This window comes from Heterodontus francisci, unplaced genomic scaffold (genome assembly GCF_036365525.1).
Source record: "Heterodontus francisci isolate sHetFra1 unplaced genomic scaffold, sHetFra1.hap1 HAP1_SCAFFOLD_140, whole genome shotgun sequence".
Lineage (NCBI taxonomy): Eukaryota > Metazoa > Chordata > Chondrichthyes > Heterodontiformes > Heterodontidae > Heterodontus > Heterodontus francisci.
Genome location: NW_027141745.1, coordinates 4,461,867 through 4,533,955, shown reverse-complemented (window position 1 = coordinate 4,533,955; position 72,089 = coordinate 4,461,867).

Below are 72,089 nucleotides of genomic sequence, written 5' to 3'. Positions count from 1 at the left end.
ACATTCCTCCCTATCTCTGTCACCTCCTCCAGCAGCACAACCTTCTCCATCTCTGCAACCACCTCCACCCCCTACAGCCCTCCCTATCTCTGCTGCCTCCTCCAGCCCCTATAACTTGTCCTATCTCTGTCACCTCCTCCAGGCCCGACAACCTTCCCCAAATCTGTCACCTACTCCAGGCTCTACAACCCTCCTTCTCTCTGTAACGTCCTCAGCCCGACAACCCTCATGATCTCTGTAACCTCCTCCACCCCTACAACCTTCCCTGTCTCATGCTTCAGGTCAATGATGACGGTTCTGATGAGGGGTCACCGTCATGCAATTTTAACTCTGCTTCTCTCTCCACAGATGCTGCCAGGCCGGCTGAGTATTTCCAGCATTTCCTGTTTTTGTTTCACTTTACAGCTATGCCACCTTGTCACTGACTTCTCTGGGAAGGTAAATAGGCCCATCACATACACTCTAGCCGGGCCTCTCAAAACTTTGTAAATTTCAATCAAACCTCACCTCAGACGTCTCTGTTCCAAGCATAACAGTCCCAGCCAGTCCAATATTTCCGCATAGCAGCATTTTTCCAGACCTGGCAACAGCCTCGTCAATTTGCTCTGGACCCTCTCTAGTGCAATTAAATCCTTTCTGTAATGTGGTGACCGGAAATGCACAAAGTACTCACGGTTTGGCCCAACCAATTACTTATATAGTTACAGCATAACCTCTCTCCTGTTCTGCACCTCGAGTAATAAAGGAAACGTATTCCCTATGTCTTCTTAACTCTCTTAGCGACCTGTCCTGTTATCTTCATGGATCTGTGAACATTCACTCCAAGGTCCCACACTTCTTCTACACCTGGAAGGATTCTACCATTAATTGTGTATTACTTTGCCGAGCTCGACCTCCCCAAATTCATCACCTCACACGTCTCTGCGTTGAATGCCATTTGCCACTTGTGTGCCCACCTGGCTCGTCCATTAACATCTTCCTGCAGTCCACAGGTATTCTTCTGTCCATCAACCAATGTGCCTTTTTTTTGTATCGCCTGAAATCGTTTTGATAATTTCCCCTACATTTACGTCCACAATCCTAAATATATGGCACAAAAAGCAATGGATCTATTAGCGAGCCCTGTGGAACGTCACTGGAAACAGCCTAACAGTCGATATATCAGCATGAAAAGAGGATTAGCTAAATAATAGGAAGCAGTGAGTCGGGATGAATGGATTATTTTCAGTGTGGAAAGCTGTAAATAGTGCAGTGCAACAGGGATCATTGCTGGAGCCTCAAAGTTTTACAATCAATAATAATGACTTGGATGAAGTGACATATAGTCCTGCAGCCAAATCTGTTGAGGAGGCGAAAATTGGTAGGAAAGCAAGTTGTGATGAGGGTGAACATAGTCTGCAAAGGGAAATAGATAAGTTAAGTGAGTGGGGAAAATGTGGCAGGTGGAGTATAACGTGGAGTAGATGTGAGGTTACCACTTCGGTGGGAATCACGGAAGAGAGGACTATTATTTATGTGGTGGGAGACGGCAGAATGCTGCGGTATGAGGAACCTGGGTGTCCATGTACAGGAATCAGAAAATGTCAGCATGCAAATACAGCAAGTAATTCGGATGGTAAATGGATTGTTGGTATTCTTTGCAAAGGGGATGAAGGATAAAAGTAGTGAAGCATTGCTCCAATTGTACAGGCCATTTGTGAGAAGGCAGCGAGAGCATTGTCTGCAGTTTTGGTCACCTTATTTAAGGAGCGATATACTTGCAATGGAAGCAGATCAGAGAACGTTCACTAGGTTGAACCCTGCGATGAGATGTTTCTCTTCTGCGGAAATGTTAGACAAGTTGTGTCCATACTCAATGGAGTTTGAAGATTGAGAGTTGATCTTACTGCGAAGTAAAGGATTCTGAGGAGACCTGACAGGGTAGAAGTTGAGAGGAAGCTTCTGCTCGTGGAGGAATCTGGAACTAGGGAGCACAGTTTCATATTAATGGGCCAACAATTTAAGTCAGACGTGAGGAGGAATTTCCTCTCAGACTGTTGTTAGTATTTGAAATTCTCTCCCCGAGCGAGCACTGGAGCTGAGTCATTGAATATATTCAAGGCTGAGATCGACAAATATCGACGAACATGAGAGACATCGGTTATGTTGTGGGGAAGAGTGCGGTGGGGCTTGCAAGGAGGGAAGTGGACAAAAGGTCGAGATAGGATCATGCATGATCTTATTGAATGGAGGAGCAGGTTGGAAGGGCCGAATGGCCTACTCCTTCTGCTGGAGGGAGCAATGCAGAGGGACGACTGTACTGTTGGAGGGAGCAATACTGAAGGAGTGCTGCACTGTTGAAGGGGCAGTACTGAGAGAGCGATTCACTGTTGAAGGGGCAGTATTGAGGAATCTCTGCATAGTCAGTCGCACCAAAGGGTGGGAAACCATACTGTTTGGGGGGCAGCAATGTGGGAGCGATGCCCTTTTTGTGGTGAATTACTAAGGGCGTGCAACACAGTTGTCGGAAGTACAGAGACATTACTGCACTGTGGGAAGGTCAGTATTGAAGAGGTACCGGACTATCGGTGGGATATTACTGGGGGAACTGGGCCCTGTCAGCAGAGACAGTACTGGAGGAATGCTGCACTGTCAGAGGGGCAGTACCTTTGGGGCCCTGCACTGTCAGCGGGGCAATGTTAATGGCTGCACTATCTGATGTTCAGTACTGCGGGAGCGCTGCACGGTCAAAGGGCCGGTACTGGTGAAGTGCTGCACTGTTGAAGGTGCATTTTTGGGGATGAGACGTTAAACCGAGCCCCCTCTGCCCTCTCTCTGGAGATACAAGATCCCAAAGTACTGCGTGCAAGGAGAGCAGGGGCTTATCTGCGGTGCCCTTTCCAATATTTTTCCCTCGATGATTATCTGTTTATTACACCTTGCTGTTTGTGATATATTACTGTGTGTCAATTAGCTGCCCTGTTTTCCACATTCCAACAATGACTTAACATCAGAAACATTTACATGGCTGTACGGCACTTCGGGATGTCCTGTGGTTCTAAATAACGCAATGCAAGTGCAAACCCTTCCTTCTTTTCTTTCCTTCATGCCACTAAAAATTACTGCAGCAAATATCACTTCAACTGACCACCGCAAATATCTCTTAAAATGGCCACAGCAAATATCAAAATATGATTTTAAATGACCAATAGGCATATCACATAAAATGGACCATGGTTCACCACTGAAAATTGCCACAGCAAATATCTTGTCATTTCATTGAACTATATATAATTAAAGCAGTCACAGAAAATATCACTTAAAATGGCCTCACCATATTTCACTTTAAATAATCACTATGTCTGTCACTTAAAATGGCCACAGTGCTTATCACTTAATATATGTACCTTGCATGCCACTTGAAATGGCTGCAACTCATATCACATAAAATGGTGGCCATACATATAACATAAATGTGTGCTTAGCATTTCAAAGAACCAAACGGCATATCCCATAAAATCACAGCTGCTGTCATAAATCACTTAAAATGGCACGGTGGATAGAACGAATTTTAAAATGGCTGCTGTGCATTTCACTTAACCATGGAATTCATTGCATCACCTGGAAAACAAGCATTGTCCTGGAATTATTGGGTAGGCAGTGGCGTAGTGATATTATCACTGGACTAGTAACCCAGAGACTCAGGTTATTTCTCTGGGTACATGGGTTCGAATCCTATCACAGCATTAGGTGGAATCTGAATTTAATTAATAAATCTGGTTCACTAATGACCTTTAGGGAAGGAAATCTGCTGTCCTTACATGGTCTGGTCTACATGTGACTCCAGATCCACAGCAATGCCCTCTGAAATGGCCTGGCAAGCCACTCAGTTGTTCCTAACTGCTACAAAGTCAATAAAAAGGAATGAAACCGGACAGACCACCTGGCATCGACCGAGGCACCGGAAATGACAACGGCAAACCCAGGCCTGTCGACCCTGCAAAGTCCTACTTACTAACATCTGGGGGCTTGTGCCAAAGTTGGGCCAGCTTTCCCACAGACTAATCAAGCAACAGCCTGACATAGTCACACTCACGGAATCATACCTTACAGAGAATGTCCCAGGCACTGCCATCACCATCCCCAGGTATGTCCTGTCCCACGGGCAGGACAGACCCTCCAGAAGTGGTGGGACAGTGGTATACAGCATGGAGGGAGTTGCCCTGGGAGTCCTCAACATCGACTCTGGACCCCATGAAGTCTCATGGCATCACCTCAAACATGGGCAAGGTAACGTCCTACTGATTACCACCTACACCCCTCCCTCAGCTGATGACTCAGTACTCCTCCATGTTGAACACCACTTGGAGGAAGCACTGAGGGTGGTTAGGGCAGAAAATGTACTGTGGGTGGGGGACTTCAATGTCCATCACCAAGAGTGACTCGGTAGCACCACTACTGACCGAGCTGGCCGAGTCCTAAAGAATATAGCTGCTAGACTGGGTCTGTGGCAGGTGGTGGGGGAACCAACACGAGGGAAAAACATACTTGACCTCGTCCTCACCAATCTGCCTGCTACAGATGCATCTGTCCATGTCAGTATTGGTAGGACTGACCACTGCACAGTCCTTGTGAAGACAAAGTCTCACCTTTATATTGAGAATGCCGTCCATCGTGTTGTGTGGCACTACCACCGTGCTAAATGGGATAGATTTCGAACAGATCTAGCAATGCAAAACTGGGCATCCTTGAGGCGCTGTGGGCCATCAGAAGCAGCAGAAATGTACTCAACCACAATCTGTAACCTCATGGCCCGGCATATCCCTCACTTTACCATTACCATCAAGCCAGGAGACCAACCCTGGTTCAATGAAGAGTGCAGGAGGGCATGCCAGGAGCAGCACAAGGCATACCTCAAAATGAGGTGTCAACCTGGTGCAGCTACAACACAGGACTACTTGCATGTCAAACTGTGTAAACACCATGCAATAGACAGAGCTAAGCAATCCCATAACCAACGTATCAGATCGCAGCTCTGCAGTCCTGCCACATCCAGCCGAGAATGGTGGTGGACAATTAAACAACAAACTGGAGGAGGTGGCTCCACAAATATCCCAATCCTCAACGATGGGGGAGCCCAGCACATCAGTGTGAAAGATAAGGCTGAAGCATTTGCAACAATCTTCAGCCAGAAATGTCGAGTTGATGATCCATCTCGGCCTCCTCCTGAAGCCCCCAGCATTTCAGCTGCCAGACTTCAGCCAATTCGATTCACTCTGCGTGATATCAAGAAACGACTGAAGGCCCTGGATACTGCAAAAGCTATGGGTCCTGACAATATTCCGGCAATAGTACTGAAGACTTGTGCTCCAGAACTTGCCACGCCCCTAACCAAGCTGTTACAGTACAGCTACAACACTGGCATCTACCCTGCAATGTGGAAAATTGCCAAGGTATGTCCTGGACACAAAAAGCAGGACAAATGCAACCTGGCCAATTACCGCCCCATCAGTCTACTCTTAATCATCAGTAAAGTGATGGAAGGTGGCATCAACAGTGCTATCAAGCGGCACTTGCTTAGTAATAACCTGCTCAGTGACGCTCAGTTTGGGTTCCGCCAGGGCCACTCAGCTCCTGACCTCATTGCAGCCTTGGTTCAAACATGGACAAAAGAGCTGAACTCAAGAGGTGAAGTGAGAGTGACTGCCCTTGACATCAAGGCAGCATTAGACCGAGTATGGCATCAAGGAGCCCTCGCAAAACTCAGGTCAATGAGAATCAGGGGGGAAACCCTCCACTGGCTGGAGTCATACCTAGCGCAAAGTAAGATTGTTGTGGGTGTTGGAGGTCAATCACCTGAGCTCCAGGACATCACTGCAGGAGTTCCTCAGGGTAGTGTCCTGGGCCCAACCATCTTCAGCTGCTTCATCATGACCTTCCTTCAATCATAAGGTCAGAAGTTGGCATGTTCGCTGATGTTTGCACAATGTTCAGCACTATTCGTGACTCCTCAGATACTGAAGCAGTCCGTGTAAAAATGCAGCAAGACCTGGACAATATCCAGGCTTGGGCTGATTAGTGGCAAATAACATTCGTGCCAAGCAAGTGCCAAGCAATGACCATCTCCAACAAGAGAGAATGTAACCATCTCCCCTTGACATTCAACGGCATTACCATTGCTGAATCCCCCACTATCAACATCCTAGGGGTTACCATTGACCAGGAACTGAACTGGAGTAGCCAAAAAATACCGCGGCTAAGGAGCAATTCAGAGGCTAGGAATCCTGAGGCGAGTAACTCACCTTCTAACTTCCCAAAGCCTGTCCACCATCTACAAGGCACAAGTCAGAAGTGTGATGGAATACTCTCCACTTCCCTGGATGCCTGGATGGGTGCAGCTCCAACGAAACTCAAGAAGCTCGACATCATCCAGCACAAAGCAGCCCGCTTGATTGGCACCCCATCTACAAACATTCACTCCCTCCACCACCGATGCACAGTGGCAGCAGTGTGTACCAGCTACAAGATGCACTGCAACAATGCACCAAGGCTCCTCAGACAGCACCTTCCATCCCTGCGACCTCTACCAACTAGAAGGACAGGGCAGTAAATGCATGGCAACATCACCACCTGCAAGTACCCTTCCAAGTCACACACCATCCTGAATTGGAACTATATTGTCATTCCTTCACTGTCGCTGGGTCAAAATCCTGGAACTCCCTTCCTAACAGCAGTAGCAGTATACCTACCCAAAATGGACTGCAGCGGTTCAAGAAGGCAGCTCACCACCACCTTCTCAAGGGCAATTAGGGATGGACAATAAATGCTGGCCTGACCAGCATCGCCCACATCCCATGAATGAATTAAAAAAAATTCTCAGAAATCTTCGCACTTCTCATTGAAGACTCATTGGATTACAGGAAATAGGAGCAAGAGTATGCAATTCGGCTGGCGAGCCTGCTCTGTCATTCTAATAGTGCCGTTTAAACAGATCATGGCTTATCATCTGCCTGTACGCCATTTATATCCACTATCTCCATACCCCAAAATGTCATTAATATCCAGAAATCTATTGATTTCTGTCTTGAACATGCTCAGTGATTGAGCTTCCTCAGCCCTATAGGGTAGAGAATTCAACAAATTCACCACCATCTGAGTGAACAAATTCCTCCTCATCTCAGTCTTAAATGGCCTACCCCTTATTCTGAGACTGTGTTGCTTGGATCCAGACTCACCAGCCAGAGAAACATCCTACCCACATCTACCCTGTTACACCATGTAAGAATGCAGTAACTTTCAATGAGATCAACTTTCATTCTTCAAAACTCTAGCGAATACAGGCCCAGTTTCTGCAATCTCTCCCAATAAAATAATCCCGCCATTCCAGGGTTAATCTGCTGAACCTCTATTGCACTCCCTCGATGGCAATTATACACATTTTAACAGGAGGACACCAAGACTGTGTAGAATTCTCCAGGTGAGTCTCACCAAGGCATTTTACAATTGCAGCAACATATCTTGAGAACCTGTATTCGAATGCCGTTGCAATAAAGGCCAGCATACCATGTGACTTCCTAAATGCTTACTGCGTTTGCATACTAGCTTTCAATGACTCATGAACAGGATACCCAGATCCCTTTGGACATCAACACTTCACCACCTCTCACCATTTAAGAAATACTCTGCCTTTCTGTTTTTCTACCAAAATGGATCGCTCTCTGGAACTGGTTCAAGAGTTCACCTACCTGGGCTCAACTAGAAGCAATAACCTGTCTCTCGATGCAGAAATCAACAATTGCATTGGAAAGGCGCCCGCTGCTATGTCCAGAATGGCCAAGAAAGTGTGGGAAAATGGTGCACTGACACGGAACACAAATACCGAGTGCATCAAGCCTGTGTCCTCAGTACCTTACTGTACGGCAGCGATGCCTGGACAATGTATGTCAGCCAAGAGCGACATCTCAATTCATTCCATCTTCGCTGCCTCCGGAGAATCCTTGGCATCAGGTGGAGGACCGCATCTCCAATACACAAGTCCTCGAGGCAGCAAACATCCCCAGCATATACACCCTACTGAGCAAGCGGTGCTTGAGATGGCTTTGCCATGCGAGCCACATGGAAGATGGCAGGATCCCCAAGGACACATTGTACAGCGAGCTCGGCACTGGTATCAGACCCATCAGCCGTCAAAGTCTCCGCTTGAAAGACGCCTACAAACGCAACATGAACTCCTGTGATATTGATCACAAGTCGTGGGAGTCAGTTGCCAGTGATCGCCAGAGCTGGCAGACAGCCATAAAGGCGGGGCTAAAGTGTTGCGAGTGGAAGAGATTTAGCTGTTGGCAAGGAGGGAGCCAACTGTGTAACAGCCCCGACAACCAATTTTATCTGCAGCGCCTGTGGAACAGTCTGTCACTGGAATTGGACTTTCTTGCCACTCCAGGCGCTGCTTCACAAACCACTGACCACCTCCAGGCGCTTATCCATTGTGTCTCGAGATAAGGAGACCAAAGAAAGAAAGAAGAAAGGATCACTCCACATTATTCACATTATATTCCATCTGCCGTGTTCTTGCACAGTCACTAAGCCTGTACAAATACCCTTAAAGCCTCCTTGCATCCCACTCACAACGTAATTTCCCTCCTAGTATTGTGTCATCAGCAAATTTGGAAATATTCCATTTGGCCCCCACATCCAACTCATTGTTATGGAATGTGAACACCTGTGACAGAAGTCCTGATCCTTGTGGTACCCGATCAGTAACAGCCTGCCATCCTGGCAATGACCCATTTATTCCTACTCTCTACTTTCTTTCTGTTAACCAGTTCTCAATACATAGCAGTATGTTACTCCCAATCCCATGTGCTCTCATTCTGTTTATTAATCTCCTGTGCGGGACCTTATCAAAAGCCGTCTTAAAATCCAAATACAGCACATCCACTGGTTTTCCTTTCTCTATGCTACAAGTAATATCCTCAAATAAAAACTCCAACAGGTTTGTCAAACATAAGTTTCTGTTTCATAAATCCACGTTGACTCCACCGATCATATCATTTGCTCTAATTGTCTTGTTATCTCGTTCTTCATAATAGATTCTAACAAATTCGCTACTTCTGACATCAAACTAACAGGTTTGCAGTTCTCTGTTTCGCTCTTGCTCTCTTCTTAAAAATTGTGGCGACATTTGCTAATTTCCAGTGTGCAGGAACCCTTCCAGAATCTATAGAATTTTGAACGATAACCACCAATGCATCTACTATCTTTGTAGCCCTTCCTTCAATACTCTGGGATGAAGCTCATCAAGTCCAGGGGATTTATTAATTTACAATACAATTATTTTTCAACTACTACCTCTTTATTTATACAAATTGATTTCAGTTCCTCATTTTTACAAGTCCCGTGGTTCCCCAGAATTTCTTGAGGATTTTCTGTATCTTCCTCCGTGAAGACAGATACAAAGAAATTGTTTAGTCTCTCCGCCATTTCCTCATTCTCCATCACAAACCGCTTGCAATGGACCCACATCCGTCCTTGCTAATCTATTCCTTTTCAAAAACATAAAGAAGCATCAATTTTCTAGCCATCGTACATTCCAGATTTATTTTCCCTTTCCCGATTAGTTCATTGTTTCTCCTTTATTGGTTTCTAAATTGCTCCCAATCCTCCGGCTTGCCACGTTTCCTGGCGACCGGACAAGGCTTACAAGTTTGACCGAATGCAATCTCTAGCTGATTTTGCAAGCCATGGTTGATTCACCTTTCCTGTTGGGCTTTTGTTTCTTCCAGGAATGTACATTTGTTGCCAGCCATGAAATAACTTATTTAACTACTTGCCATTGTTTGGCCACCGTCAAATCGTTTAATGTATTTTCCCAATACACCATAGGCAACTTGCCCTTCATATCTTCATAGTTTCCTTTGTTCAGATTTAAGAGCCCAGTTTCAGAATGAACTACATCTTTTTTTCAAATGTAAAATTCTATCATATTGTGGTCACAATTTCATAATGGCTCCTTTACAACAAGGTTATTAATAAACCCTTTCTCATTACAAAATGCTAAATCTGAAATAGCTCGATCCCTAGTTGGTTCTTCAACATACTGCTCCAGTCATCCATCTCATACACATACTAGCAATTCATCCTCCACAGAATTAGTGCTAATTAGGATGAGACAATCAATCTGTAAATTGAAGATGTCCATTGTTACTGTATTGCCCATGTTACATGCAGCTGTAATTTCCTGATGTTTACCGTGTTCAACATTACCTCTGTAGTTTGGTGGGCGACAAAACATCTCCCACCAATACTTGCTGCCCCTTGCTGTTTCTTAGTTCCACCTAAACCGATTCTACATCTTGCTCCTTTGATCGAAGATGCTGTCTCACTAATGTACTGTCTCGTCCTGCATTAACAGCACTATCACACCTCATTTTCCCCTCCGCCTATCCTTCCGAAATGACTGCATCAAGGATTAACATGTTCGTGTCGTAACGACGGGCCAGACATAAATTAAACAAAACTTTAATCCATTTTAAAAATCAAGGGCCGCAATCCAATAGGCGCATGTTGAAATGAAAGATCAAAATCCAGACACAAATGTAGGTAGATACATCGAATTCTGCCTCTCGGTAAAGGACACTGTCCATGGCGGATGGACAGCCTGTCCAAAAACATTCCTCATCCCAAAGCTCTCTCACTCTCTTCACATATTGCCATTATAGACAAATGTCCCCAGGAGCAGAGCAGTAAAATAAATTAAATTGGATCAATCAAAGCAAAAGATTCTCAGGAATAGGTTCAGCAAGATGCCAAAACTGTTTTCTCTCAGTTGCACTGACAATCTCTCGGTAACATCCCAATTCACACAAATGCTGGTTAGAAAGCAAAAGGTCAAACGTGATATCGATTGAGGCCACAATGCGAGCACACAACAAACACATAACAGACTGAGAGAAACATCCCTTCCACTGGAGAGAGATGGAGGGAGAGGGTTTGGGATTTGAACTGCGACTCCTTTCCACCCAGACACAACCCAGCTCAGCAGTTTGCTTCACCAGTGAATATGTTTTAATTTAAAACTAGTCAAATGATGACCATGAAACCATTGTTAATTGTTGTAAAAACCCATCTGGTTCACTAATGTCCTTTTGGGAAGGAACTCTGCTGTCCTTACCTGGTCTGGCCTGCATGTGGCTCCAGATCCACAGCAATGTGGTTTACTCTTACATGCCCTCGAAATGGCCTCGCAAGCCACTCAGTTCAAGGGCAATTAGGGATGGGCAATAAATGCTGGCCTGGCCTGCGACGCCCACATCCAATGAAAGAACAAAACAAATGTTACTCGTTGGGATGTTGTTCAATATGTTCCTCGGGGTGCTGTCCATTGACATGTTAATTCAACAAAATGAGGATAGAACCAGTTTGACTAGGGGACCTGTTTTGTTGATTTAAAACATTTAACTGTAAGCCCTTGTCGGGAACATTACTGCAGTTTGAAAATGTCTGATCCCCCTTACAGGACCCACACAAGGATTGGAAAATGTTCGGGAGGCAGTGACACATGCCAATTCCAACCTCAGCTCAAAACTCACGTTGAACAAATTCAGATCCATCTGTCTGACTTTCTCTCACTGTCTGTCTGTCTCTCTCCCATGCTCTGTCTGTCTCACTGTCACCTCCTCTCTCTCACTCGTTCTAAGTCTGTCTCTCTCCGTGTCTGATTTTGCTCTCTCATTCCACGTCAGTCTCTATCTCCCTCTTTATCTATCTCTTGGTTTTGTGCTCTATCTGGCTCACTCTCACTTCCATTCTTGTTTTCTCTCTCTCTCTCTCATTCCCTCTGTTTCTCTCGCACACGTTCCGTCTGCCTAACTGTCTTTTTCATTCCTTTCCCCACGTCTCTACCTCACTCAGTTTGGTGCTCTTACCTTTTCTACTTTCTCTCTCTCTTCAATCCTTTCCCTCACTCCCTGTCTGTATTTCTGTATCAATCTGTCTGCTTCCTTTATCTCACTCTCTGTCACCTCGTCTCTTTCGTTCATGTGGTCTGTCCCCCTGTCTCTTTTGTTCATATGGTCTGGCACCCCGTCTCTCTCTCTATCTCTCTCTCTCATTTTTTTTGACATTGGCACATTGGGGTGGCGCAGTGGTTAGCACGGCAGCCTCACAGCTCTAGCCATCCGGGTTCAATTCTGGGTACTGCCTGTGTGGAGTTTGCATATTCTCCCTGTGTTTGCGTGGGTTTCCTCCGGGTGCTCCGGTTTCCTCCCACATGCCAAAGACTTGCTGGTTGATAGGTTAATTGGCCATTATAAATTGCCACCAGCAGGTGACAGGGAAATATAGGGACAGGTGGGGATGTAGAAGAAATATGGGATTAGTGTAGGATTAGTATAAATGGTTGATGGTCGCCACAGACTTGGTGGGTCGAAGGGCCTGTTTTAGTGCTGTATCTCTAAAACTAAAACATTGGAGCTCTGCCTTTTATCTGGGCCAGAGAGAGGATCTACCATTGTACAATACACACTGTAGAATGTTGTAATTTCCCTTTTGGAACTGCGTGTTTTCTGGGCCAGAGAGAGCAGGTTGCATATTTAAATGGAGTTTTGATATATGTTCATTCCCACATTGCAGAATTGCCATGTTACTGGACAAGATAGAAAGAGAGAGAGAGAGAGAAGAAGCTGGAGTTGCACATTGGAAATGGGGGAGTTCTGAGTTGTTCATTCCCGAATTGTGGAACTGTCTGTTATCTGGGCCAGAGAGAGGAGCTGGAATTGATCATTGGAATTCGATGCTACGTTTATTGTAGTAAAGGTATTCTGCTGGCTGGAGGGCTAAATATTAACAAGAGAGCGTCAGTTCTTGGCTAATTGATCTGAAACGTTAAATCATAGAAATAGAATCAGAGAAAGTTTATCACACAGAAAGAGGCCACTTGGCCCATTGTGTCTGTGCCAGCCGAAAAATGATCCACCTATTCTAATCCCACCTTCCAGCATTTGGTTCTTTGCCCTGCAGATTACAGCACTCGATATGCATATCCAGACTCCTTTTGAATGAGTTGAGGATCTCCGCCTCAACAACTTTTCAGGCAGCGAGTTCCAGACCCACATCAGCCTCTAGGTGAAAACATTTTGCCTCATCTGCCCTCTGATTATTTCGACAATCACTTTACATCTATTCCCCCCAGACACTGAACTCTCTGCTAAGGACAAGAGAACCTTCACCTCCACTCCATCCAGGCCCCTCAACATTCTGTACATTTTAATCAGATCTGTTCCAAGGAGAACTAACCCAGCCTATCCAATCTTTCCTCATAGCTGCATTTTTCCTGTCCTTTCAACATCCTCGTCAATTCCCTTTGTACCCTCTCCAGTGCAGTTACATCCTTTCTGTAGTGACATGACCAGAACTGCACACAGTCCTCAAGTTGTGACCTAACTAATGAATTATATACAGTTCCAACATAACCTCCCTGCTCTTATATTCTATACCTCGGCTAATAAAGGAAAGGATTCCATGTGCCTTCCTAACCACATTTTCGACCTGTCCTTCTACGCTAACTTCGATACGATAACTGCACAATCGAAATGTGGAGCTTATTCAAGGAGCAACTACTGCGTGACCTTGATAAGTATGTACCTGTGAGGCAGGGAGGAAGTTGCCGAGCGAGGGAGCCGTGGTTTACTAAAGAAGTTGAAGCGCTTGTCAAGAGGAAGAAGAAGGCTTATGTTAGGATGAGACGTGAAGGCTCAGTTAGGGCGCTTGAGAGTTACAAGCTGGCCAGGAAGGATATAAAGGGAGAGCTAAGAAGAGCAAGGAGAGGACACGAGAAGTCATTGGCGGATAGGATCAAGGAAAACCCTAAGGCTTTCTATAGGTATATCAGGAATAAAAGAATGACTAGAGTTAGATTAGGGCCAATCAAGGATAGTAGTGGGAAGTTGTGTGTGGAATCAGAGGAGATAGGGGAAGCGTTAAATGAATATTTTTCATCAGTATTTACAGTAGAGAAAGAAAATGTTGTCGAGGACAATACTGAGGTTCAGATGACTATGCCAGATGGGATTGAGGTTCACAAGCAAGAGGTGTTAGCAATTTTGGAAAGTGTGAAAATAGATAAGTCCCCTGGACCAGATGGGATTTATCCCAGGATTCTCTGGGAAACCAGGGAGGAGATTGCAGAGCCTTTGTCCTTGATCTTTATGTCGTCATTGTCGACAGGTATATTGCCGGAAGACTGGAGGATAGCAAATGTTGTCCCCTTGTTCAAGAAGGGGAGTAGAGACAGCCCTGGTAATTATAGACCTGTGAGCCATACTTCCGTTGTGGGTAAAATGTTGGAAAAGGTTATAAGAGACAAGATTTCTAATCATCTTGAAAATAATAAGTTCATTAGAGATAGTCAGCACGATTTTGTGAAGGGTAGGTCGTGCCTCACAAACCTTATTGAGTTTTTCGAGAAGGTGACCAAACAGGTGGATGAGGGTAAAGCCGTGGATGTGGTGTATATGGATTTCAGAAAGGCGTTTGATAAGGTTCCCCACGGTCGGCTATTGCAGAAAATACGGAAGTATGGGGTTGAAGGTGATTTAGAGCTTTGGATCAGAAATTGGCTAGCTGAAAGAAGACAGAGGGTGGTGGTTGATGGCAAATGTTCATTCTGGAGTTTAGTTACTAGTGGTGTACCGCAAGGATCTGTTTTGGGGCCACTGCTGTTTGTCATTTTTATAAATAACCTGGAAGAGTGTGTAGAAGGGTGGGTTAGTAAATTTGCGGATGACACGAAGGTCGGTGGAGTTGTGGATAGTGCCGCAGGATGTTGTAAGGTACAGAGGGACAGAGATAGGCTGCAGAGCTGGGCTGAGAGATGACAAATGGAGTTTGATGCGGAAAAGTGTGAGGTGATTCACTTTGGAAGGAGTAACAGGAATGCAGTGTACTGGGCTAATGGGAAGATTCTTGGTAGTGTAGATGAACAGAGAGATCTTGGTGTCCAGGTGCATAAATCCCTGAAGGTTGCTACCCAGGTTAATAGGTCTGTTAAGAAGGCATATGGTGTGTTTGCTTTTATTAGTAGGGGGATCGAGTTTCGGAGCCACGAGGTCATGCTGCAGCTGTACAAAACTCTGGTGAGACCGCACCTGGAGTATTGCATGCAGTTCTGGTCACCGCATTATCGGAAGGATGTGGAAGCTTTGGAAAGGGTGCAGAGGATATTTACTAGGATGTTGCCTGGTATGGAGGGAAGGTCTTATGAAGAAAGGCTGAGGGACTTGAGGTTGTTTTCGTTGGAGAGAAGGAGGAGGGGAGGTGACTTAATAGAGGCATATAAGATAATCAGAGGGTTGGATAGGGTGGATAGTGAGCGTCTTTTTCCTCAGATGGTGATGGCAAACACGAGGGGACATAGCTTTAAGTTGAGGGGTGATAGGCATAGGACAGATGTTCGAGGTAGTTTCTTTACTCAGAGAGTAGTAGGGGCGTGGAACGCTCTGCCTGCAACAGTAGTAGACTCGCCAACTTTAATGGCATTTAAGTGGTCATTGGATAGACATATGGATGAAAATGGAATAGTGTAGGTGAGATGGTTTCACAGGTCGGTGCAACAGGGCCGAAGGACCTGTACTGCGCTGTAATGTTCTAAATTCTTCAGGGATCTGTGTACATTCACTCCAAGGTCCCTCTGTACTTCTCAGTAATTTTCCATTAATCGTGCATTCACTTGTCTTGTTTGACCTCCCCAAATGCATCACCTCACAATTCTCTGAGTTGAACTCCATTTGCCACTTTCTGCCCATCTTACCAGATCATCAATATCTTCCTGCAGCCTACAACTATACTCCTCGCTATCTACTCCAAGTCCAATCTTTGTGTTGTGTGCAAACCTCTTGATCATGCCCCCTACATTTCCATCGAAAACGTTAATATATACCACAAAAAGCAGGGGACTCAGTACTGAGGCCTGCAGAAGGCCACTGCTAACCTCCCTCCATTCGCTAAAACACCTGTCAACAATTACCCTTTGTGTCCTGCCACTGACACACTTCTGTATCCACATTGCTACATTTCCCTCGATCCCATGGGATTTTAATATTTTAACCAGTCTGTCCTGTGGGACCTTTGCAAAAGCCTTGCTAAAATTCTTGTAGACCACATCAATTGCACTACCCTCATCTATCTTTCTTGTTATTTCTTCAAAAAATTCAATCAGATTGGTCAAACAAGATCTTCCCTTAATGAATCAATGCTGACTATCCGTGATTAAGCTCTTCCTTTCTATGTGACAGTTTATCCTGTCTCAGAAAATATTCCAATTATTTGCCCACTACTGAGGTTTTCCCGACTGGCCTGTAATTAATCGGTCTATTCTTTGGTCCCTTTTTAGACAGAGGTACAATGTCAGCTGTTCTCCAATGCTCCAGTGCCACACCTGTGTCCAGTGAGCACCCAAACTCCCCATCTCTGTCACCTCCGCCAGCCCCTACAACCCTTACTATCTCTGAAACCTGCTCCAGTCCATACAATCCTCCCTATCCTGGTAACTTCCTCCAGCCACTAAAACCCTCCAAGCTCTGTTCCCTCCTCAGCACCCCAATTCTCCCAATCTCTGTAACCTCCTCCAGCCGGGAAAACACTCCTTTTCTCTGTAACTTCCAACAGACGAGACAACATTCCCAAGCTCAAACCTCCTCCAGCCCGTATAAACCTCGCTGTCTCTGTCATGTCCTCCAGTCCCCATAACTATCCCTATCCTGTCACATGCTCCAGCCCCTACAACCCTCCCTATCTCTGTGACCTCCACCAGCGCCCACAACTCCCACCCCCCCCCCCCCCACCCCGCTTATCTCTGTAACCACCTCCAGCCTCCTACAATCCACCCTATCTCCGGATCATCGTCCAGCCCCTCCAATCCTCTCTATCTCTGGCACCTCCTCCAGAGCGACAACCCTCCCTCACTCCATCAACTCCTCCAGCCCCTACAATCTTCCCTATAAATGCAACCTCCTCCAACCTCTAAAACCATCCCTATCTCTGTAACCTCCTCCAGCCTCTACATCCCTTCCTATCTCTCCAAATTCCACCAGCCCTACAGCAATCAATATCTCTGCAACCTCCTCCACCCCGGCAACCTTCCCTATCTCTGTAACGTCCTCCATCCCCTAGAAGCTTCCCTAAATCTGTCACCGCCTCCAGTGCCTTTAACTCTCCCTATCACTGTACTCCCCTCCAGTGCATTCAACCCTCCCGATCTCTCTAACATCCTGCAGCCCCTCGAAGCTCCCTATCTCTGTAAACTCCCCCAGTGCCCACAGCACACCCTATCTCTGTAACCTCCTCCTACCGTCCAACACACGCTATCTCTGTAACCTCCTCCTACCGTCCAACACACCCTATCTCTGTCACCTACTCCAGCCCCGACAACCCTCTCTAAATGTGCAACCACCTCCAGTCCAACAACCCTCCTTATCACTGAAAGCTCCTCCATCCCCTACAACGCTCCCTATATCTGTAACCTCCTCCATTCCCTACAAACCTACCTATCTCTGATACCTCCTCCAGTCCCTACAACCCTACCTATCTCTGTAACCTCCTCCAGCCCCAACAACCCTCCCTATCACTATTACTTCCTCAGCCCCTACAACCCTGCCTAACTCTGCAACCACCTCCAGTCCCTACAACCCTCCCTATCGCTATTACTTCCTCAGCTCCTACAACCCTCCCTATCTCTGTAACCTCCTCCAGCCCCTACAGTCCTCCGTCTAACTGCCAAACCTTCCAGCCCCTAAATCAATCCCTATCTCTAATTCCCTGCAGCCCATAAAACACCCCCCTCCACGATATCTGCCACCTCCTCCAGCCCCTACAGCCCTCCCTATCTCTGTAACCTCCTTGATCCCCTACAATCCTCCTTATCTCTGTTGCCTCTTCAGCCCCACGACAATCCAGAGCTCTGTGACCTCCTTCACCCTCGACAACACTCCCTATTTCTGTAACATCCTCCCTATCTCTGTAACCTCTTCCAGCCCCTACAACCCTCCTTAGCCCTATTACTTCCTCAGCCCCTGCAACCCGCCATATCGCTATTACTTCCTCAGCTCCTACAACCCTCCCTCTCCTTGTAACCTCCTCAGCCCCTAGAACCCTGCCTCGCTCTGTAACCTCCTCCAGTCCCTACAACCCTCCCAATCACTATTACTTCCTCAGCCCCTACAACCCTCCCTAGCTCTGTAACCTCCTCCAGTCCCTACAACCCTCCCTAGCTCTGTAACCTCCTCCAGTCCCTCCAACCCTCCTTATCTCGGTAACCTCCTCCAGCCCCTACATCCCTCCTTATATTTGTAACCTCCTCCAACCCCTACAAACCTCCCGATCTCTGTAACCTCCTTCATCCCCTACAATCCTCCATATCTCTGTTACCTCTTCAGCCCAATACACTCCCTACCTCTATGACATCCTTCACCCCCGATAACACTCTGTATTTCTGTAACCTTCTCCCTCTCTCTGTAACCCCTGCCAGTCTCTACAACCCTCCTTAGCCCTATTACTTTCTCAGCTCCTGCAACCCTCCCTCTCTTTGGAACCTCCACAGCCCCGACAACCCTGCCTAGCTCTGTAACCCCCTCCAGCCTCTAAAACCATACATATCTCTGTAAACTCCTCGACCAGCTACAACCCTCCAAATCTTTGTCTTCTCCAGCCCTTACAGCCTTCCCTATCTCTTCAACGTCCTCCAGTACATCAAACATCCCTATCTCTGTAACCTTCTCCACCAAGCCAACCCTCTCGATCTCTGTAGCCTCCTCCACCCCGACAATCTTCCCTGTCTCATATTTCAGGTCAGTGAAAAAGGTTCTGATGAGGGGACACTGTCATGCTAAGTTAACTCTGCTTCTCCCTCCACAGATGCTGCCAGACCTGCTGAGAATTTCCAGCATTTCCTGTTTTTATTTCACTTTACATCAATGCCTCCTTGTCACTGACCTCTCTGCGAAGGTAAATAGGCCCATCACGCACACTCTATCCGGGACACTCAAAACTTACGACATTTCAATTTAACCTCACCTCAGACTTCTCTGTTCCAAGCACAACAGCCCCGGCCTATCCAATATTTCCTCACAACAACATTTTTTTCCAGACCTGGCAACATCCTCGTAAATTTGCTCTGTACCCTCTCCAGTGCAATTAAATCCCTTCTGTCATGTGGTGACCGGAACTGCACAAAGTACTCACGGTGTGGCCCAACCAATGACTTTCTCTCGTTACAGCATAACCTCTTTCCTATTCTGCACCTCGGCTGACAAAGGAAAGGTATTCCCTATGTCTTCGTAACTCACTTAGCAACCTGCCCTGCTATCTTCATGGATCTGTGAACATTCACTCCAAGGTCCCACACTTCTACACCTGGAAGGATTATCCCATTAATGGAGCATTCCTTTGCCTAGCTCGACCTCCCCAAATTCATCACCTCACACGTCTCAGCGTTGAATGCCATTTGCCACTTGTCTTCCCACCTGACTGGTCCATTAACATCTTCCTGCAGTCCACAGCTAATCTGTTCTCTCTCAACCACACAGCCAATTTTTGGTATCACCTGCAATTTTTTTGATCATGCCCACTACAGGGAATAAGTCTCCTCTGACACGGTTATACCCCTGATCATTGCTATTTGTTGCACTCACCTGAACAAACACATTACATCAGCAGCTTTGACTCTGATGTAAATAATGTGGTGCATAAAATACAATGATTTCAATGTCAATCATACTATAATATCAGACCCACTCAGTGACTCTCCCTGTGGAGATACAATTATTAATGTCCAACTCAGTGACTCTCCCTGTGGAGATACTATAAAAACAGACCAACTCAGTGACTCTCCCGGTGGAGATACTATAATAACAGATCCACTCAGTGACTCTCCCTGTGGAGATACTATTATAAAAGTCCAACTCAGTGACTCTCCCTGTGGAGATACTAAAATAACAGGCCCACTCAGTGACTCTCCCTGTGGAGATACTATAATAACAGACCCACTCAGTGACTCTCCCTGTGGAGATACTATAATAACAGACCCACTCAGTGACTCTCCCTGTGGAGATACTATAATAACAGACCCACTCAGTGACTCTCCCTGTCCAGATACTATAATAATAGACCCACTCAGTGACTCTCCCTGTGGAGATACTAGAATAACAGACCACCTCACTGACTCTATCTGTCCAGATACGATAATATCAGACCCACTCAGTGACTGTCCCTGTGGAGATACTATTAGAACAGACCAACTCAGTGACTCTCCCTTTGGAGATACTACAATAACAGACCCACTCAGTGACTCTCCCTGTGGAGATACTATAAAAACAGATAAACTCAGTGACTCTCCGTATTCAGATACTATAATAACAGATCCACTCAGTGACTCTCCTTGTGGGGATACTATTATAACAGACCCACTCAGTGACTTTCCATGTCCAGATACTATAATAACAGACCCACTCAGAGACTCTACCTTTGGATATAGCATAATTACAGACCCACTCAGTGACTCTCCCTGTGGAGATACTATTAGATGAGACCAACTCTGTGACTCTCCATGTGGAGATACTATAATAACAGACCCACTCAGTGACTCTCCCTGTGGAGAAACAATAATAACAGACCCACGCAGGGACTCTCCCTGTGGAGATAATTTTCACAGACCAAGTCAGTGCCTCTCCCTCTGGAGATACTATAATAACAGACCCACTCACTGACTCCCCCTGTGGAGATACTATAATATCAGACCCACTCAGCGACCGTCCCTGTGGAGTTACTATTAGATCAGACCAACTCAGTGACTCTCTCTGTGGAGATACTAGAATAACAGACCCACTCAGTGACTCTCCCTGGGGAGAAACTATAATAACAGACCCACTCAGGGACTCTCCCTGTGGAGATATTTTTCACAGACCAATTCAGTGACTCTCCCTATGGAGATACTATAATAACAGACCCACACACTGACTCTCCCTGTGGAGATACTATAATATCAGACCCACTCAGCGACTGTCACTGTGGAGATACTATTAGAACAGACCAGCTCAGTGCCTGTCCCTTTGGAGATACTATAATAACAGACCCAGTCAGCGACTCTCCCTGTGGAGATACGATAATAACAGATAAACTCTGTGACTCTACCTATCCAGATACTATAATAACAGACCCACTCAGTGACTCTCCCTGTGGAGACACTATAATATCAGACCCACTCAGTGACTCTCCCTGTGGAGATACTATAATAACAGACCAACTCAGTGACTCTCCCTCTGGAGATACTGTAATAACAGACCAACTCAGTGACTCTCCATGTCCAGATACTATAATAACAGACCCACTCAGTGCCTACCCCTGTGGAGATACTATTATAAATGTCCAACTCAGTGACTCTCCCTGTGGGGATACTATAATAACAGACCCACTCAGTGACTCTCCCTGTGGAGATAGTATAATAACAGACCAACTCAGTGACTCTCACTTGGAGATAGTAGTATAAAAGACCCACTCAATGACTCTCCCTGTGGAGATACTATAATAACAGACACACTCAGTCACTCTCCCTGTGGAGACACTAGACTAACAGACCCACTCAGTGACTCTCCCTGTGGAGATGCAATAATAACAGACCCACTCAGTCACTCTCCCTGTGGAGACACTAGACTAACAGACCCACTCAGTGACTCTCCCTGTGGAGATACTATAATAACGGACCCACTCAGTGACTTTCCCTGTCCAGATACTAAAATAACAGACCCACTCAGTGACTCTACCTTTGGATATAGTATAATAACAGACCCACTCAGTGACTCTCTCTGTGGAGATACTACAATAACAGACCCATTCTGTGACTCTCCCTTTCCAGATACTATAATAACAGACCAACTCAGTGACTCTCCCTGTGGAGATACTATAATAACAGACCAACTCAGTGAGTCTCCCTGTGGAGATACTATAATGACAGATCCACTCAGTGACTCTCCCTGTGGAGATACTTTAATAACAGAACCACTCAGTGACTCCCCCTGTGGTGATACTATAATAACAGACCCACTCAGGGACTCACCCTGTGGAGATACTAGAATAACAGACAACCTCAGTGACTCTCCCTGTCCAGATACTATAATAACAGCCCCACTCAGTGACTCTCCGTGTGGAGATACTATTATAAAAGTCCAACTCAGTGACTCTCCCTGTGAGGATACTATAATAACGACCCACTCAGTGACTCTCCCTGTGGAGATACTATAATAACAGATCCACTCAGTGACTCTCCCTGTGGAGATACTATTATAAAAGTCCAACTCAGTGACTCTCCCTGTGGAGAAACTAAAATAACAGGCCCACTCAGTGACTCTCCCTGTGGAGATACTATAATAACAGACCCACTCAGTGACTCTCCCTGTCCAGATACTATAATAATAGACCCACTCAGTGACTCTCCCTGTGGAGATACTAGAATAACAGACCACCTCACTGATCCTACCTGTCCAGATACGATCATATCAGACCCACTCAGTGACTGTCCCTGTGGAGATACTATTAGAACAGACCAACTCAGTGACTCTCCCTTTGGAGATACTACAATAACAGACCCACTCAGTGACTCTCCCTGTGGAGATACTATAAAAACAGATAAACTCAGTGACTCTCCGTATCCAGATACTATAATAACAGACCCACTCAGTGACTCTCCTTGTGGGGATACTATTATAACAGACCCACTCAGTGACTTTCCATGTCCAGATACGATAATAACAGACCCACTCAGAGACTCTACCTTTGGATATAGTATAATTACAGACCCACTCAGTGACTCTCTCTGTGGAGATACAAGAATAACAGACCCACTCAGTGACTCTCCCTGTGGAGATACTATAATAACAGAGCCACTCAGTGACTCTCCCTGTGGAGATACTATAATATCAGACCCACTCAATGACTCTCCCTGTGGAGATACTATTAGATGAGAACAACTCTGTGACTCTCCATGTGGAGATACTATAATAACAGACCCACTCAGTGACTCTCCCTGTGGAGAAACAATAATAACAGACCCACTCAGGGACTCTCCCTGTGGAGATAATTTTCACAGACCAACTCAGTGACTCTCCCGCTGGAGATACTATAATAACAGACCCACTCACTGACTCTCCCTGTGGAGATACTATAATATCAGACCCACTCAGCGACCGTCCCTGTGGAGTTACTATTAGATCAGACCAACTCAGTGACTCTCTCTGTGGAGATACTATAATATCAGACCCACTCAGTGACTCTCCCTGGGGAGAAACTATAATAACAGACCCACTCAGGGACTCTCCCTGTGGAGATAATTTTCACAGACCAATTCAGTGACTCTCCCTATGGAGATACTATAATAACAGACCCACACACTGACTCTCCCTGTTGAGATACTATAATATCAGACCCACTCAGCGACTGTCCCTGTGGAGATACGATTAGAACAGACCAACTCAGTGACTCTCCCTTTGGAGATACGATAATAAAAGATAAACTCTGTGACTCTACCTATCCAGATACTATAATATCAGACCCACTCAGCGACTGTCCCTGTGGAGATACGATTAGAACAGACCCAGTCAGTGACTCTCCCTGTGGAGATACGATAATAAAAGATAAACTCTGTGACTCTACCTATCCAGATACTATAATAACAGACCCACTCAGTGACTCTCCCTGTGGAGATACTATAATATCAGACCCACTCAGTGACTCTCCCTGTGGAGATACTATAATAACAGACCAACTCAGTGACTCTCCCTCTGGAGATACTATAATAACAGACCAACTCAGTGACTCTCCCTGTCCAGATACTATAATAACAGACCCACTCAGTGACTCTCCCTGTGGAGATACTATTATAAATGTCCAACTCAGTGACTCTCCCTGTGGGGATACTATAATAACAAACCCATTCAGTGACTCTCCCTGTGGAGATAGTATAATAACAGACCAACTCAGTGACTCTCACTTGGAGATAGTAGTATAAAAGACCCACTCAATGACTCTCCCTGTGGAGATACTATAATAACAGACACACTCAGTGACTCTCCCTGTGGAGATACGAATAATAACAGACCCACTCAGTGACTCTCCCTGTGGAGATGAAATAATAACAGACCCACTCAGTCACTCTCCCTGTGGAGATAGTATAATAACGGACCCACTCAGTGAGTTTCCATGTCCAGATACTATAATATCAGACCCACTCAGTGACACTCCCTGTGGAGATACTATAATAACAGACCCACTCAGTCACTCTCCCTGTGGAGATAGTATAATAACAGACCCACTCAGTGACTCTCCCTGTGGAGATTCCAGATAACGGACCCACTCAGTGACTCTCCCTGTGGAGATCCTATAGTATGAGACCCACTCATTGACTCTCCCTGTGGAGATACTATAATAACAGACCCACTCAGTGACTCTCCCTTTGGAGATATTATAATAACAGACCCACTCAGTGACTCTCCCTGTGGAGATACTATTATAACAGATCCACTCAGTGACTCTCCCTGTGGAGATAATATAATAACAGACCCATTCTCTGACTCTCCCTGTGGAGATTCAATAAAAACAGACCCACTCAGTGACTCTCCCTGTGGAGATACTATAATAACAGACCGACTCAATGACTCTCCCTGTGGAGAAACTATAATAACAGACCCACTCAGGGACTCTCCCTGTGGAGATAATTTTCACAGACCAATTCAGAGACTCTCCCGAAGGAGATACTATAATAACAGACCCACACACTGACTCTCCCTGTGGAGATACTATAATATCAGACCCACTCAGCGACTGTCCCTGTGGAGATACTATTAGAACAGACCAACTCAGTGACTCTCCCTTTGGAGATACTATCATAACAGACCCAGTCAGTGACTCTCCCTGTGGAGATACGATAATAACAGATAAACTCTGTGACTCTACCTATCCAGATACTATAATAACAGACCCACTCAGTGACTCTCCCTGTGGAGACACTATAACATCAGACCCACTCAGTGACTCTCCCTGTGGAGATACTATAATAACAGACCAACTCAGTGACTCTCCCACTGGAGATACTATAATAACAGACCAACTCAGTGACTCTCCCTGTCCAGATACTATAATAACAGACCCACTCAGTGACTCTCCCTGTGGAGATACTATTATAAATGTCGAACTCAGTGACTCTCCCTGTGGGGATACTATAATAACAGACCCACGCAGTGACTCTCCCTGTCCAAATACTATAATAACAGACCCACTCAGTGACTCTCCCTGCGGAGATACTATTATAACAGACGAACTCAGTGACACTACCTGTGGAGATACTATAATAACAGACCCACACAGTGACTCTCCCTGTGGAGACACTATAATAACAGACCCACTCAGTGACTCTCCCTGTGGAGATACTTTTTTAACAGACCACTTCAGTGACTCTCCCTGTGGAGATACTATAATAACAGACCAACTCGGTGACTCTCCCTGTCCAGATACGATAATAACAGACCCACTCAGTAACTCTCCCTGTGTAGATACTATGATAACAGGCCCTCCCAGTGACTCTCCCTGTGGAGATACTATAATAACAGACCAACTCCGTGACTCCCCCTGTCCAGATACTATAATAACAGACCCACGCAGTGTCTGTCCATGTGGAGATATTATTAGAACAGACCAACTCAGTGACTCTCTCTGTGGAGATACTAGAATAACAGACCCACTCAGTGACTCTCCCTGTGGAGATACTATAATAACAGACCAACTCAGTGATTCTCCCTGTGGAGATACTATAATAACAGACCCACCCAGTGACTCTCCCTGTGGAGATACTATAATAACATACCCACTCAGTGTCTGTCCCTGTGGAGATACTACTAGAACAGACCAACTCAGTGACTCTCTCTGTGGAGATACTATAATAACAGACCCTCTCAGTGACTCTCCATGTGGAGATACTATTATAACAGACCAACTCAGTGATTCTCCCTTTGGAGATACTATAACAACAGACCCACTCATTGACACTCCCTGTGGAGATACTATAATAACAGACCCACTCAGTGAGTTTCCATGTCCAGATACTATAATATCAGACCCACTCAGTGACACTCCCTGTGGAGATACTATAATAACAGACCCACTCAGTCACTCTCCCTGTGGAGATAGTATAATAACAGGACCACTCAGTGACTCTCCCTGTGGCGATACAATAATAACAGACCCACTCAGTGACTCTCCCTGTGGAGATTCCAGATAACGGACCCACTCAGTGACTCTCCCTGTGGAGATCCTATAGTATGAGACCCACTCATTGACTCTCCCTGTGGAGATACTATAATAACAGACCCACTCAGTGACTCTCCCTGTGGAGATACTATAATAACAGACCCTCTCAGTGACTCTCCCTTTGGAGATATTATAATAACAGAACCACTCAGTGACTCTGCCTGTGGAGATACTATTATAACAGATCCACTCAGTGACGCTCCCTGTGGAGATACTATAATAACAGACCCATTCTGTGACTCTCCCTGTGGAGATACTACAATAACAGACCCACTCAGTGACTCTCCCTGTGGAGAAACTATAATAACAGACCCACTCAGGGACTCTCCCTGTGGTGATAATTTTCACAGACCAATTCAGTGACTCTCCCAATGGAGATACTATAATAACAGACGCACACACTGACTCTCCCTGTGGAGATACTATAATATCAGACCCACTCAGCGACTGTCCCTGTGGAGATACTATTAGAACAGACCAACTCAGTGACTCTCCCTTTGGAGATACTATCATAACAGACCCAGTCAGTTACTCTCCCTGTGGAGATACGATAATAACAGACAAACTCGGTGACTCTACCTATCCAGATACTATAATAACAGACCCACTCAGTGACTGTCCCTTGGAGACACTATCACGTCAGACCCACTCATTGACTCTCCCTGTGGATATACTATAATAACAGACCAACTCAGTGACTCTCCCTCTGGAGCTCCTATAATAACAGACCAACTCAGTGACTCTCCCTGTGGAGATACTATTATAAATGTCCAACTCAGTGAATCTCCCTGTGGGGATACTATAATAACGGACCCACTCAGTGACTCTCCCTGTCCAAATACTATAATAACAGACCCACTGAGTGACTCTCCCTGCGGAGATACTATTATAACAGACCAACTCAGTGACACTACCTGTGGAGATACTATAATAACAGACCCACTCAGTGACTCTCCCTGTGGAGATACTATAATAACAGACCCACTCAGTGACTCTCCCTGTGGAGATACTTTTTTAACAGACCACTTCAGTGACTCTCCCTGTGGAGATACTATAATAACAGACCAACTCGGTGACTCTCCCTGTCCAGATACGATAATAACAGACCCACTCAATGACTCTCCCTGTGTAGATACTATGATAACAGGCCCTCCCAGTGACTCTCCCTGTGGAGATACTATAATAACAGACCATCTCCGTGACTCTCCCTGTCCAGATACTATAATAACAGACCCACTCAGTGTCTGTCCATGTGGAGATACTGTTAGAACAGACCAACTCAGTGACTCTCTCTGTGTAGATACTAGAATAACAGACCCACTCAGTGACTCTCCCTGTGGAGATACTATAATAACAGACCAACTCAGTGATTCTCCCTGTGGAGATACTATAATAACAGACCCACCCAGTGACTCTCCCTGTGGAGATACTATAATAACATACCCACTCAGTGTCTGTCCCTGTGGAGATACTACTAGAACAGACCAACTCAGTGACTCTCTCTGTGGAGATACTATAATAACAGACCCTCTCAGTGACTCTCCATGTGGAGATACTATTATAACAGACCAACTCAGTGATTCTCCCTTTGGAGATACTATAACAACAGACCCACTCAGTGACACTCCCTGTGGAGATACTATCATAACAGACCCACTCAGTGAGTTTCCATGTCCAGATACTATAATATCAGACCTACTCAGTGACACTCCCTGTGGAGATACTATAATAACAGACCCACTCAGTCACTCTCCCTGTGGAGATAGTATAATAACAGGACCACTCAGTGACTCTCCCTGTGGAGATACAATAATAACAGACCCACTCAGTGACTCTTCCTGTGGAGATTCCAGATAACGGACCCACTCAGTGACTCTCCCTGTGGAGATCCTATAGTATGAGACCCACTCATTGACTCTCCCTGTGGAGATACTATAATAACAGACCCACTCAGTGACTCTCGCTGTGGAGATACTATAATAACAGACCCACTCAGTGACTCTCCCTTTGGAGATATTATAATAACAGACCCACTCAGTGACTCTCCCTGTGGAGATACTATTATAACAGATCCACTCAGTGACTCTCCCTGTGGAGATACTATAATAACAGACCCATTCTCTGACTCTCCCTGTGGAGATTCAATAAAAACAGACCCACTCAGTGACTCTCCCTATGGAGATACTATAATATCAGACCCACTCAGCGAATGTCCCTGTGGAGATACTATTAGAACAGACCAACTCAGTGACTCTCTCCGTGGAGATACTATAATAACAGACACACTCAGTGACTCTCCCTGTGGAGAAACTATAATAACAGACCCACTCAGGGACTCTCCCTGTGGAGATAATTTTCACAGACCAATTCAGTGACTCTCCCTATGGAGATACTATAATAACAGACCCACACACTGACTCTCGCTATGGAGATACTATAATATCAGACCCACTCAGCGACTGTCCCTGTGGAGATACTATTAGAACAGATCCACTCAGTGACTCTCCCTGTGGAGATACTATTATAACAGATCCACTCAGTGACTCTCCCTGTGGAGATACTATAATAACTGACCCATTCTGTGACTCTCCCTGTGGAGATTTAATAAAAACAGACCCACTCAGTGACTCTCCCTGTGGAGATACTATAATAACAGACCCACTCAGTGACTATACCTGTGGAGATACTATATTAACAGACCCACTCAGTGAGTCTCCCTCTGGAGATACTAAAATAACAGACCCACTCAGTGAATTACCCTTTGGAGATAGTATAATAACAGACCCACTCAGTGACTCTCCCTGTGGAGATACTATAATGACAGACCCACCCAGTGAGTCTGCCTTTGGAGATACTATAATAACAGACCCATTCAGTGACTCCCCCTGTGGAGATACTAAAATAACAGACCCAATCAGTGACTCTCCCCGTGGAGATACTATAATAACAGACCCACGCAGTGACTCTCCCTGTGGAGATACTAGAATAACAGACCCACTCAGGGACTCTCCCTGTGGAGATACTTTTCACAGACCAACTCAGTGACTTTCCCTCTGGAGATACTATAATAACAGATACACTCAGTGACTCTCCCTGTGGATATACTATTATAAATGTCGAACTCAGTGACTCTCCCTGTCCAGATACTATAATAACAGACAGACTCAGTGACTCTCCCTGTGGAGATACTATTATAACAGACCAACTCAGTGACTCTCCCTGTGAAGATACGATAATGACAGACGCACTCAGCGACTCTCCCTGTGGAGATACTTTTTTAACAGGCCAACTCAGTGACTCTCCCTGTGGAGAGACTATAATAACAGACCCACTCGGTGACTCTCCCTGTCCAGATACTATAATAACAGACCCACTCAGTGAATCTCCCTGTGTAGATACTATTATAACAGATCCACCCAGTGACTCTCCCTGTGGAGATACCATAATAACAGACCCACTCCGTGACTCTCCCTGTCCAGATACTATAAAAGCAGACCCACTCAGTGTCTGTCCCTGTGGAGATACTATTAGAACAGACCAACTCAGTGATTCTCACTGTGGAGGTACTATAATAACGGAGCCACTCCGTGACTCTCCCTGTGGAGATACTATTATAACAGACCAGCTCAGTGACTCTCCCTGTGGAGATACTACAATAACAGACCCACTTAGTGACACTCCCAGTGGAGATACTATAATAACAGACCCACTCAGTGACTTTCCATGTGCAGATACTATAATAACAGACCCACTGAGCGACTCTCCCTGCGGAGATACTAGAATAACAGACCCACTCAGTCTCTCTCGCTGTGGAAAAACTATAATAACAGACCCACTCAGCGACTCTCCCTGTGGAGATACTAGAATAACAGACCCACTCAGTCTCTCTCGCTGTGGAAATACTATAATAACAGACCCACTCAGTGACTTTCCATGTGCAGATACTATAATAACAGACCCACTCAGTGACTCCCCCTGTGGAGATACTATAATAACAGACCCACTCAGTGACTCTCCCTGTGGAGATACTATAATAACAGACCCACTCAGTGACTCTCCCTTTGGAGATAGTATAATAACAGACCCACTCAGTGACTCTCCCTGTGGAGATACTACAATAACAGACCCATTCAGTGACTCTCCCTGTCCAGATACTATAATAACAGACCAACTCAGTGAGTCTCCCTGTGGAGATACTATAATAACAGACCCGCTCAGGGACTCACCCTGTGGAGATACTATAATAACAGATCCAATCAGTGACTCTCCCTGTGGAGATACTTTAATAACAGAACCACTCAGTGACTCCCCCTGTGGAGATACTATAATAACAGACCCACTCAGGGACTCACCCTGTGGAGATACTATAATAACAGACCACCTCAGTGACTCTCCCTGTCCAGAAACTATAATAACAGCCCCACTCAGTGACTCTCCGTGTGGAGATACTATTATAAAAGTCCAACTCAGTGACTCTCCCTGTGAGGATACTAAAATAACATACCCACTCAGTGACTCTCCCTGTGGAGATACTATAATAACAGACCAAATCAATGACTCTCCATGTCCAGATACTATAATAATAGACCCACTCAGTGACTTTCCATGTCCAGATACTATAATAACAGACCCACTCAGAGACTCTACCTTTGGATATAGTATAATAAGAGACCCACTCAGTGACTCTCTCTGTGGAGATACAATAATAACAGACCCACTCAGTGACTCTCCCTGTGGAGATACTATAATAACAGAACCACTCAGTTACTCTCCCTGTGGAGATACTATAATATCAGACCCAGTCAGTGACTCTCCCTGTGGAGATACTATTAGATGAGACCAACTCTGTGACTCTCCATGTGGAGATACTGTAATAACAGACCCACTCAGTGACTCTCACTGTGGAGAAACAATATTGACAGACCCACTCTGGGACTCTCCATGTGGAGATAATTTTCACAGACCAACTCAGTCACTCTCCCTCGGGAGATACTATAATAACAGACCCACACACTGACTCTCCCTGTGGAGATACTATAATATCAGACCCACTCAGCGACCGTCCCTGTGGAGATACTATTAAATCAGACCAACTCAGTGACTCTCCCTGTGGAGATACTATAATAACAGACCCACTCAGTGACTCTCCCTGTGGAGAAACTATAATAACAGACCCACTCAGGGACTCTCCCTGTGGAGATAATTTTCACAGACCAATTCAGTGACTCTCCCTCTGGAGATACTATAATAATTGACCGACACACTGACTCTCCCTGTGGAGATACTATAATATCAGACCCACTCAGCGACTGTCCCTGTGGAGATACTATTAGAACAGACCAACTCAGTGACTCTCCCTTTGGAGATACTATAATAACAGACCCAGTCAGTGACTCTCCCTGTGGAGATACGATAATAACAGATAAACTCAGTGACTCTACCTATCCAGATACTATAATAACAGACCCACTCAGTGACTCTCCCTGTGGAGATACTATAATATCAGACCCACTCAGTGACTGTCCCTTTGGAGAAACAATAATAACAGACCAACTCAGTGACTCTCCCTCTGGAGATACTATAATAACAGACCAACTCAGTGACTCTCCCTGTCCAGATACTATAATAACAGACCCACTCAGTGACTCTCCCTGTGTTGATACTATTATAAATGTCCAACTCAGTGACTCTCCCTGTGGAGATGGTATAATAACAGACCAACTCAGTGACTCTCAATTGGAGATAGTAGTATAAAAGACCCACTCAATGACTCTCCCTGTGGAGATACTATAATAACAGACCCACTCAGTGACTCTCCCTGTGGAGATGCAATAATAACAGACCCACTCAGTGACTCTCCCTGTGGAGATACTATAATAACGGACCCACTCAGTGACTTTCCTTGTCCAGATACTAAAATAACAGACCCACTCAGTGACTCTACCTTTGGATATAGTACAATAACAGACCCACTCAGTGACACTCTCTATGGAGATACAATAATAAGAGACCCACTCAGTGACTCTCCCTGTGGAGATACTTTCATAACAGACCAACTCAGTGACTCTCCCTGTGGAGATACTATAATATCAGACCCACTCAGTGACTCTCCCTGTGGACATACTAGTAGAACAGACCAACTCAGTGACTCTCCCTGTGGAGATACTATAATAACCGACCCACTCAGTGACTCTCCCTGTGGAGAAACTAGAATAACAGACCCACTCAGGGACTCTCCCTGTGGAGATACTTTTCACAGACCAACTCAGTGACTCTCCCTCTGGAGATACTATAATAACAGACCAACTCAGTGACTCTCCCAGTCCAAATACTATAATAACAGTCCCACTCAGTGACTCTCCCTGTGGAGATACTATTATAACAGACCAACTCAGTGACACTACCTGTGGAGATACTATAATAACAGACCCACTCAGTGACCCCCACTGTGGAGATACTATAATAAAAGACACACTCAGTGACTCTCCCTGTGGAGATACTTTTTTAACAGACCACCTCAGTGACTCTCCCTGTGGAGATACTATAATAACAGACCAACTCGGTGACTCTCCCTGTCCAGATACGATAATAACAGACCCCCTCAGTGACTCTCCCTGTGTAAATACGATTATAACAGGCCCTCCCAGTGACTCTCCCTGTGGAGATACTATAATAACAGACAATCTCCGTGACTCTCCCTGTCCAGATACTATAATAACAGACCCACTCAGTGTCTGTCCCTGTGGAGATACTATTAGAACAGACCAACTCAGTGACTCTCTCTGTGGAGATACTAGAATAATAGACCCACTTAGTGACTCTCCCTGTGGAGATACTATAATAACAGACCAACTCAGTGATTCTCCCTGTGGAGATACTATAATAACAGACCCACCCAGTCACTCTCCCTGTGGAGATACTATAATAACATACCCACTCGGTGTCTGTCCCTGTGGAGATACTACTAGAACAGACCAACTCAGTGACTCTCTCTGTGGAGATACTATAATAACAGACCCTCTCAGTGACTCTCCATGTGGAGATACTATTATAACAGACCAACTCAGTGATTCTCCCTTTGGAGATACTATAATAACAGACCCACTCAGTGACACTCCCTGTGGAGAAACTATAATAACAGACCCACTCAGTGAGTTTCCATGTCCAGATAATATAATATCAGACCCACTCAGTGACTCTCCCTGTGGAGATACTATAATAACAGACCCACTCAGTCACTCTCCCTGTGGAGATAGTATAATAACAGGACCACTCAGTGACTCTCCCTGTGGAGATAAAATAATAACAGACCCACTCAGTGACTCTCCCCGTGGAGATTCCAGATAACAGACCGACTCAGTGACTCTCCCTGTGGAGATCCTATAGAATGAGGCCCACTCATTGACTCACCCTGTGGAGATACTATATAAACAGACCCACTCAGTGACTCTCCCTGTGGAGATACTATAATAACAGATCCACTCAGTGACTCTCCCTGTGGAGATACTATAATAACAGACCCATTCTGTGACTCTCCCTGTGGAGATTCAATAAAAACAGACCCACTCAGTGACTCTCCCTGTGGAGATACTATAATAACAGACCAACTCAGTGACTATCCCTGTGGCGATACTACATTAACAGACCCACTCAGCGACTATCCCTGTGGCGATACTATATTAACAGACCAACTCAGTGAGTCTCCCTGTGGAGATACTAAAATAACAGACCCACTCAGTGAATTTCCCTTTGGAGATAGTATAATAACAGACCCACACAGTGACTCTCCCTGTGGAGATACTATAATAACAGACCCACCCAGTGAGTCTGCCTTTGGAGATACTATGATAACAGACCCATTCAGTGACTCCCCCTGTGGAGATACTATAATAACAGACCCAATCAGTGACTCTCCCTGTGGGGAAACTATAATAACAGACCAACTCAGTGACGCTCCCTTTCCAGATACTATAATAACAGACCCACTCAGTGACTCTCCGTGTCTAGATACTATTATAAAAGTCCTACTCAGTGACTCTCCCTGTCCAGATACTATAATGATTGACCCACTCAGTGACTCTACCTGTGCAGATACTATTATAACAGACTAATTCAGTGACTCTCCCTGTGGAGATACTATAATAACAGACCCATTCAGTGACTCTCCCTCTCCAGATACTATAATGATAGACCCACTCAGTGACTCTCCCTGTGGAGATACTATTATAACAGACTAACTCAGTGACTCTCCCTGTGGAGATAGGATAATAACAGACACAATCGGTGACTCTCCCTGTGGAGATATTATTATAACTGACCCATTCAGTGACTCTCCTTGTGGAGATACTATTATAACAGACCCACTCAGTGACATTCCCTGTGGAGATACTGTAATAACAGACCCACTCAGTGACTCTCCTTGTGGAGATACTATTATAACAGACCCACTCAGTTACTTTCCCTGTGGGGATACTATCATAACAGACCAACTCAGTGACTCTCCCTGTGGAGCTATTATAATAACAGACCCACTCAGTGACTCTCCCTTTGCAGATGCAATAATAACAGACCCACTCATTGAATCTCTGTGGAGATACAATAATAACTGACCCACTCAGTGACTCTCCCTGTGGAGATACTATAATAACAGACCCATTCAGTGACTCTCCCTTTGGAGATTCAATAATAACATACCCACTCAGTGACTCCCCCTGTGGAGATACTATAATAACTCACCCAATCAGTGACTCTCCCTGTGGAGATACTATAATAACAGACCCACTCAGTGACTCTCCCTTTGGAGATAGTATAATAACAGACCGACTCAGTGACTCTCCCTGTGCAGATACTACAATAACAGACCCATTCAGTGACTCTCCCCGTCCAGATACTATAATAACAGACCAACTCAGTGACTCTCCCTGTGGAGATACTATAATAACAGACCCACTCAGTGAGTCTCCCTGTGGAGATACTATAATAACAGACCCGCTCAGGGACTCACCCTGTGGAGATACTATAATAACAGATCCAATCAGTGACTCTCCCTGTGGAGATACTTTAATAACAGAACCACTCAGTGACTCCCCCTGTGGAGATACTATAATAACAGACCCACTCAGGGACTCACCCTGTGGAGATACTATAATAACAGACCACCTCAGTGACTCTCCCTGTCCAGATACAATAATAACAGCCCCATTCAGTGACTCTCCGTGTCGAGATACTATTATAAAAGTCCAACTCAGTGACTCTCCCTGTGAGGATACTATAATAACGACCCACTCAGTGACTCTCCCTGAGGAGATACTATAATAACAGATCCACTCAGTGACTCTCCCTCTGGAGATACTATTATAAAAGTCCAACTCAGTGACTCTCCCTGTGCAGATACTATAATAACAGACCAAATCAATGACTCTCCCTTTCCAGATACTATAATAATAGACCCACTCAGTGACTCTCCCTGTGGAGATACTAGAATAACAGACCACCTCACTGACTCTACCTGTCCAGATACGATAATATCAGACCCACACAGTGACTGTCCCTGTGGAGATACTATTAGAACAGACCAACTCAGTGACTCTCCCTTTGGAGATACTATAATAACAGACCCACTCAGTGACTCTCCCTGTGGAGATACTATAATAACAGATAAACTCAGTGACTCTCCGTATCCAGATACTATAATAACAGACCCACTCAGTGACTCTCCTTGTGGGGATACTATTATAACAGACCCACTCAGTGACTTTCTATGTCCAGATACTATAATAACAGACCCACTCAGAGACTCTACCTTTGGATATAGTATAATAACAGACCCACTCAGTGACTCTCTCTGTGGAGATACAATAATAACAGACCCACTCAGTGACTCTCCCTGTGGAGATACTATAATAACAGAACCACTCAGTGACTCTCCCTGTGGAGATACTATAATATCAGACCCAGTCAGTGATTCTCCCTGTGGAGATACTATTAGATGAGACCAACTCTGTGACTCTCCATGTGGAGATACTATAATAACAGACCCACTCAGTGACTCTCACTGTGGAGAAACAATATTGACAGACCCACTCAGGGAGTCTCCCTGTGGAGATAATTTTCACAGAACAACTCAGTGACTCTCCCTCTGGAGATACTATAATAACAGACCCACACACTGACTCTCCCTGTGGAGCTACTATAATATCAGACCCACTCAGCGACCGTCCCTGTGGAGATACTATTAGATCAGACCAACTCAGTGACTCTCCCTGTGGAGATACTATAATAAGAGACCCACTCAGTGACTCTCGCTGTCGAGAAACTATAATAACAGACCCACTCAGGGACTCTCCCTGTGGAGATAATTTTCACAGACCAATTCAGTGACTCTACCTATCCAGATACTATAATAACAGACCCACTCAGTGACTCTCCCTGTGGAGATACTATAATATCAGACCCACTCAGTGACTGTCCCTTTGGAGAAACTATAATAACAGACCAACTCAGTGACTCTCCCTCTGGAGATACGAAAACAAAGACCAACTCAGTGACTCTCCCTGTCCAGATACTATAAACACAGACCAACTCAGTGACTCTCCCTGTGGGGATACTATAATAACAGACCCACTCAGTGAATCTCACTTGGAGATAGTAGTATAAAAGACCCACTCAATGACTCTCCCTGTGGAGATACTATAATAACAGACACAGTCTGTGACTCTCCCTGTGGAGATACTATAATAACAGACCCACTCAGTGACTCTCCTTGTGGAGATGCAATAATAACAGACCCACTCAGTGACTCTCCCTGTGGAGATACTATAATAACGGACCCACTCAGTGACTTTCCTTGTCCAGATACTAAAATAACGGACCCACTCAGTGACTCTCCCTGTGGAGATGCAATAATAACAGACCCACTCAGTGACTTTCCTTGTCCAGATACTATAATAACAGACCCACGCAGTGATTCTACCTTTGGATACAGTATAATAACAGACCCACTCAGTGACTCTCCCTGTGGAGATACTTTCATAACAGACCAACCCAGTGCCTCTCCCTGTGGAGATACTATAATATCAGACCCACTCAATGACTCTCCCTGTGGACATACTAGTAGAACAGACCAACTCAGTGACTCTCCCTGTGGAGATGCTATAATAACAGACCCACTCAGTGACTCTCCCTGTGGAGAAACTAGAATAACAGACCAACTCGGTGACTCTCCCTGTGGAGATACGATAATAACAGACCCCCTCAGTGACTCTCCCTGTGTAGATACTATTATCACAGACCAACTCCGTGACTCTCCCTGTCCAGATACTATAATAACAGACCCACTCAGTGTCTGTCCCTGTGGAGATACTATTAGAGCAGACCAACTCAGTGACTCTCTCTGTGGAAATACTAGAATAACAGACCCACTCAGTGACACTCCCTGTGGAGATACTATAATAACATACCAACTCAGTGATTCACCCCGTGGAGATACTATAATAACAGACCCTCCCAGTCACTCTCCATGTGGAGATACTAGAATAACATACCCACTCGGTGTCTGTCCCTGTGGAGATACTACTAGAACAGACCAACTAAGTGACTCTCTCCGTGGAGATACTATAATAACAGACCCTCTCAGTGACTCTCCATGTGGAGATACTATTATAACAGACCAACTCAGTGATTCTCCCTTTGGAGATACTATAATAACAGACCCAGTCAGTGACACTCCCTGTGGAGATACTATAATAACAGACCCACTCAGTGAGTTTCCATGTCCAGATACTATAATATCAGACCCACTCAGTGACTCTCCCTGTGGAGATACTATAATAACAGACCCACTCAGTCACTCTCCCTGTGGAGATAGTATAATAACAGGACCACTCAGTGACTCTCCCTGTGGAGATAAAATAATAACAGACCCACTCAGTGACTCTCCCTGTGGAGATTCCAGATAACAGACCCACTCAGTGACTCTCCCTGTGGAGATGCTATAGAATGAGACCCACTCAGTGACTCTCCCTGTGGAGATACTATATTAACAGACCCACTCAGTGACTCTCCCTGTGGAGATACTATAATAACAGACCCACTCAGTGACTCTCCCTGTGGAGATACTATAATAACAGACCCACTCAGTGAATCTCCCAGTGGAGATACTATAATAATAGATCCACTCAGTGACTCTCCCTGTGGAGATGCTATAATAACAGACGCATCCTGTGACTCTCCCTGTGGAGATTCAATAAAAACAGACCCACTCAGTGACTCTCCCTGTGGAGATACTATAATAACAGACCCACTCAGTGACCCTCCCTGTGGAGATACTATATTAACAGACCAACTCAGTGAGTCTCCCTGTGGAGATACTAAAATAACAGACCCACTCAGTGAATTTCCCTTTGGAGATAGTATAATAACAGACGCATTCTGTGACTCTCCCTGTGGAGATTCAATAAAAACAGACCCACTCAGTGACTCTCCCTGTGGAGATACTATAATAACAGACCCACTCAGTGACCCTCCCTGTGGAGATACTATATTAACAGACCAACTCAGTGAGTCTCCCTGTGGAGATACTAAAATAACAGACCCACACAGTGACTCTCCCTGTGGAGATACGATAATAACAGACCCAATCAGTGACTCTCCCTGTGGGGATACTATAATAACAGACCCACGCAGTGACTCTCCCTGTGGAGATACTATAATAACAGACCCACTCAGTGACTCCCCCTGTGGAGATACTATCGTAACAGACCCACTCAGGGACTCACCCTGTGGAGATACTATTGTAAAAGACCAACACAGTGACTCTCCCTGTGGAGATACAAAAATAACAGACCAACTCAGTGAAGCTCCCTTTCCACATACTATAATAACAGACCCACTCAGTGACTCTCCCTGTGGAGATACTATAATAACAGACCCACTCAGTGAGTTTCCATGTCCAGATACTATAATATCAGACCCACTCAGTGACTCTCCCTGTGGAGATACTATAATAACAGACCCACTCAGTCACTCTCCCTGTGGAGATAGTATAATAACAGGACCACTCAGTGACTCTCCCTGTGGAGATAAAATAATAACAGACCCACTCAGTGACTCTCCCTGTGGAGATTCCAGATAACAGACCCACTCAGTGACTCTCCCTGTGGAGATGCTATAGAATGAGACCCACTCAGTGACTCTCCCTGTGGAGATACTATATTAACAGACCCACTCAGTGACTCTCCCTGTGGAGATACTATAATAACAGACCCACTCAGTGACTCTCCCTGTGGAGATACTATAATAACAGACCCACTCAGTGAATCTCCCAGTGGAGATACTATAATAATAGATCCACTCAGTGACTCTCCCTGTGGAGATGCTATAATAACAGACGCATCCTGTGACTCTCCCTGTGGAGATTCAATAAAAACAGACCCACTCAGTGACTCTCCCTGTGGAGATACTATAATAACAGACCCACTCAGTGACCCTCCCTGTGGAGATACTATATTAACAGACCAACTCAGTGAGTCTCCCTGTGGAGATACTAAAATAACAGACCCACTCAGTGAATTTCCCTTTGGAGATAGTATAATAACAGACGCATTCTGTGACTCTCCCTGTGGAGATTCAATAAAAACAGACCCACTCAGTGACTCTCCCTGTGGAGATACTATAATAACAGACCCACTCAGTGACCCTCCCTGTGGAGATACTATATTAACAGACCAACTCAGTGAGTCTCCCTGTGGAGATACTAAAATAACAGACCCACACAGTGACTCTCCCTGTGGAGATACGATAATAACAGACCCAATCAGTGACTCTCCCTGTGGGGATACTATAATAACAGACCCACGCAGTGACTCTCCCTGTGGAGATACTATAATAACAGACCCACTCAGTGACTCCCCCTGTGGAGATACTATCGTAACAGACCCACTCAGGGACTCACCCTGTGGAGATACTATTGTAAAAGACCAACACAGTGACTCTCCCTGTGGAGATACAAAAATAACAGACCAACTCAGTGAAGCTCCCTTTCCACATACTATAATAACAGACCCACTCAGTGACTCTCCCTGTGGAGATACTATAATAACAGACCCACTCAGTGACTCTCCCTGTCCAGATACTATGATGATTGACCCACTCAGTGACTCTACCTGTGGAGATACTATTATAACAGACTAACTCAGTGACTCTCCCTGTGGAGATACTATAATAACAGACCCATTCAGTGACTCTCCCTGTCCAGATACTATAATGATCGACCCACTCAGTTACTCTCCCTGTGGAGATACTATTATAACAGACTAACTCAGTGACTCTCCCTGTGGAGATAGTATAATAACAGACTCAATCAGTGACTCTCCCTGTGGAGATATTATTATAACTGACCCACTCAGTGACTCTCCCTGTGGAGATACTATAATAACAGACCCACTCAGTGACTCTCCTTGTGGAGATACTATTATAACAGACCCACTCAGTGACTCTCCCTGTGGAGATACTGTAATAACAGACCAACTCAGAGACTCTCCCTGTGGAGATATTATAACAACAGACCCACTCTGTGACTCTCCCTTTGCAGATGCAATAATAAAAGACCCAGTCAGTGATTCTCCCTGTGGCGATACTATAATAACAGACCCACGCAGTGACTCTCCCTGTGGAGATACTTTAATAACGGACCCACTTAGTGACTTTCCATCTCCAGATACTATACTGACAGACCCACTCAGTGACTCTGCATTTGGATATAGTATAATAACAGTCCCACTCATTGAATCTCTGTGGAGATACAATAATAACTGACCCACTCAGTGACTCTCCCTGTGGAGATACTATAACAACAGACCCACTCAGTGACTCTCCCTGCGGAGATACTATAATAACAGACCCATTCAGTGACTCTCCCTGTGGAAATGCTATAATAACAGACCCATTCAGTGACTCTCCCTGTGGAGATTCAATAATAACAGACCCACTCAGTGACTCTGCCTGTGGAGATACTAAAATAACAGACCCACTCAGTGACTCTGCCTGTGGAGATTCTATAATAACAGAAACACTCAGTGACTCTCCCTGTGGAGATACTATAATAACAGACCCACTCAGTGACTCTCCATGTGGAGATACTATAATAACAGACCCACGCAGTGACTCTCCCTGTGGAGATTCAATAATAATAGACCCACTCAGTGACTCTCCCTGTGGAGATACTATAATAACAGACCCACTCAGTGACTCTCCCAGTGGAGATACTATAATAACAGACCCATTCAGTGACTCTCCCTGTCCAGATACTATAATGATCGACCCACTCAGTTACTCTCCCTGTGGAGATACTATTATAACAAACTAACTCAGTGACTCTCCCTGTGGAGATAGTATAATAACAGACACAATCAGTGACTCTCCCTGTGGAGATATTATTATAACTGACCCACTCAGTGACTCTCCCTGTGGAGATACTATAATAACAGACCCACTCAGTGACTCTCCTTGTGGAGATACTATTATAACAGACCCACTCAGTGACTTTCCCTGTGGAGATACTGTAATAACAGACCAACTCAGAGAGTTCTCCCTGTGGAGATATAATAATAACAGACCCACTCTGTGACTCTCCCTTTGCAGATGCAATAATAAAAGACCCAGTCAGTGATTCTCCCTGTGGCGATACTATAATAACAGACCCACGCAGTGACTCTCCCTGTGGAGATACTTTAATAACGGACCCACTTAGTGACTTTCCATCTCCAGATACTATACTGACAGACCCACTCAGTGACTCTGCATTTGGATATAGTATAATAACAGTCCCACTCATTGAATCTCTGTGGAGATACAATAATAACTGACCCACTCAGTGACTCTCCCTGTGGAGATACTATAACAACAGACCCACTCAGTGACTCTCCCTGCGGAGATACTATAATAACAGACCCATTCAGTGACTCTCCCTGTGGAGATTCAATAATAACAGACCCACTCAGTGACTCTGCCTGTGGAGATACTAAAATAACAGACCCACTCAGTGACTCTGCCTGTGGAGATTCTATAATAACAGAAACACTCAGTGACACTCCCTGTGGAGATACTATAATAACAGACCCACTCAGTGACTCTCCATGTGGAGATACTATAATAACAGACCCACGCAGTGACTCTCCCTGTGGAGATTCAATAATAATAGACCCACTCAGTGACTCTCCCTGTGGAGATACTATAATAACAGACCCACTCAGTGACTCTCCCAGTGGAGATACTATAATAACAGACCCATTCAGTGACTCTCCCTGTCCAGATACTATAATGATCGACCCACTCAGTTACTCTCCCTGTGGAGATACTATTATAACAAACTAACTCAGTGACTCTCCCTGTGGAGATAGTATAATAACAGACACAATCAGTGACTCTCCCTGTGGAGATATTATTATAACTGACCCACTCAGTGACTCTCCCTGTGGAGATACTATAATAACAGACCCACTCAGTGACTCTCCTTGTGGAGATACTATTATAACAGACCCACTCAGTGACTTTCCCTGTGGAGATACTGTAATAACAGACCAACTCAGAGACTCTCCCTGTGGAGATATTATAATAACAGACCCACTCTGTGACTCTCCCTTTGCAGATGCAATAATAAAAGACCCAGTCAGTGACTCTCCCTGTGGCGATACTATAATAACAGACCCACTCAGTGACTCTCCCTGTGGAGATACTTTAATAACGGACCCACTTAGTGACTTTCCATCACCAGATACTATACTGACAGACCCACTCAGTGACTCTACATTTGGATATAGTATAATAACAGTCCCACTCATTGAATCTCTGTGGAGATGCAATAATAACTGAACTACTCAGTGGCTCTCCCTGTGGAGATACTATAATAACAGACCCACTCAGTGACTCTCCCTGTGGAGATACGATAATAACAGACCCCCTCAGTGACTCTCCCTGTGTAGATACAATTATCACAGACCAACTCCGTGACTCTCCCTGTCCAGATACTATAATAACAGACCCACTCAGTGTCTGTCCCTGTGGAGATACTATTAGAGCAGACCAACTCAGTGACTCTCTCTGTGGAAATACCAGAATAACAGACCCACTCAGTGACACTCCCTGTGGAGATACTATAATAACAGACCCACTCAGTGAGTTTCCATGTCCAGATACTATAATATCAGACCCACTCAGTGACTCTCCCTGTGGAGATACTATAATAACAGACCCACTCAGTCACTCTCCCTGTGGAGATAGTATAATAATAGGACCACTCAGTGACTCTCCCTGTGGAGATAAAATAATAACAGACCCACTCAGTGACTCTCCCTGTGGAGATTCCAGATAACAGACCCACTCAGTGACTCTCCCTGTGGAGATGCTATAGAATGAGACCCACTCAGTGACTCTCCCTGTGGAGATACTATATTAACAGACCCACTCAGTGACTCTCCCTGTGGAGATACTATAATAACAGACCCACTCAGTGACTCTCCCTGTGGAGATACTATAATAACAGACCCACGCAGTGAATCTCCCAGTGGAGATACTATAATAATAGATCCACTCAGTGACTCTCCCTGTGGAGATGCTATAATAACAGACGCATCTTGTGACTCTCCCTGTGGAGATTCAATAAAAACATACCCACTCAGTGACTCTCCCTGTGGAGATAATATAATAACAGACCCACTCAGTGACCCTCCCTGTGGAGATACCATATTAACAGACCAACTCAGTGAGTCTCCCTGTGGAGATACTAAAATAACAGACCCACTCAGTGAATTTCCCTTTGGAGATAGTATAATAACAGACGCATTCTGTGACTCTCCCTGTGGAGATTCAATAAAAACAGACCCACTCAGTGACTCTCCCTGTGGAGATACTATAATAACAGACCCACTCAGTGACCCTCCCTGTGGAGATACTATATTAACAGACCAACTCAGTGAGTCTCCCTGTGGAGATACTAAAATAACAGACACACACAGTGACTCTCCCTGTGGAGATACTATAATAACAGACCCACCCAGTGAGTCTGCCTTTGGAGATACTATAATAACAGACCCATTCAGTGACTCCCCCTGTGGAGATACGATAATAACAGACCCAATCAGTGACTCTCCCTGTGGGGATACTATAATAACAGACCCACGCAGTGACTCTCCCTGTGGAGATACTATAATAACAGACCCACTCAGTGACTCCCCCTGTGGAGATACTATCGTAACAGATCCACTCAGGGACTCACCCTGTGGAGATACTATTGTAAAAGACAAACACAGTGACTCTCCCTGTGGAGATACAAAAATAACAGACCAACTCAGTGACGCTCCCTTTCCACATACTATAATAACAGACCCACGCAGTGACTCTCCCTGTGGAGATACTATAATAACAGACCCACTCAGTGACTCCCCCTGTGGAGATACTATCGTAACAGACCCACTCAGGGACTCACCCTGTGGAGATACTATTGTAAAAGACCAACACAGTGACTCTCCCTGTGGAGATACAAAAATAACAGACCAACTCAGTGAAGCTCCCTTTCCACATACTATAATAACAGACCCACTCAGTGACTCTCCCTGTGGAGATACTATAATAACAGACCCACTCAGTGACTCTTCCTGTCCAGATACTATAATGATTGACCCACTCAGTGACTCTACCTGTGGAGATACTATTATAACAGACTAACTCAGTGACTCTCCCTGTGGAGATACTATAATAACAGACCCATTCAGTGACTCTCCCTGTCCAGATACTATAATGATCGACCCACTCAGTTACTCTCCCTGTGGAGATACTATTATAACAGACTAACTCAGTGACTCTCCCTGTGGAGATAGTATAATAACAGACTCAATCAGTGACTCTCCCTGTGGAGATATTATTATAACTGACCCACTCAGTGACTCTCCCTGTGGAGATACTATAATAACAGACCCACTCAGTGACTCTCCTTGTGGAGATACTGTAATAACAGACCAACTCAGAGACTCGCCCTGTGGAGATATTATAACAACAGACCCACTCTGTGACTCTCCCTTTGCAGATGCAATAATAAAAGACCCAGTCAGTGACACTCCCTGTGGCGATACTATAATAACAGACCCACTCAGTGACTCTCCCTGTGGAGATACTTAATAACGGACCCACTTAGTGACTTTCCATCTCCAGATACTATACTGACAGACCCACTCAGTGACTCTGCATTTGGATATTGTATAATAACAGTCCCACTCATTGAATCTCTGTGGAGATACAATAATAACTGACCCACTCAGTGACTCTCCCTGTGGAGATACTATAACAACAGACCCACTCAGTGACTCTCCCTGCGGAGATACAATAATAACTGACCCACTCAGTGACTCTCCCTGTGGAGATACTATAACAACAGACCCATTCAGTGACTCTCCCTGTGGAAATGCTATAATAACAGACCCATTCAGTGACTCTCCCTGTGGAGATTCAATAATAAAAGACCCACTCAGTGACTCTGCCTGTGGAGATAGTAAAATAACAGACCCACTCAGTGACTCTGCCTGTGGAGATTCTATAATAACAGACACACTCAGTGACTCTCCCTGTGGAGATACTATAATAACAGACCCACTCAGTGACTCTCCATGTGGAGATACTATAATAACAGACCAACGCAGTGACTCTCCCTGTGGAGATACTATAATAACAGACCCACCCAGTGACTCCCCCTGTGGAGATACGATAATAACAGACCCACTCAGGGACTCACCCTGTCGAGATATTATTGTAACAGACCAAAACAGTGACTCTCCCTGTGGAGATACTACAATAACAGACCAACTCAGTGACTCTCCCTGTCCAGGTACTATAATAACAGACCCACTCAGTGACACTCCGTGCGGAGATACTATTATAAAAGTCCAACTCTGTGACTCTCCCTGTGGAGATTCAATAATAACAGACCCACTCAGTGACTCTCCCTGTGGAGATACTATAATAACAGACCCACTCAGTGACTCTCCCTGTGGAGATACTATAATAACAGACCCATTCAGTGACTCTCCCTGTCCAGATACTATAATGATCGACCCACTCAGTTACTCTCACTGTGGAGATACTATTATAACAAACTAACTCAGTGACTCTCCCTGTGGAGATAGTATAATAACAGACACAATCAGTGACTCTCCCTGTGGAGATATTATTATAACTGACCCACTCAGTGACTCTCCCTGTGGAGATACTATAATAACAGACCCACTCAGTAACTCTCCTTGTGGAGATACTATTATAACAGACCCACTCAGTGACTTTCCCTGTGGAGATACTGTAATAACAGACCAACTCAGAGACTCTCCCTGTGGAGATATTATAATAACAGACCCACTCTGTGACTCTCCCTTTGCAGATGCAATAATAAAAGACCCAGTCAGTGACTCTCCCTGTGGCGATACTATAATAACAGACCCACTCAGTGACTCTCCCTGTGGAGATACTTTAATAACGGACCCACTTAGTGACTTTCCATCTCCAGATACTATACTGACAGAACCACTCAGTGACTCTACATTTGGATATAGTATAATAACAGTCCCACTCATTGAATCTCTGTGGAGATACAATAATAACTGACCCACTCAGTGACTCTCCCTGTGGAGATACTATAATAACAGACCCACTCAGTGACTCTCCCTGCGGAGATACTATAATAACAGACCCATTCAGTGACTCTCCCTGTGGAGATACTATAATAACAGACCCATTCAGTGACTCTCCCTGTGGAGATTTAATAATAACAGACCCACTCAGTGACTCTGCCTGTGGAGATACTATAATAACAGACCCATTCAGTGACTCTCCCTGTCGAGATTCAAGAAAAACAGACCTACTCAGTGACTCTCCCTGATGAGATACTATAATAACAGACCCACTCAGTGTCCCTCCCTGTGGAGATACTATAATAACAGACCCACTCAGTGACTATCCCTGTGGAGATACTATAATAACAGACCCACTCAGTGTCCCTCCCTGTGGAGATACTATAATAACAGACCCACCCAGTGAGTCTGCCTTTGGAGATACTATAATAACAGACCCACTCAGTGAGTCTCCCTGTGGAGATACTAAAATAACAGACCCACTCAGTGAATCTCCCTTTGGAGATAGTATAATAACAGACCCACTCAGTGACTCTCCTTGTGGAGATACTATAATAACAGACCCACCCAGTGAGTCTGCCTTTGGAGATACTATAATAACAGACCCATTCAGTGACTCTCCCTGTGGAGATACTATAATAACAGACCCACTCAGTGACTCTCCCTGTGGAGATACTATAATAACAGACCCACGCAGTGTCTCTCCCTGTGGAGATACTTTAATAACGGACCCACTTAGTGACTTTCCATCTCCAGATACTATACTGACAGACGCACTCAGTGACTCTACATTTGGATATAGTATAATAACAGTCCCACTCATTGAATCTCTGTGGAGATACAATAATAACTGACCCACTCAGTGACTCTCCCTGTGGAGATACTATAATAACAGACCCACTCAGTGACTCTCCCTGCGGAGATACTATAATAACAGACCCATTCAGTGACTCTCCCTGTGGAGATACTATAATAACAGACCCATTCAGTGACTCTGCCTGTGGAGATTTAATAATAACAGACCCACTCAGTGACTCTGCCTGTGGAGATACTATAATAACAGACCCATTCAGTGACTCTCCCTGTCGAGATTCAAGAAAAACAGACCTACTCAGTGACTATCCCTGTGGAGATACTATAATAACAGACCCACTCAGTGTCCCTCCCTGTGGAGATACTATAATAACAGACCCACTCAGTGACTATCCCTGTGGAGATACTATAATAACAGACCCACTCAGTGTCCCTCCCTGTGGAGATACTATAATAACAGACCCACCCAGTGAGTCTGCCTTTGGAGATACTATAATAACAGACCCACTCAGTGAGTCTCCCTGTGGAGATACTATAATAACAGACCCACTCAGTGACTCTCCTTGTGGAGATACTATAATAACAGACCCACCCAGTGAGTCTGCCTTTGGAGATACTATAATAACAGACCCATTCAGTGACTCTCCCTGTGGAGATACTATAATAACAGACCCACTCAGTGACTCTCCCTGTGGAGATACTATAATAACAGACCCACGCAGTGACTCTGACTGTGGAGATACTATATTAACAGACCCACTCAGTGACTCCCCCTGTGGAGATACTATAATAACAGACCTACTCAGTGACTCTCCCTGTGGAGATACTATAATAACAGACCCACGCAGTGACTCTGACTGTGGAGATACTATAATAACAGACCCACCCAGTGAGTCTGCCTTTGGAGATACTATAATAACAGACCCATTCAGTGACTCTCCCTGTGGAGATACTATAATAACAGACCCACTCAGTGACTCTCCCTCTGGAGATACTATAATAACAGACCCACGCAGTGACTCTGACTGTGGAGATACTATAATAACAGACCCACCCAGTGAGTCTGCCTTTGGAGATACTATAATAACAGACCCATTCAGTGACTCTCCCTGTGGAGATACTATAATAACAGACCCACTCAGTGACTCTCCCTGTGGAGATACTATAATAACAGACCCACGCAGTGACTCTGACTGTGGAGATACTATATTAACAGACCCACTCAGTGACTCCCCCTGTGGAGATACTATAATAACAGACCCACTCAGGGACTCACCCTGTGGAGATACTATTGTAAAAGACCAACACAGTGACTCTCCCTGTGGAGATACAAAAATAACAGACCAACTCAGTGACTCTGCCTGTGGAGATACTAAAATAACAGACCCACTCAGTGACTCTGCCTGTGGAGATTCTATAATAACAGACACACTCAGTGACTCTCCCTGTGGAGATACTATAATAACAGACTCACTCAGTGACTCTCCATGTGGAGATGCAATACTAACAGACCCACTCAGTGACTTTCCCTGTGGAGATACTGTAATAACAGACCCACTCAGTGACTCTCCCTGTGGAGATACTTTAATAACGGACCCACTTAGTGACTTTCCATCTCCAGATACCATACTGACAGACCCACTCAGTGACTCTGCATTTGGATATAGTATAATAACAGTCCCACTCATTGAATCTCTGTGGAGATACAATAATAACTGACCCACTCAGTGACTCTCCCTGTGGAGATACTATAATAACAGACCCACTCAGTGACTCTCCCTGCGGAGATACTAAAATAACAGACCCATTCAGTGACTCTCCCTGTGGAAATGCTATAATAACAGACCCATTCAGTGACTCTCCCTGTGGAGATACTATAATAACAGACCCATTCAGTGACTCTCCCTGTGGAGATTCAATAATAACAGACCCACTCAGTGACTCTGCCTGTGGAGATACTATAATAACAGACCCATTCAGTGACTCTCCCTGTCGAGATTCAAGAAAAACAGACCTACTCAGTGACTCTCCCTGTGGAGATACTATAATAACAGACCCACTCAGTGTCCCTCCCTGTGGAGATACTATAATAACAGACCCACTCAGTGACTATCCCTGTGGAGATACTATAATAACAGACCCACCCAGTGAGTCTGCCTTTGGAGATACTATAATAACAGACCCACTCAGTGAGTCTCCCTGTGGAGATACTAAAATAACAGACCCACTCAGTGAATCTCCCTTTGGAGATAGTATAATAACAGACCCACTCAGTGACTCTCCCTGTGGAGATACTATAATAACAGACCCACCCAGTGAGTCTGCCTTTGGAGATACTATAATAACAGACCCATTCAGTGACTCTCCCTGTGGAGATACTATAATAACAGACCCACCCAGTGAGTCTGCCTTTGGAGATACTATAATAACAGACCCACTCAGTGACTCTCCCTGTGGAGATACTATAATAACAGACCCACGCAGTGACTCTGACTGTGGAGATACTATATTAACAGACACACTCAGTGACTTTCCCTGTGGAAGTACTATAATAACAGACCCATTCAGTGACTATCCCTGTGGAGATACTATATTAACAGACCCACTCAGTGAGTCTCCCTGTGGAGATACTAAAATAACAGACCCACTCAGTGAATCTCCCTTTGGAGATAGTATAATAACTGACCCACTCAGTGACTCTCCCTGTGGAGATACTATCAGAACAGACCCACCCAGTGAGTCTACCTTTGGAGATACTATAATAACAGACCCACACAGTGACTCTCCCTGTGGAGATTCAATAATAACAGACCCACTCAGTGACTCTCCCTGTGGAGATACTATAATAACAGATCCACTCAGTGACTCTCCCTGTGGAGATACTATATTAACAGACCCACACAGCGAGTCTCCCTGTGGAGATACTATAATAACAGACCCACTCAGTGAGTCTGCCTTTGGAGACAGTATCATAACAGACCCACTCAGTGACTCTCCCTGTGGAGATACTATAATAACAGACCCACTCAGTTACTCTCCCTGTGGAGATACTATAATAACAGACCCACCCAGTGACTCTCCCTTTGGAGATAGTATAATAACAGACCCACTCAGTGACTCTCCCTGTGGAGATACTGCAATAACAGACCCACTCTGTGACTCTCCCTGTCCAGATACTATAATAACAGACCCACTCAGTGACTCTCCCTGCGGAGATACTATAATAACAGACCCACACAGTGAGTCTGCCTGTGGAGATACTATAATAACAGACCCACCCAGTGAGTCTGCCTGTGGAGATACTATAATAACACACCCATTCAGTGACTCTCCCTGTGGAGATTCTATAATAACAGACCCACTCAGTGACTCTCCCTGTGGAGATACTATAATAACAGACCCACTCAGAAACTCCCCCTGTGGAGATTCTATAATAACAGACCCACTCAGGGACTCACCCTGTCGAGATACTATTGTAACAGACCAAAAGAGTGTGTCTCCCTGTGGAGATACAAAAATAACTGACCAACTCAGTGACTCTCCCTGTCCAGATACTATAATAACAGACCCACTCAGTGACACTCCGTGTGGAGATAATATTATAAAAGTCCTACTCAGTGACTCTCCCTGTGGAGATACAATAATAACAGACCCACTCAGTGTGTCTCCCTGTCCAGATACTACAATGATAGACCCACTCAGTGACTCTCCCTGTGGAGATACTATTGTAACAGACCAACTCAGTGACTCTCCCTGTGGAGATACTATAATAACAGACCCACTCAGTTACTCTCCCTGTGGAGACAGTATAATAAAAGACCCACTCAGTGACTCTCCCTGTGGAGATACTATGATAACAGACCAACTCAATGACTCTCCCTGTCCAGATACTATAATAACAGACCCACTCAGCGACTCTCCCTGTGGACATACTATTATAACAGACCCACTCAGTGACGCTCCCTGAGGGGATAATATAATAACAGACCAACCCAATGACTCTCCATGTGGAGATAGTATTATAAAGGACCCACTCAGTGACTCTCACTGTGGAGATACTATAATAACAGACACACTCAGTGACTCTCTCTGTGGAGATACTATAACAACAGACCCACTCAGTGACTCTCCCTGTGGAGATGCAATAATAACAGAACCAGTCAGTGACTCTCCCTGTTGAGATACTAAAATAACAGACCCACTCAGTGGCTCTCTCTGTGGAGATACTATAATAACAGACCCACTCAGTGACTCTCCCTGTGGAGAAACTATAATAACAGATGCACTCAGGGACTCTTCCTGTGGAGATAATTTTCACAGACCAAGTCAGTGACTCTCCCTCTGGAGATACTATAATAACAGACCAACTCAGTGACTGTCCCTGTCCAGATACTATAGTGCCAGACCCACTCAGTGACTCTCCCTGTGGAGATACTATTACAAAAGTCCAACTCAGTGACTCTCCCTGTGGAGATACTATAATAACAGACCCACTCACTGACTCCCCCTGTGGAGATACTATAATATCAGACCCATTCAGTGACTGTCTCTGTGGAGATACCATTAGAAAAGACCAACTCAGTGACTCTCCCTTTGGAGATACTATAATAACAGACCCACTCAGTGACTCTCCCTGTGGAGATACGATAATAACAGATAAACTCAGTGACTCTACCTGTCCAGATACTATAATAACAGACCCACTCAGTGACTCTCCCTGTGGAGATACTATAATATCAGACCCACTCAGTGACTGTCCCTTTGGAGATACTATAATAACAAACCAACTCAGTGACTCTCCCTCTGGAGATACTATAATAACAGACCCACTCAGTGACTCTCCCTGTCCAGGTACTATAATAACAGACCCACTCAGTGCCTCTCCCTGTGGAGATACTATAATAACAGACCCACTCAGTGACTCTCCATGTGGAGATAATATAATAACAGACCAACTCAGTGACTCTCCATTTGGATGTAGTATTATAAAAGACCCACACAGTGACTCTCCCTGTGGAGGTATATAATAACAGACACACTCAGTGACTCTCACTGTGGAGATGCTATAATAACAGACCCACTCAGTGACTCTCCCTGTGGAGATGCAATAATAACAGACCCACTCAGTGACTCTCCCTGTGGAGATACTATAATAACAGACCCACTCAGTGACTCTCCCTGTGGAGAAACTATAATAACAGACTCACTCAGGGACTCTCCCTGTGGAGATACTTTTCACAGACCAACTCAGTGACTCTTCCTCTGAAGATACTATAATAACAGACCGACTCTGTGACTCTCCCTGACCAGATACTATAATAACAGACCCACTCAGTGACTCTCCCTGTGGAGATACTATAATAACAGACCATCCATTGAATCTGCCTGTGGAGATACTATAATAACAGACCCATTCAGTGACTCTCCCTGTGGAGATACTATAATAACAGACCCACTCAGTGACTCTCCCTGTGGAGATACTATAATAACAGACCCACTCAGTGACTCTCCCTGTGGAGATACTATAATAACAGACCCACTCACTGACTCCCCCTGTGGAGATACTATAATATCAGACCCATTCAGTGACTGTCTCTGTGGAGATACCATTAGAAAAGACCAACTCAGTGCTCTCCCTTTGGAGATACTATAATAACAGACCCACTCAGTGACTCTCCCTGTGGAGATACGATAATAACAGATAAACTCAGTGACTCTACCTGTCCAGATACTATAATAACAGACCCACTCAGTGACTCTCCCTGTGGAGATACTATAATATCAGACCCACTCAGTGACTGTCCCTTTGGAGATACTATAATAACAAACCAACTCAGTGACTCTCCCTCTGGGGGTACTATAATAACAGACCACCTCAGTGACTCTCCCTGTCCAGGTACTATAATAACAGACCCACTCAGTGACTCTCCCTGTGGAGATACTATAATAACAGACCCACTCAGTGACTCTCCATGTGGAGATAATATAATAACAGACCAACTCAGTGACTCTCCATTTGGATGTAGTATTATAAAAGACCCACACAGTGACTCTCCCTGTGGAGGTATATAATAACAGACACACTCAGTGACTCTCACTGTGGAGATACTATAATAACAGACCCACTCAGTGACTCTCCCTGTGGAGATGCAATAATAACAGACCCACTCAGTGACTCTCCCTGTGGAGATACTATAATAACAGACCCACTCAGTGACTCTCCCTGTGGAGAAACTATAATAACAGACTCACTCAGGGACTCTCCCTGTGGAGATACTTTTCACAGACCAACTCAGTGACTCTTCCTCTGAAGATACTATAATAACAGACCGACTCAGTGACTCTCCCTGTCCAGATACTATAATAACAGACCCACTCAGTGACTCTCCCTGTGGAGATACTATAATAACAGACCCACTCAGTGACTCTCCCTGTGGAGATACTATAATAACAGACCCACTCAGTGACTCTCCCTGTGGAGATACGAGAATAACAGACCATCCAGTGAATCTGCCTGTGGAGATACTATAATAACAGACCCATTCAATGACTCTCCCTGTGGAGATACTATAATAACAGATCCACTCAGTGACTCTCCCTGTGGAGATACTATAATAACAGACCATCCAGTGAATCTGCCTGTGGAGATACTATAATAACAGACCCATTCAGTGACTCTCCCTGTGGAGATACTATAATAACAGACCCACTCAGTGACTCTCCCTGTGGAGATACTATAATAACAGACCCACGCAGTGACTCTCCCTGTGGAGATACTATAATAACAGACCATCCAGTGAATCTGCCTGTGGAGATACTATAATAACAGACCCATTCAGTGACTCTCCCTGTGGAGATACTATAATAACAGACCCACTCAGTGACTCTCCCTGTGGAGATACTATAATAACAGACCCACGCAGTGACTCTCCCTGTGGAGATACTATTATAAAAGTCCTACTCAGTGACTCGCCCTGTGGAGATATTTTAATAACAGACCCACTCAGGGACTCTCCCTGTCCAGATACTATAATAACAGACATACTCAGTGACTCTCCCTGTGGGGATAGTATAATAACAGACCAACTCAATGACTCTCCCTGTCCAGATACTATAATAACAGACCCACTCAGTGACTCTCCTTGTGGAGATACTATTATAACAGACCCACTCAGTGACGCTCCCTGTGGAGATACTGTAATAACAGACCAACTCACTGACTCTCCGTGTGGAGATAGCATTATAACGGACCCACTCAGTGACTCTCCTTGTGGAGATACTATAAAAACAGACCCACTCAGTGACTCTACCGTTGGATATAGTATATTAATAGTCCCACTCAGTGATTCTCTGTGGAGATACAATAATAACTGACCCACTCAGTGACTCTCCCGGTGGAAATACTATAATAACAGACCCACTCAGTGACTCTCCCTGTGGAGAAACTATAATAAAAGACCCATTCGGTAACTCTCCCTGTGGAGATTCAATAATAACAGACCAACTCAGTGACTCTCCCTGTGGAGATACTATAATAACAGACCCACTCAGTGACTCTCCATGTGGAGATACTATAATAACAGACACACTCAGTGACTCTCCCTGTGGAGGTACTATGATAACAGACCCACTCAGTGACTCTCCCTGTGGAGATGCAATAGTAACAGACCCAGTCAGTGACTCTCCCTGTGGAGATACTAAAATATCAGACCCACTCAGTGACTCTCCCTGTGGAGATACTTTAAAAAGGGACCCACTCAGTGACTTTCAATGTCCAGATACTATACTAACAGACCCACTCAGTGACTCTACCTTTGGATATAGTATAATAACAGTCCCACTCAGTGAATCTCTGTGGAGATACAATAATAACTGACCCACTCAGCGACTCTCCCTGTGGAGATACTATAATATCAGACCCACTCGGTGACTGTCCCTTTGGAGATACTATAATAACAAACCAACTCAGTGACCCTCCCTGTGGAGATACTATAATAACAGACCAACTCAGTGACTCTCCCTGTCCAGGTACTATAATAACAGACCCACTCAGTGACTCTCCCTGTGGAGATACTATAATAACAGACCCACTCAGTGACTCTCCATGTGGAGATACTATAATAACAGACCAACTCAGTGACTCTCCATTTGGATGGAGTATTATAAAAGACCCACACAGTGACTCTCCCTGTGGAGGTATATAATAACAGACACACTCAGTGACTCTCACTGTGGAGATACTATAATAACAGACCCACTCAGTGACTCTCCCTGTGGAGATGCAATAATAACAGACCCACTCAGTGACTCTCCCTGTGGATATACTATACTAACAGACCCACTCAGTGACTCTCCCTGTGGAGATACTATAATAACAGACACACTCAGTGACTCTACCTTTGGACATAGTATAATAACAGACCCACTCAGTGACTCTCCCTGTGGAGATACTATGCTAACAGACCCACTCAGTGATTCTCCCTGTGGAGATGCTATAATAACGGACCTACTCAGCGACTTTCCATGTCCAGATACTGAAATAACAGACCCACTCAGTGACTCTTCCTTTGGATATAGTATAATAACAGACGCATTCAGTGACTCTCTCTGTGGAAATTCTATTAGAACAGATCAACTCAGTGCCTCTCCCTGTGGAGATACTATAATAACATACCCACTCAGTGACTCTCCCTCTGGAGAAACTATAATAACAGACTCACTCAGGGACTCTCCCTGTGGAGATACTTTTCACAGACCAACTCTGTGACTCTTCCTCTGAAGATACTAGAATAACAGACCGACTCAGTGACTCTCCCTGTCCAGATACTATAATAACAGACCCACTCATTGACACTCCCTTTGGAGATAGTATAATAACAGACCCAATCAGTGACTCTCCCTGTGGAGATACTATAATAACAGACCCACTCAGTGACTCTCCCTGTGGAGATACTACAATAACAGACCATCCAGTGAATCTGCCTGTGGAGATACTATAATAACAGACCCATTCAGTGACTCTCCCTGTGGAGATGCAATAATAACAGACCCACTCAGTGACTCTCCCTGTGGAGATACTATAATAACAGACCCACGCAGTGACTCTCCCTGTGGAGATACTATTATAAAAGTCCTACTCAGTGACTCGCCCTGTGGAGATACTTTAATAACAGACCCACTCAGGGACTCTCCCTGTCCAGATACTAAAATGACAGACCCACTCAGTGTCTCTCCCTGTGGAGATACTATTATAACAGATCAATTCAGTGACTCTCCCTGTGGAGATACTATAATAACAGACATACTCAGTGACTCTCCCTGTGGAGATAGTATAATAACAGACCAACTCAATGACTCTCCCTGTCCAGATACTATAATAACAGACCCACTCAGTGACTCTCCTTGTGGAGATACTATTATAACAGACCCACGCAGTGACGCTCCCTGTGGAGATACTGTAATAACAGACCAACTCACTGACTCTCCGTGTGGAGATAGTATTATAACGGACCCACTCAGTGACTCTCCCTGTGGAGATACTATAATAACAGACCCACGCAGTGACTCTCCCTGTGGAGATACTATTATAAAAGTCCTACTCAGTGACTCGCCCTGTGGAGATACTTTAATAACAGACCCACTCAGGGACTCTCCCTGTCCAGATGCTAAAATGACAGACCCACTCAGTGACTCTCCCTGTGGAGATATTATTATAACAGACCAATTCAGTGACTCTCCCTGTGGAGATACTATAATAACAGACATACTCAGTGACTCTCCCTGTGGAGATAGTATAATAACAGACCAACTCAATGACTCTCCCTGTCCAGATACTATAATAACAGACCCACTCAGTGACTCTCCTTGTGGAGATACTATTATAACAGACCCTCGCAGTGACGCTCCCTGTGGAGATACTGTAATAACAGACCAACTCACTGACTCTCCGTGTGGAGATAGTATTATAACGGACCCACTCAGTGACTCTCCCTGTGGAGATACTATAATAACAGACCCACGCAGTGACTCTCCCTGTGGAGGTACTATGATAAAAGTCCTACTCAGTGACTCGCCCTGTGGAGATACTTTAATAACAGACCCACTCAGGGACTCTCCCTGTCCAGATGTTAAAATGACAGACCCACTCAGTGACTCTCCCTGTGGAGATATTATTATAACAGACCAATTCAGTGACTCTCCCTGTGGAGATACTATAATAACAGACATACTCAGTGACTCTCCCTGTGGAGATACTATTATAAAAGTCCTACTCAGTGACTCGCCCTGTGGAGATACTTTAATAACAGACCCACTCAGGGACTCTCCCTGTCCAGATGCTAAAATGACAGACCCACTCAGTGACTCTCCCTGTGGAGATATTATTATAACAGACCAATTCAGTAACTCTCCCTGTGGAGATACTATAATAACAGACATACTCAGTGACTCTCCCTGTGGAGATAGTATAATAACAGACCAACTCAATGACTCTCCCTGTCCAGATACTATAATAACAGACCCACTCAGTGACTCTCCTTGTGGAGTTACTATTATAACAGACCCACTCAGTGACGCTCCCTGTGGAGATACTGTAATAACAGACCAACTCACTGACTCTCCGTGTGGAGATAGTATTATAACTGACCCACTCAGCGACTCTCCCTGTGGAGATACTATAATATCAGAACCTCTCAGTGACTCTCCCTGTGGAAATACTATTAGAACAGACCAACTCAGTGACTCTCACTGTGGAGATACTATAATAACAGACCCACTCAGTGACTCTCCCTGTGGAGATGCAATCATAACAGACCCACTCAGTGACTCTCCCTGTGGAGATACTATACTAACAGACCCACTCAGTGACTCTCCCTGTGGAGATACTATAATAACAGACACACTCAGTGACTCTACCTTTGGATATAGTATAATAACAGACCCACTCAGTGACTTTCCATGTCCAGATACTAAAATAACAGACCCACTCAGTGTCCCTCCCTGTGGAGATGCTATAATAACAGACCCACCCAGTGAGTCTGCCTTTGGAGATACTATAATAACAGACCCACTCAGTGAGTCTCCCTGTGGAGATACTAAAATAACAGACCCACTCAGTGAATCTCCCTTTGGAGATAGTATAATAACAGACCCATTCAGTGACTCTCCCTGTGGAGATACTATAATAACAGACCCACTCAGTGACTCTCCCTGTGGAGATACTATAATAACAGACCCACGCAGTGACTCTGACTGTGGAGATACTATATTAACAGACCCACTCAGTGACTCCCCCTGTGGAGATACTATAATAACAGACCCACTCAGGGACTCACCCTGTGGAGATACTATTGTAAAAGACCAACACAGTGACTCTCCCTGTGGAGATACAAAAATAACAGACCAACTCAGTGACTCTGCCTGTGGAGATACTAAAGTAACAGACCCACTCAGTGACTCTGCCTGTGGAGATTCTATAATAACAGACACACTCAGTGACTCTCCCTGTGGAGATACTATAATAACAGACCCACTCAGTGACTCTCCATGTGGAGATGCAATACTAACAGACCCAGTCAGTGACTCTCCCTGTGGAGATACTATAATAACAGACCCACTCAGTGACTCTCCCTGTGGAGATACTTTTATAAGGGACCCACTCAGTGACTTTCCATGTCCAGATACTATACTAACAGACCCACTCAGCGAGTCTCCCTGTGGAGATACTATAATAACAGACCCACTCAGTGACTCTACCTTTGGAGACAGTATAATAACAGAACAACTCAGTGACTCTCCCTGTGGAGATACTATAATAACAGACCCACTCAGTGACTCTCCCTGTGGAGATACTATAATAACAGACCCACTCAGTGACTCTCCCTGTGGAGATACTGCAATGACAGACCCACTCAGTGACTCTCCCTGTCCAGATACTATAATAACAGACCCACCCAGTGAGTCTGCCTGTGGTGATACTATAATAGCAGACCCATTCTGTGACTCACCCTGTGGAGATACTATAATAACAGACCCACTCAGTGACTCTCCCTGTGGAGATACTATAATAACAGACCCACGCAGTGACTCTCCCTGTGGAGATACTATTATAAAAGTCCTACTCAGTGACTCGCCCTGTGGAGATATTTTAATAACAGACCCACTCAGGGACTCTACCTGTCCAGATACTATAATAACAGACATACTCAGTGACTCTCCCTGTGGGGATAGTATAATAACAGACCAACTCAATGACTCTCCCTGTCCAGATACTATAATAACAGACCCACTCAGTGACTCTCCTTGTGGAGATACTATTATAACAGACCCACTCAGTGACGCTCCCTGTGGAGATACTGTAATAACAGACCAACTCACTGACTCTCCGTGTGGAGATAGCATTATAACGGACCCACTCAGTGACTCTCCTTGTGGAGATACTATAAAAACAGACCCACTCAGTGACTCTACCTTTGGATATAGTATATTAATAGTCCCACTCAGTGAATCTCTGTGGAGATACAATAATAACTGACCCACTCAGTGACTCTCCCGGTGGAGATACTATAATAACAGACCCACTCAGTGACTCTCCCTGTGGAGAAACTATAATAAAAGACCCATTCGGTAACTCTCCCTGTGGAGATTCAATAATAACAGACCAACTCAGTGACTCTCCCTGTGGAGATACTATAATAACAGACCCACTCAGTGACTCTCCATGTGGAGATACTATAATAACAGACACACTCAGTGACTCTCCCTGTGGAGGTACTATGATAACAGACCCACTCAGTGACTCTCCCTGTGGAGATGCAATAGTAACAGACCCAGTCAGTGACTCTCCCTGTGGAGATACTAAAATATCAGACCCACTCAGTGACTCTCCCTGTGGAGATACTTTAAAAAGGGACCCACTCAGTGACTTTCAATGTCCAGATACTATACTAACAGACCCACTCAGTGACTCAACCTTTGGATATAGTATAATAACAGTCCCACTCAGTGAATCTCTGTGGAGATACAATAATAACTGACCCACTCAGCGACTCTCCCTGTGGAGATACTATAATATCAGACCCACTCGGTGACTGTCCCTTTGGAGATACTATAATAACAAACCAACTCAGTGACCCTCCCTGTGGAGATACTATAATAACAGACCAACTCAGTGACTCTCCCTGTCCAGGTACTATAATAACAGACCCACTCAGTGACTCTCCCTGTGGAGATACTATAATAACAGACCCACTCAGTGACTCTCCATGTGGAGATACTATAATAACAGACCAACTCAGTGACTCTCCATTTGGATGGAGTATTATAAAAGACCCACACAGTGACTCTCCCTGTGGAGGTATATAATAACAGACACACTCAGTGACTCTCACTGTGGAGATACTATAATAACAGACCCACTCAGTGACTCTCCCTGTGGAGATGCAATAATAACAGACCCACTCAGTGACTCTCCCTGTGGATATACTCTACTAACAGACCCACTCAGTGACTCTCCCTGTGGAGATACTATAATAACAGACACACTCAGTGACTCTACCTTTGGATATAGTATAATAACAGACCCACTCAGTGACTCTCCCTGTGGAGATACTATGCTAACAGACCCACTCAGTGATTCTCCCTGTGGAGATGCTATAATAACGGACCTACTCAGTGACTTTCCATGTCTAGATACTGAAATAACAGACCCACTCAGTGACTCTTCCTTTGGATATAGTATAATAACAGACGCATTCAGTGACTCTCTCTGTGGAAATTCTATTAGAACAGATCAACTCAGTGCCTCTCCCTGTGGAGATACTATAATAACATACCCACTCAGTGACCCTCCCTCTGGAGAAACTATAATAACAGACTCACTCAGGGACTCTCCCTGTGGAGATACTTTTCACAGACCAACTCTGTGACTCTTCCTCTGAAGATACTAGAATAACAGACCGACTCAGTGACTCTCCCTGTCCAGATACTATAATAACAGACCCACTCATTGACACTCCCTTTGGAGATAGTATAATAACAGACCCAATCAGTGACTCTCCCTGTGGAGATACTATAATAACAGACCCACTCAGTGACTCTCCCTGTGGAGATACTACAATAACAGACCATCCAGTGAATCTGCCTGTGGAGATACTATAATAACAGACCCATTCAGTGACTCTCCCTGTGGAGATGCAATAATAACAGACCCACTCAGTGACTCTCCCTGTGGAGATACTATAATAACAGACCCACGCAGTGACTCTCCCTGTGGAGATACTATTATAAAAGTCCTACTCAGTGACTCGCCCTGTGGAGATACTTTAATAACAGACCCACTCAGGGACTCTCCCTGTCCAGATACTAAAATGACAGACCCACTCAGTGTCTCTCCCTGTGGAGATACTATTATAACAGATCAATTCAGTGACTCTCCCTGTGGAGATACTATAATAACAGACATACTCAGTGACTCTCCCTGTGGAGATAGTATAATAACAGACCAACTCAATGACTCTCCCTGTCCAGATACTATAATAACAGACCCACTCAGTGACTCTCCTTGTGGAGATACTATTATAACAGACCCACGCAGTGACGCTCCCTGTGGAGATACTGTAATAACAGACCAACTCACTGACTCTCCGTGTGGAGATAGTATTATAACGGACCCACTCAGTGACTCTCCCTGTGGAGATACTATAATAACAGACCCACGCAGTGACTCTCCCTGTGGAGATACTATTATAAAAGTCCTACTCAGTGACTCGCCCTGTGGAGATACTTTAATAACAGACCCACTCAGGGACTCTCCCTGTCCAAATGCTAAAATGACAGACCCACTCAGTGACTCTCCCTGTGGAGATATTATTATAACAGACCAATTCAGTGACTCTCCCTGTGGAGATACTATAATAACAGACATACTCAGTGACTCTCCCTGTGGAGATAGTATAATAACAGACCAACTCAATGACTCTCCCTGTCCAGATACTATAATAACAGACCCACTCAGTGACTCTCCTTGTGGAGATACTATTATAACAGACCCACGCAGTGACGCTCCCTGTGGAGATACTGTAATAACAGACCAACTCACTGACTCTCCGTGTGGAGATAGTATTATAACGGACCCACTCAGTGACTCTCCCTGTGGAGATACTATAATAACAGACCCACGCAGTGACTCTCCCTGTGGAGATACTATTATAAAAGTCCTACTCAGTGACTCGCCATGTGGAGATACTTTAATAACAGACCCACTCAGGGACTCTCCCTGTCCAGATGCTAAAATGACAGACCCACTCAGTGACTCTCCCTGTGGAGATATTATTATAACAGACCAATTCAGTGACTCTCCCTGTGGAGATACTATAATAACAGACATACTCAGTGACTCTCCCTGTGGAGATACTATTATAAAAGTCCTACTCAGTGACTCGCCCTGTGGAGATACTTTAATAACAGACCCACTCAGGGACTCTCCCTGTCCAGATGCTAAAATGACAGACCCACTCAGTGACTCTCCCTGTGGAGATATTATTATAACAGACCAATTCAGTAACTCTCCCTGTGGAGATACTATAATAACAGACATACTCAGTGACTCTCCCTGTGGAGATAGTATAATAACAGACCAACTCAATGACTCTCCCTGTCCAGATACTATAATAACAGACCCACTCAGTGACTCTCCTTGTGGAGTTACTATTATAACAGACCCACTCAGTGACGCTCCCTGTGGAGATACTGTAATAACAGACCAACTCACTGACTCTCCGTGTGGAGATAGTATTATAACTGACCCACTCAGCGACTCTCCCTGTGGAGATACTATAATATCAGAACCTCTCAGTGACTCTCCCTGTGGAAATACTATTAGAACAGACCAACTCAGTGACTCTCACTGTGGAGATACTATAATAACAGACCCACTCAGTGACTCTCCCTGTGGAGATGCAATCATAACAGACCCACTCAGTGACTCTCCCTGTGGAGATACTATACTAACAGACCCACTCAGTGACTCTCCCTGTGGAGATACTATAATAACAGACACACTCAGTGACTCTACCTTTGGATATAGTATAATAACAGACCCACTCAGTGACTTTCCATGTCCAGATACTAAAATAACAGACCCACTCAGTGTCCCTCCCTGTGGAGATGCTATAATAACAGACCCACCCAGTGAGTCTGCCTTTGGAGATACTATAATAACAGACCCACTCAGTGAGTCTCCCTGTGGAGATACTAAAATAACAGACCCACTCAGTGAATCTCCCTTTGGAGATAGTATAATAACAGACCCATTCAGTGACTCTCCCTGTGGAGATACTATAATAACAGACCCACTCAGTGACTCTCCCTGTGGAGATACTATAATAACAGACCCACGCAGTGACTCTGACTGTGGAGATACTATATTAACAGACCCACTCAGTGACTCCCCCTGTGGAGATACTATAATAACAGACCCACTCAGGGACTCACCCTGTGGAGATACTATTGTAAAAGACCAACACAGTGACTCTCCCTGTGGAGATACAAAAATAACAGACCAACTCAGTGACTCTGCCTGTGGAGATACTAAAGTAACAGACCCACTCAGTGACTCTGCCTGTGGAGATTCTATAATAACAGACACACTCAGTGACTCTCCCTGTGGAGATACTATAATAACAGACCCACTCAGTGACTCTCCATGTGGAGATGCAATACTAACAGACCCAGTCAGTGACTCTCACTGTGGAGATACTATAATAACAGACCCACTCAGTGACTCTCCCTGTGGAGATACTTTTATAAGGGACCCACTCAGTGACTTCCCATGTCCAGATACTATACTAACAGACCCACTCAGCGAGTCTCCCTGTGGAGATACTATAATAACAGACCCACTCAGTGACTCTACCTTTGGAGACAGTATAATAACAGAACAACTCAGTGACTCTCCCTGTGGAGATACTATAATAACAGACCCACTCAGTGACTCTCCCTGTGGAGATACTATAATAACAGACCCACTCAGTGACTCTCCCTTTGGAGATAGTATAATAACAGACCCACTCAGTGACTCTCCCTGTGGAGATACTGCAATGACAGACCCACTCAGTGACTCTCCCTGTCCAGATACTATAATAACAGACCCACCCAGTGAGTCTGCCTGTGGTGATACTATAATAGCAGACCCATTCTGTGACTCACCCTGTGGAGATACTATAATAACAGACCCACTCAGTGACTCTCCCTGTGGAGATACTATAATAACAGACCCACGCAGTGACTCTCCCTGTGGAGATACTATAATAACAGACCCACCCAGTGACTCCCCCTGTGGAGATACGATAATAACAGACCCACTCAGGGACTCACCCTGTCGAGATATTATTGTAACAGACCAAAACAGTGTCTCTCCCTGTGGAGGTACTACAATAACAGACCAACTCAGTGACTCTCCCTTTCCAGGTACTATAATAACAGACCCACTCAGTGACACTCCGTGTGGAGATGCTATTATAAAAGTCCTACTCTGTGACTCTCCCTGTGGAGATTCAATAATAACAGACCCACTCAGTGACTCTCCCTGTGGAGATACTATAATAACAGACCCACTCAGTGACTCTCCCTGTGGAGATACTATAATAACAGACCCATACAGTGAGTCTCCCTGTGGAGATACTATAATTACAGACACACTCAGTGACCCTCCCTGTGGAGATACTATAATAACAGACCCACTCAGTGAGTATCCCTGTGGAGATATTATATTAACAAACCCACTCAGTGAGTCTCCCTGTGGAGATACTAAAATAACAGACCCACTCAGTGAATCTCCCTTTGGAGATAGTATAATAACTGACCCACTCAGTGACTCTCCCTGTGGAGATACTATCATAACAGACCCACTCAGTGACTCTCCATGTGGAGATAATATAATAACAGACCAACTCAGTGACTCTCCATTTGGATGTAGTATTATAAAAGACCCACACAGTGACTCTCCCTGTGGAGGTATATAATAACAGACACACTCAGTGACTCTCACTGTGGAGATACTATAATAACAGACCCACTCAGTGACTCTCCCTGTGGAGATGCAATAATAACAGACCCACTCAGTGACTCTCCCTGTGGAGATACTATAATAACAGACCCACTCAGTGACTCTCCCTGTGGAGAAACTATAATAACAGACTCACTCAGGGACTCTCCCTGTGGAGATACTTTTCACAGAACAACTCAGTGACTCTTCCTCTGAAGATACTATAATAACAGACCGACTCAGTGACTCTCCCTGTCCAGATACTATAATAACAGACCCACTCAGTGACTCTCCCTGTGGAGATACTATAATAACAGACCATCCATTGAATCTGCCTGTGGAGATACTATAATAACAGACCCATTCAGTGACTCTCCCTGTGGAGATTCTATAATAACAGACCCACTCAGTGACTCTCCCTGTGGAGATACTATAATAACAGACCCACTCAGTGACTCTCCCTGTGGAGATACTATAATAACAGACCCACTCACTGACTCCCCCTGTGGAGATACTATAATATCAGACCCATTCAGTGACTGTCTCTGTGGAGATACCATTAGAAAAGACCAACTCAGTGACTCTCCCTTTCTAGATACTATAATAACAGACCCACTCAGTGACTCTCCCTGTGGAGATACGATAATAACAGACCCACTCAGTGACTCTACCTGTCCAGATACTATAATAACAGACCCACTCAGTGACTCTCCCTGTGGAGATACTATAATATCAGACCCACTCAGTGACTGTCCCTTTGGAGATACTATAATAACAAACCAATTCAGTGACTCTCCCTCTGGAGGTACTATAATAACAGACCACCTCAGTGACTCTCCCTGTCCAGGTACTATAATAACAGACCCACTCAGTGACTCTCCCTGTGGAGATACTATAATAACAGACCCACTCAGTGACTCTCCATGTGGAGATAATATAATAACAGACCCACTCACTGACTCCCCCTGTGGAGATACTATAATATCAGACCCATTCAGTGACTGTCTCTGTGGAGATACCATTAGAAAAGACCAACTCAGTGACTCTCCCTTTCTAGATACTATAATAACAGACCCACTCAGTGACTCTCCCTGTGGAGATACGATAATAACAGACCCACTCAGTGACTCTACCTGTCCAGATACTATAATAACAGACCCACTCAGTGACTCTCCCTGTGGAGATACTATAATATCAGACCCACTCAGTGACTGTCCCTTTGGAGATACTATAATAACAAACCAATTCAGTGACTCTCCCTCTGGAGGTACTATAATAACAGACCACCTCAGTGACTCTCCCTGTCCAGGTACTATAATAACAGACCCACTCAGTGACTCTCCCTGTGGAGATACTATAATAACAGACCCACTCAGTGACTCTCCATGTGGAGATAATATAGTAACAGACCAACTCAGTGACTCTCCATTTGGATGTAGTATTATAAAAGACCCACACAGTGACTCTCCCTGTGGAGGTATATAATAACAGACACACTCAGTGACTCTCACTGTGGAGATACTATAATAACAGACCCACTCAGTGACTCTCCCTGTGGAGATGCAATAATAACAGACCCACTCAGTGACTCTCCCTGTGGAATTCTATAATAACAGACCCACTCAGTGACTCTCCCTGTGGAGAAACTATAATAACAGACTCACTCAGGGACTCTCCCTGTGGAGATACTTTTCACAGACCAACTCAGTGACTCTTCCTCTGAAGATACTATAATAACAGACCGACTCAGTGACTCTCCCTGTCCAGATACTATAATAACAGACCCACTCAGTGACTCTCCCTGTGGAGATACTATAATAACAGACCATCCATTGAATCTGCCTGTGGAGATACTATAATAACAGACCCATTCAGTGACTCTCCCTGTGGAGATACTATAATAACAGACCCACTCAGTGACTCTCCCTGTGGAGATACTATAATAACAGACCCACTCAGTGACTCTCCATGTGGAGATAATATAATAACAGACCAACTCAGTGACTCTCCATTTGGATGTAGTATTATAAAAGACCCACACAGTGACTCTCCCTGTGGAGGTATATAATAACAGACACACTCAGTGACTCTCACTGTGGAGATACTATAATAACAGATCCACTCAGTGACTCTCCCTGTGGAGATGCAATAATAACAGACCCACTCAGTGACTCTCCCTGTGGAGATACTATAATAACAGACCCACTCAGTGACTCTCCCTGTGGAGAAACTATAATAACAGACTCACTCAGGGACTCTCCCTGTGGAGATACTTTTCACAGACCAACTCAGTGACTCTTCCTCTGAAGATACTATAATAACAGACCGACTCAGTGACTCTCCCTGTCCAGATACTATAATAACAGACCCACTCAGTGACTCTCCCTGTGGAGATACTATAATAACAGACCATCCATTGAATCTGCCTGTGGAGATACTATAATAACAGACCCATTCAGTGACTCTCCCTGTGGAGATACTATAATAACAGACCCACTCAGTGACTCTCCCTGTGGAGATACTATAATAACAGACCCACTCAGTGACTCTCCCTGTGGAGATACTATAATAACAGACCATCCAGTGAATCTGCCTGTGGAGATACTATAATAACAGACCCATTCAATGACACTCCCTGTGGAGATACTATAATAACAGATCCAATCAGTGACTCTCCCTGTGGAGATACTATAATAACAGACCATCCAGTGAATCTGCCTGTGGATATACTATAATAACAGACCCATTCAGTGACTCTCCCTGTGGAGATACTATAATAACAGACCCACTCAGTGACTCTCCCTGTGGAGATACTATAATAACAGACCCACGCAGTGACTCTCCCTGTGGAGATACTATTATAAAAGTCCTACTCAGTGACTCGCCCTGTGGAGATATTTTAATAACAGACCCACTCAGGGACTCTCCCTGTCCAGATACTATAATAACAGACATACTCAGTGACTCTCCCTGTGGAGAAAGTATAATAACAGACCAACTCAATGACTCTCCCTGTCCAGATACTATAATGACAGACCCACTCAGTGACTCTCCCTGTCCAGATACTATGATAACAGACCCACACAGTGAGTCTGCCTGTGGTGATACTATAATAGCAGACCCACTCAGTGACTCACCCTGTGGAGATACTATAATAACAGACCCACTCAGTGACTCTCCCTGTGGAGATACTATAATAACAGACCCACGCAGTGACTCTCCCTGTGGAGATACTATAATAACAGACCCACCCAGTGACTCCCCCTGTGGAGATACGATAATAACAGACCCACTCAGGGACTCACCCTGTCGAGATATTATTGTAACAGACCAAAACAGTGACTCTCCCTGTGGAGATACTACAATAACAGACCAACTCAGTGACTCTCCCTTTCCAGGTACTATAATAACAGACCCACTCAGTGACACTCCGTGTGGAGATGCTATTATAAAAGTCCTACTCTGTGACTCTCCCTGTGGAGATTCAATAATAACAGACCCACTCAGTGACTCTCCCTGTGGAGATACTATAATAACAGACCCACTCAGTGACTCTCCCTGTGGAGATACTATAATAACAGACCCATACAGTGAGTCTCCCTGTGGAGATACTATAATTACAGACACACTCAGTGACCCTCCCTGTGGAGATACTATAATAACAGACCCACTCAGTGAGTATCCCTGTGGAGATACTATATTAACAGACCCACTCAGTGAGTCTCCCTGTGGAGATACTAAAATAACAGACCCACTCAGTGAATCTCCCTTTGGAGATAGTATAATAACTGACCCACTCAGTGACTCTCCCTGTGGAGATACTATCATAACAGACCCACTCAGTGACTCTCCATGTGGAGATAATATAATAACAGACCAACTCAGTGACTCTCCATTTGGATGTAGTATTATAAAAGACCCACACAGTGACTCTCCCTGTGGAGGTATATAATAACAGACACACTCAGTGACTCTCACTGTGGAGATACTATAATAACAGACCCACTCAGTGACTCTCCCTGTGGAGATGCAATAATAACAGACCCACTCAGTGACTCTCCCTGTGGAGATACTATAATAACAGACCCACTCAGTGACTCTCCCTGTGGAGAAACTATAATAACAGACTCACTCAGGGACTCTCCCTGTGGAGATACTTTTCACAGAACAACTCAGTGACTCTTCCTCTGAAGATACTATAATAACAGACCGACTCAGTGACTCTCCCTGTCCAGATACTATAATAACAGACCCACTCAGTGACTCTCCCTGTGGAGATACTATAATAACAGACCATCCATTGAATCTGCCTGTGGAGATACTATAATAACAGACCCATTCAGTGACTCTCCCTGTGGAGATTCTATAATAACAGACCCACTCAGTGACTCTCCCTGTGGAGATACTATAATAACAGACCCACTCAGTGACTCTCCCTGTGGAGATACTATAATAACAGACCCACTCACTGACTCCCCCTGTGGAGATACTATAATATCAGACCCATTCAGTGACTGTCTCTGTGGAGATACCATTAGAAAAGACCAACTCAGTGACTCTCCCTTTCTAGATACTATAATAACAGACCCACTCAGTGACTCTCCCTGTGGAGATACGATAATAACAGATAAACTCAGTGACTCTACCTGTCCAGATACTATAATAACAGACCCACTCAGTGACTCTCCATGTGGAGATAATATAATAACAGACCAACTCAGTGACTCTCCATTTGGATGTAGTATTATAAAAGACCCACACAGTGACTCTCCCTGTGGAGGTATATAATAACAGACACACTCAGTGACTCTCACTGTGGAGATACTATAATAACAGACCCACTCAGTGACTCTCCCTGTGGAGATGCAATAATAACAGACCCACTCAGTGACTCTCCCTGTGGAATTCTATAATAACAGACCCACTCAGTGACTCTCCCTGTGGAGAAACTATAATAACAGACTCACTCAGGGACTCTCCCTGTGGAGATACTTTTCACAGACCAACTCAGTGACTCTTCCTCTGAAGATACTATAATAACAGACCGACTCAGTGACTCTCCCTGTCCAGATACTATAATAACAGACCCACTCAGTGACTCTCCCTGTGGAGATACTATAATAACAGACCATCCATTGAATCTGCCTGTGGAGATACTATAATAACAGACCCATTCAGTGACTCTCCCTGTGGAGATACTATAATAACAGACCCACTCAGTGACTCTCCCTGTGGAGATACTATAATAACAGACCCACTCAGTGACTCTCCATGTGGAGATAATATAATAACAGACCAACTCAGTGACTCTCCATTTGGATGTAGTATTATAAAAGACCCACACAGTGACTCTCCCTGTGGAGGTATATAATAACAGACACACTCAGTGACTCTCACTGTGGAGATACTATAATAACAGACCCACTCAGTGACTCTCCCTGTGGAGATGCAATAATAACAGACCCACTCAGTGACTCTCCCTGTGGAGATACTACAATAACAGACCCACTCAGTGACTCTCCCTGTGGAGAAACTATAATAACAGACTCACTCAGGGACTCTCCCTGTGGAGATACTTTTCACAGACCAACTCAGTGACTCTTCCTCTGAAGATACTATAATAACAGACCGACTCAGTGACTCTCCCTGTCCAGATACTATAATAACAGACCCACTCAGTGACTCTCCCTGTGGAGATACTATAATAACAGACCATCCATTGAATCTGCCTGTGGAGATACTATAATAACAGACCCATTCAGTGACTCTCCCTGTGGAGATACTATAATAACAGACCCACTCAGTGACTCTCCCTGTGGAGATACTATAATAACAGACCCACTCAGTGACTCTCCCTGTGGAGATACTATAATAACAGACCATCCAGTGAATCTGCCTGTGGAGATACTATAATAACAGACCCATTCAATGACTCTCCCTGTGGAGATACTATAATAACAGATCCAATCAGTGACTCTCCCTGTGGAGATACTATAATAACAGACCATCCAGTGAATCTGCCTGTGGATATACTATAATAACAGACCCATTCAGTGACTCTCCCTGTGGAGATACTATAATAACAGACCCACTCAGTGACTCTCCCTGTGGAGATACTATAATAACAGACCCACGCAGTGACTCTCCCTGTGGAGATACTATTATAAAAGTCCTACTCAGTGACTCGCCCTGTGGAGATATTTTAATAACAGACCCACTCAGGGACTCTCCCTGTCCAG